At 39.9% G+C, this 72089-nt stretch overlaps 1 protein-coding gene across 2 annotated transcripts; it reads right to left on the bottom strand.

Moving 5' to 3' along the window:
* Positions 1-26560: 26560 nt before the first annotated feature.
* On the bottom strand, positions 26561-64701 carry LOC115628785 (nuclear export mediator factor NEMF homolog). 2 transcript variants are annotated; one of them, XM_030524999.1, is made up of 5 exons: positions 64573-64701; positions 54431-55154; positions 53487-54367; positions 42577-43677; positions 26561-26881 (listed from the first exon to the last, which is right to left on the bottom strand). In XM_030524999.1, exons 1-5 carry the CDS (start codon positions 64626-64628, stop codon positions 26680-26682), a joined length of 2964 nt encoding a protein of 987 aa, XP_030380859.1. In that variant the 5' UTR covers positions 64629-64701; the 3' UTR covers positions 26561-26679. The 2 variants fall into 2 exon arrangements, with proteins under 2 accessions (XP_030380859.1, XP_030380860.1); XM_030525000.1 differs by lacking the exon at positions 26561-26881 and having other exon boundaries at positions 42978-43132; positions 43329-43677.
* Between the last annotated feature and the right edge of the window lie 7388 nt (positions 64702-72089).

The raw sequence follows: 72089 nt of genomic DNA, 5'->3' as shown, positions 1-72089 counted from the left end.
CCAGCATAGCCGGGGAGAATCCGGTGGCTTCGTTGGTTGCTGAGCGGTATGCCCACATAGCGAGGGGCAAGAGTTCGTCCCAGTCACGCTGACTAGCAGAGACGAATTTGGCCAAGTAGTCCAAAAGGGTACGGTTGAATCGTTCCACCATACCGTCAGACTGGGGATGTAGGGGCGTGGTGCGTGTCTTTTCCACGTCCAGGAGGTACAGGCAGCATTGGAAAAGTTCCGACTCGAAGTTGCGACCTTGATCTGAATGGAGAATAAATGGAGCGCCAAACCTGCAAAAGACTTCTTGGATTAGTGCGCGTGCAACTGTGTCAGCAGTTTGGTTTGGTAGTGCAATACACTCGGGCCATTTAGTGAAATAGTCCATCACCACTGCAATGTAGCGATGGCCGCGTGGGGTGAGTGGCAGTGGCCCCAGCATGTCGATCGCCAGCCGTTCGAATGGGCTGCCGATAGCGCTGGGCTGTAGTTGCCCGATGGTTTGCGTGAAGGGCCCTTACGAGCGGCGCAAACGTCACATCGTGCACACCAGAGTGCGACATCCGAGCTTTGGCCAATCCAGAAAAATCGAGCTTTCGCTTTGGCCAGAGTTTTCTTTACACCAAAGTGTCCGCCGGTCGTAGAGTTGTGAATGCTGCGAATACTGTCATCAATGAGTGCCTCAGGAACCACGAGCACGGGAACACCACTAGTCGTCTTCAACGTAAGTGCACCCTGATCAAGCTGCAAGCGATCAAAAAGGTGCCAGAATGCTCTCAGGGTAGGGCACTTGCCCCACAAGGTTGATTTTGGTGGGCGTTTTGCACTGGATATCCACTGGCGGACGACGGCCAGTGTCTTGTCAGCTTCTTGTTGCTGCCCATGAATGTGCATGTTGTACTGCTGCAGTCGCTCGATCCAACGGGCTATCTGTCCTTCTGGCTCTTTGAAGTTGCACAGCCAGATCAATGAAGCATGGTCCGTGCGCAGTAAGAATTCGCGCCCATGCAAGTAGTGATGAAAGTGTTTGGTGGCTTTCACTACCGCTAGTAACTCTCGTCGTGTGATGCAGTAGTTGCGCTCGGCCGGCTGCAAGGTTTTGCTGTAGTACTCGATGACATGTTCAACGCCTTCTTGGATTTGGCTAAGAACTGCGCCCACGCCGCTGTCGGAGGCATCAGTATCCAGTATGAACTCGCCAGTTTCACTTGGAAACGCCAGTATGGGAGCCGATGTCAGCTTAGTTTTCAGCGACTCAAAGGCGCCAGTAGCTGCTTCGTCCCATAAAAAGTCACGCTTAGCCTCTGTCAACGCGTGTAGCGGTCGTGCAATGGTAGAAAAATCTGCAATAAATTTGCGATAATATGAGCAGAGTCCTAGAAAAGATCTGACTTCGGTTTTGTTTAACGGAGTTGGCCATGTGACCACTCTTTCAGTCCAGCCTCTGCGAGGCGACGAAAAATGTCTTCCAGATGCTTTAAGTGGTCTTCTTCGGTACGCGAATGCGCGATGACGTCATCCAGGTAGACCAAGATGGATTTCCAGGCCACATCTGAGAATAGGCCATCCATCAGACGCTCAAACGTGGCGGGGGCATTGCATAGCCCAAGCGGCATGACGTTGAATTCAAAAAGTCCAGCGTCGCACGCAAAATGGACTTGTAGACGGTCGAATAACACCCCGAGCGCTCATATCCTCAACCAGTTTGTAGACCACGTCTTTACGGGCCAGTGGAATTCTACGAGATGGCTGTTTTATTGGGCGCGCTTGGCCGGTGTCAATGTTGTGCTTGGTGGAGCCGGTGCGTCCCAAATCGCTGGTTTTCCACGCGAAAACGTGGTGATATCTGTGCAGTAGTTCCAGTAACGATTGTCGCAGAGATGGCGGCAGCCCATCGTCAATTAGAGAATCCCAGTTTTCGATGTCAGGAGGAACCGCGGACCGCGGATCGTCGTGCAGCACACTTGCTGGCTCCAGGATGCCCAGCGCGGCAAAAGCCGGCAGTACTTGCTCCTGTGCAGTCAAATTCAGCAATCGCAATGTCATATCTCCCTCAGTCGTATCCACAAGCGTGCGGCCAACCATAACGCCAGGCGGCAGCTCAGACTGGGCAGCCGGCTCTATAATTACGCTCCCTTGAGGTTCGACTGCGGCGCAGGTGATTCGCACAGATGCGTCACAGCTTGGTGGCAGACAAACTGGCGATGTAAGGTACAGCATGTTGTCCACGGCTCGCCCTGGGGGGAAAAGAGGAATGGCGCTGCCGCCAAATGTTAGACACAGCCTTTTTAAACTAACCACGGCCTTCTGTTGTAGCAAGAAATCAATGCCGAGCAAGCTGGGTGTGTCGCCACCAACAAGAAGGAAGTCATGGCCGAGTGTTCGCTTGCCAAGCCGAAATCTTACTGTTGCTCGCTTGGTAGCTCGAAATGTTTCGGAAGACGGTCCTTTCAGCACCACATCGCAAGGCGTAGTCTGCATTGGTTGGTTCACATGCCTGTAGTTTAGCAGCGAAACGGCGGCTCCTGTATCTACAACCATAGGCACGGGGCGATCCTGTAGGATCACGACGCAGTGCAGACTTTGGCTGCCTTGCGTATGGACTGGAAATAGAGTTGAAGCTACTTTTGGTGTGTCGCTTGTCGTAGCCACGGAAGCTGGTGCCTGATACTCGACGGTCTGACTGGAAGTTTCCGTCTCGCCAGCTGCCTTATTGTTGACCTCGTGGGCCTCTCGGAAAAGCGCAGCCAATACGCTTTCTTTCTCCTGGATGCTGTCTGACACAGGTGCTAGGGAAGTGCCTACTACAGGAACGGAAGCATCGACGATGACAGGTTTTACATCAACTGGCGGCGGCTGCGATACGGGCGAGGCGCTGATGAAAGATGCCAATTCCCGCCTCAGAGAACTGGCATCCGCACATTTCCCGCCGAGTTTCCTCGAGGCGGTTGGGAAGCCTCACGTTTACCTTTCCGGGGACGTCTCTTTCGTACCGGTATCAACACTGGTGGCCTACTTTGCTCGACCTGGAATATGGGCTTACTTGTCTTATGGATGCATTGAGTGTACACCCGATTAGCTATTCCGAGGGCTTCCGCCAGGTCGCGGGGCCCTTGCGCGGCCAAGGTGCTTTGCAAAGCCGACTCACGAACTCCTTCTACGAACTGTCGCACGAGTGTCAAATTAAGCAGCGCTTCAGGTACGCTGCCGAACGCTCTTTGCGCCAAGTGCTCCAGATCCAGCGCAAAATCCTCCAGAGTCTCGCGCAGGTTCTGCCGCCGACCATAAAATTGTTGAAGGTATGACTCCTGACTGGGCGTGAACCATCTTCGCATGGCTGTGCAAAGTGTGTCATAGGGTGGGCCTGGCCAGCCGGGCAATGTGTTGTATAGCTTTAACGCGCGTCCTTTGAGGTTCAACGCGACGCCGATCCGCCTCTCCTCATCAGTCCAGCCATAAAATTCGGCCAACGTGTCCACTATGCGCTCATAGTCCGGCCACGGCGAGTTGCCATCGTAGGCGGGCAGCATACTGGGGCTGAACGGAGGGCGCTGACCTCCAACAGTGTCAAAACCCAACTCAAAGGGTCTGCCTGATCTGGCAGCACTATGGGGGAATTGTTAGGCTGTGCGCGATGGGTGGCGGCCCTGTAGAAAGCGGTCACTCGCTAGTGGGGGCTGCGGTGCCGACAGATGTGCAGCGGATTGCCATTCAGGGCCAACGGCAGCAGACCAAGCAGCTTGCGGCGTCTTCGATTGGTAACAGTCATTTCGCACAGTCTTCTCTCCTGCGGCCGGAGCGTTGTTTGACAGCGGTGGGCATCCGAGCGTCGACAAAAGTTGACTGGGCAAATGCATGGCGCGCTGCGGTTCCGGAGACACATTTTCAGCCAGAGTGTATCCGTTGTCCCATCGTCTGTTCGGTGGTCGTAGCGTGGGCCGCAGCATTAAACGCGGCCGATATAGCCGCGTGCGCCATGGAGCCAGCACTTTGGTGCTGGTGCGCGTCTCGATCCGGCGTGGACGTGGTGGGCGCTGGCAACTGCCTTCCTTGCGTAACAGGTTGGTTCCCACGTGTCCACGTTGAATAGGACGACGGCGGCTGTATTTCCAACCGCTGGAGCATTGCATGGGCTGCTGCCTGAGTGGCCTCTCTGGTTGGCACGTCAGTGTTTAAAGCAGCAGCCAGATGCGGTGCGGCAGACTCCTGATCATTCCCTCCTGTATTCGGCATAAGCGCAGAGAGGACTCCTATTAAAACACGTAGCATGTTTTGGGTAACTTCTCGCCATGTCTCGTGCATGGCCTTCACTGTTTGGCTCAAGCTATCGATGGCTTGCCAACACTTATCGTTTGCTTTATTTTTAGTTTTCGGCATTTTGTGTGGCTAGGATCCCTCGCGGTGATCGAACATAACCCCACATCTGACACCAATGTAGCGTAAATCGCCCTTTGGCCGAGCGGTGACCGGCGATTCGCTACGCAAAACAATAGCGGGCAGGTGTGTAAAGCAGCAGGGACCGGCAGCGTGGCGGCTGGCGAAGTGGCTGCAGCAACAAATCTGTAAAGCGGAGGCGCTCGTGGCGCTCGTCGACGCTTGTCAGAGAAGGGCCCACTTTCAAAGAATTAACAGCAGCGCCAAAGAAATAATTGCGCCGTTCAACTCAGCTTTCCTTTACTTCACTTTATTAGCCTTCAATGGCGATCAAAACAGGCAGATGGCCCAAATACTTAAGGATTTAATTTACACATATGGAGATGCTTAAAAGATCCGCATCAGCGGAGAACACAACCGTGTCGGTCCAGCGCACACCAGGAAGAGAGCAACTCCTTAAAGTTAGTTGCGGTTGAAGCCTTGAAGTTGGCTGCGGCAGCATGGATCTTGTAAAAACAGCTGTTGATAGGTGGCGCATGTGGGCGTATCGATAAGCGCAAATCGATACTTGAGCGCCAAGCTCGCAGTTTGAACTATGAACTACCAATTTGCATTACAATATTTTATGCTGTCTTGTTCCCAACACACGTATAGTAAAGGAAGGTCCACAGACACTGCGCTTCACTCCCTAGTCTCTAAGATAGATAACTCGTTGAGCATCAAAGAGTATTCGCTGGTAGCCTTTCTTGACATAGAAGGTGTGTTTAAAAATATACTTCCCTCTGCGATCACCCGATCCATGACGGATCAGCCAGCTGCTTAACAACAGGGCTGTGAACGCCGAGATGAGTGGCCAGACCACGCGCAAGTTCGTCAGCAGAGAGACTCCACAGGGGGAAGTGCTCTCCCCTCTTCTCTGGGTGCTTACGGTAAATCAGCTGTTAGGCATTATGCACTTTTAATCGAATGTTGAGCGACGTCGGACGTGTTCTTTTATCGCTCCGCCGTATAACAAATTTAAAGTACAATTAACACCAATTTAATTCGCGAAAAGACGCTTAGGGTACGCATGAGCACCTGTGCTCGTGTTACCCATATAAATTATATGTTAAAGGGTGTAATATTGCTTAAAATAAAGCAATGCTGTTGAGTAAGAGCACAAGCTTGCTTACCAAAGAAAAAATGAGCGAAACTCGTGCACAGCAGCAACAACAACAAGACGACCGTCGACTTTCGGCTGTTCGTACCAACAACGCATACTTCACCTACTTCACCATACGCTCACCAGAGGTAACGGCACCTGAAACAACTGCATCACTGCAAGTTGACACGGAGAGGGCACGCAGTCAGCACATTGCAAAGTGAGCCATGGAGTGCCCAGTGCCCGTCCCCAGACCCCTGCAGCCTTACCAACGAGCTTCTGATAACAACAAAGACCAGTACATTGCCTTCGCTTACAACTGTGTCTTCGACTGTAACAACGACAACTACAACAACAACAACGGCAGTGTCTCAACGCCCGGTATTGTCAACTCAGTGCGACCAGCTCCCCCTCTCTAATCCGAAAAGTACAAAGAGCGCAAGCAGAACGCTAATACAGACCGGGCTCGATCGCTATGTCCAAATTAATAGAAGGTTAAGCCCACAATCAACTAAAAAAACCAACGCACCTAAAATAACAAAAACATTGGAAAACACTGTGCCAAATAAAGCGCTGAAAAACAATAGATTCGCGATTCTCAGCGATGCCGAAAAAAATAGCGTTGAAACACCAAAGGCCAAGTAACTAAAGCCGCCACCTATTTATGTGCGTCAAGCAAATTGTACAGATTTGGTTAAAAAACTCAGTAATAAAATTGGCGAAAACAAATTCTATGTTACGACGACAAGTCAACGACGAAAAAAACTATGGATCAGTGGCCAAATACCTCAACGATGAAAAAATGAGTTACTACATGTACCAACTTAAAATTAGAATTGACACCTGACTCCATGCCTAAAGGTAAAAACGAAGTTCACCAAATTTATAAGCTGCAATATCTACTGCACCGTAGAATTACAGTTGAGGAACCGCATAAGCGAAATGGACCTGTCCAATGCACAAACTGCCAGGAATATGGGCATACAAAAACCTATTGTACCCTACGTGCAGTCTGTGTTGCCTGCGAGGATGTACACCCCTCTGAGCCCTGCCCCGTAAATAAGGAGGACCCATCTGCGAAGAAATGTAGCAATTGTGGGGGAAACCATACTGCCAACTATAGAGACTGCCCTGTATACAAAGAGTTAAAAAGTCGCATAACCCAACAAAAATCCGCAGCTCGAAACCCTGTCATCCGACAAAACTTTCCGTATATACCACCAACTACGATTCCAGGAGTATTTTTGCTAAGGCATTAAGTTACACCAAGGAGTCGTACGCCTCAGTCTCTAAACAAACCACTGCAGGAATAATGAATGGTCAGACATCGCAACAGGGGCCAGAAACTACAACCCAACATACCACTGCAAATCCATCCCAATTGCCTAGTAGGATTGAAACAATTCTGGCAACTCTTACAAAGCAGAATTTGTAACATTCTTCGATCTGTTAGGTGACCGGTTTATAGCAGCTGGTGACTACGATGCCAAACACACCCATTGGGGATCCCGACTCATCACCCCGAAAGGAAGACAACTATATAACACCAAGAAACAAGCTTGATTTTATTTCTCCAGGCTGGCCTACATATTGGCCCACAGATCCAAAGAAGCAACCCGACTTGATAAATTTTGCTGTTACAAGAAGAGTGCCACAGGCTCAGATTCGTGTGGAGCACTTATCAGACCTATCCTCGGATCACTCGCCGATCCTTCTGCACCTTTGTGACCATCCACAGTTATTGGAACGCCCACATTTTCTAACTTCTAGAAAAACAGATTGGCTTAAATACAGGAAGTACGTAAGTTCCCATATTGATGACTGCCCTAGCATTTATTGTAAAAATGACATAGATACCTCAGTTGAAGCATTAGTGTCATTAATGTCACTGGCGGCAAAACATTCGACTTCAATAACTACAGCTTATAAACTTCACAAATGCAGCCTGGGGACACAGGCACGTTGAAGCGCTGCTTCGCAATAAGAGAAAACTTCGGCGGGAGTGGAAAGCCCACAGATCACCTGAATCGAAGGAGCGGTTAAAAATAGCCAACCATTTACTACGCAAAGCCATAGAAGATGAAAAACACCGAGCTCAAATGGATTATATGGAGCAACTCTCCCCAAACAGCAAACGATTCCCATTGTGGAAAGCTAAATCAGGCGTATGTCTACCAATCGATAGTGAATCACCATTACGTACACAAAGAGGAAAGTGGGCTCGCAGCAACGCAGAGAAGACAAATCTATTTGCCGCCCATTTAGAAAAAGTCTTCAAACCACATCCAGCAACAAATAGCTTTGTGCTCCCACCAACCAATTATCTTGAAGCTACCACGCCTATCGTATTTCAAGTTGGAGAAGTTACAAGTGTCATTAAGGACCAAGTTTCAAAGCAAACCAAAACGCCGGGCCACGATTTAATTTCCCCCAAAATGATCATCGAATTGCCGAGCTATGCAGTATATCTTCTCACCATTATTTTCAACAGCATGATGAAATGGGGCTATTTTCCTCAACAATGGAGAAAAGCCGGAAAGGACAAGTCTCAGGCATCATCATATAGACCTATCAGTCTCCTGCCGTACCTATGAAAGATATTCGAAAAACTACTCCTGAATCACATCAAACAGCACCTACACACCAACAGTGCAATCCCATTGCACCAATTTGGTTTTCGCGAAAAACATGGAACCGTTGAACAAGTCAACCGAATAACCTCTGAGATACGAAATGCATTTGAAAAACGAGAGTATTGCTCCGCTGTTTTTCTGGATGTCGCCTAAGCCTTCGACCGCGTTTGGCTGGATGGCTTAATTCACAAAATCCAAATATTACTTCCACAGAACATCCACAAAATACTGGAGTCATACCTACAGCAAAGAAGTTTCGCAGTTAGATGCAAGGATTTCCTCTCCGAATACCATCCAATTGAAGCTTGGACCAACACTGTATATTATATAAACAGCAGATATACCGACAAACAGTCGTACAACAATTTCGACATTTGCTGATGATACTGCCATCCTAAGTCGCTCCAAGTGCCCAACAAGAGCTACAGAACTTTTATCATCTCACCTCGTGGTCATACAAGATAGCAGACTGGCGCATACATGTAAGCGAGCAAAAGTGCAAACATGTCACCTTTTCCCTAAACAAACAAACCTGCCCTCCATTGTTGCTAAACAACATCAATATTCCACAAGACACCGAAGTATCATACCTTGGTGTCCATTTGGATAGACGGCTTACCTGGCGTGAGCACATCAAAAAGAAGAGAGATCAACTAAAACTAAAAGCTATTAAAACTGGAGTACAAAGTACTCTTGTACAATGCTGTTCTCAAACCAATTTGGACATATGGCACTAAACTATGGGAAACGCTTCCATTAGTAATTTAGAGTTAATCGAGAGAGCTCAATTGAGGATACTGAGAACCATTACTGGGGCACCCAGGTACATAAGAAGTGATAATATCCGCGAAGATTTAAATGTGGGATCTGTTAAAGATGAAATCGCCAAGGTGAAAGCAAAGTACCAGCTTAAGCTTCGGAACCATCCAAATAGACTTGCGCAGAATTTAACTTAGCAGGCTAGAGACGGGCGAAGAGACCTCCCAACCCAGCAATAACAGTTAGAGCCGTTATTCAAATATTTAATTATAATTAATTAAATAACTATATTAGATTAAGATTTGACTACTTATCGTAAGTCTCCTAGAGAGAAGATCCGATAAATAAAGAAAGCTTAAAAAAAAAGGCATTATGCAGTCAGAAGACCATGGTCTCTCAACACTCTCGAGGTGCGCAAAGCAATGCGGATTAGGAGTGAATCCCACAGAAACGGAGCATGCATTATTCACCAGGAAATACAAAGTTTCGGAACTCCAACCGCCAAATCTGAATGGAGTCAGCCTAGTTTTTAGCTGTAGGGCTAAATATCTGGAGGTCATCCTTGACAGAAAGCTTAACTAGATGGATGGACATAGTTGAACGGGTCAAGAAGGCCATTGGGACCAGATGGGGCTTCTCCCCTCAAGTGGTACATTGAATCTATCAAGCCATCATCCGACTGATCGCACTCTATAAGACCATCGTCTGGTGGCCGGCGCTGGATAGGTCCTTCGCTCTCACACTGCTCAGCATGGTGCAGAGATTGGCCGAACTAAGCATCAGCGGAGCACTACGAACAACCCTAACTGATGCCTTGAATATTTTATTGTATCTTCTCCCGTTGGATATCATCGGGAAAGAACTGTCGACCAACGTAGAACTAAGGCTGAGGGAAACCTCGATTTGAAAGGATTCAGCCAATGGGCACGATATTATTCTCCGTTTACACCCGGAGGTCCCGACCCACACGGACTACTGCACACCAAGGGTAACCTTTGATAAGGATTACACTGTTTTGATTCCCAATAGAGAGGAGTGGGAACGCGCTTCGCAAGTCAGAGCCGACGGCATCAACATCTTCCTTGGCGGCTCCAAGCTGGACGGAAGAGTCGGGGGAGGCGTTTACTCCCCACATCTGGGAATCAGACTGTCCGTTCGCCTTCCCGACCGCTGGAGTGTCTATCAAGCGGAAGTCAACGCGCTGATTGATGCTGCACGACTCATACCCACGAACACAATGAGCGGAAGGCAGTGCTACTTCTACTCGGACAGTCAAGCGGCTCTTAAAGCGCTTGACTCCATCACGAACTGCCGCAGATCTCTAAACGAGATAGCTGAGCATGTCAGTGTCAACCTCGTATGGGTTCCTGGACACGGAAACATCGAGGACAACTGCATCGCAGATGAGCTGTCAAGGAAGGGACCCAGCGGCGCTGGGAGGCTACACATAAATGTGTTCGGGCAAAGATAACTTGGCCTTCCCTAGACAGCAAAAGGACACGGAAATTACTAGAACTGGGCAGGAAGGACGTCTCGCTGATAGTGGGAACGCTCACTGGCCCCTGCCCAGTGGGGAGGCTTGCTGCTAGACTAGGCATCCCTCACAATGGCTTTTACAGAAGCTGTAGAGATGAAGAAGAGGAGGAGTGTACAGAGCACCTTCTCTGTCACTTCCCAGCACTCAGTAGGCGCAGGAGCTTCGCTTTGGGAAAACCATTCTTTAATGATCTCTCAGAGCTGGTAAACATCGAATGTCCGAATATCGCAAGGTTCCTGAGAAGCACCGGTTGGCTACAGTAGTGAGGATAGTGAAAAGGACATTAAATAGTATCCCAATGGGCCTTTCAGGCCTAAGTGGGCGGGTAATAACCACTACCCCAGCCACTCCAACCTAACCTAACCTATGCAATTGGCTCTAGTTATATTGAGTATGTTTTGAAATTTTTGAGACTGTCGAAAAAAAAAAATATTACAACACTAGCAGGTCCTGCCCGTCTTTTCTGGCCACTCTCTAAAGTTTCTAAACAGTTTCGACACTGTCTAAAGTTTCTAAAGAGGTCATTCCCAAAAAGCAAATTACTTTGGTACGATTCGAGAGCTAGGACATAAAGTACAATAAATACTATGTATGGTTATATGTACATACATATGTATGTAAATCAAGGCATGTAATTTCTAGAATTAAAAACTGTACAATTTGGCAAAGTTATTTGGTCAACTTATCCAACTGCACAACATTTAAATGAGCATACAAACATATGTATATACATGTATATACATACGGGCAGAGCCGCAGACAGTGCATGGGCATTATGGCTATAACTTTCTTCAGAATTGACCAATCATGATGAAACATAATCATAAAATGGAATAAAATTTGGTGTCCCTGGGTCTCATTGTAGTGTGCTCACATTAGGAGTGCATACTGTATGCTATACGCACTTGAGAGTACACACTGTAACACTTTGTTGCAGTGTTTATGCAAACTCAAGAGCTAGGCATAATTCATACGCGACGTAATATGATCGCGCCAATATACATTGGGCAGCATAAGTGCAGCGTCGGCATGTTTAGCATAGCGACGGCGCGGTTAATGTCCCATAGTGCTCATGGCATTCTCCCTCGCACTCTCGCTGCCAACAGCGCTGAGTATATAAGTTAATACATAATGCGGCCGCTCCGCTGCCGGCGTCTCTGGCAGCGCAGCTACGCGGCCTTTGCTTAAAGCTATTTTATGTAAAAATGCAAGATACAGTTATGTATGTGATGTCTTGCGAAACAGTTAAAATAAAGAAAGAAACAAAAACTGAAAGTGTTTAATTTGGATACATGGCGACCGTGACAGTGTCCTACATAGGACCGTGATAGTGGTCCTGGAGGACCAATGACAGAGGAGCTGATTACTTGTGAGCAGCAGCAATTTAAAGTGAAGCTATGTACATAAAATAGCAGTGTGAAATTACGTGGTGATCTACACATCGACGAGCCGCATGCATATGCTTATATTTATATACCATCTTTAAAAACGACCATAATAGCGGCAAGAGGACAACTTTAAAATTGGGAAGACGGAGCTTGACATGGACATCAACACAATTTTAAAAAAAATACTGAGTGAGTAGATTGCGCGAGTGATGGGAAAACGCGGAGGTGTGCACAACAATATCAATAAGAGTGTTCACAAAAATGAACAAGAGCTCAGAAGTTAGCATAGGGAGCACAAGCAGTAGGTAGGCTAAACAACAAATCTCGGTCTAAAAATAGCCTCATGCAGCAGTGGTACAGACCAACGCATAGTAGGTAACAAGAAATGCATAGGCAAATAGGACCGCGACAGCGTTTAAGGGTGGGTGCACACTGCGTTCAAGAAAGGCTTGGAATATACATATGGAGGGGAAATCCACTTGACACCGTTAGGATAGAATAAGACGAAAAATGTAAAATTAGAGTAAGTACAATGTTTAGAAAATAAGAAAGGGTCAAATATTGAATTATTAGTACATAAGGAAAACCCTAGTAAATAATCCAAAAATTGTATAATTACTGAAGGAATTTCAGAAATAAAATCAGAATGAAATTGGAAATTTAAGCATTGGTTTGTTTCCTTTTTTGTTCTCTCAGAGACGCTCTACACGGGATAAAGTGTAGCCTCTGATAGTGAATAGTTGCTAGCTGTATAGCAAGGAACTATTTACATTTTGGTCCTTCGAGCAAGGAAACGGCGAGGTCGGCAATAGCGGGCCCATCCGAACTAGATACCAAAAAGGTGTCAGACTCAAAAAATGAAAATTTAAGGCGAAAACAAAAGCCGAACCATTAAGGCCATAGCCTTTAAAGTAGGAAGGGAAAGAATACCAAGTCTAGTAAAGACGAAAGTAAAATCGGTTGCCAAACTTCTGCTAAGTTTGGGCCGATAAACCAGAAGGAAGACCCCTGCAAACCGCTACCAGGTTTGAAGCAAGAGGGTCAAAGAAAAGCGGTTCCCAAAGATCCCTTACAAGGTTTGGGCCGCCGAAGGACGAAGAAGCAAGAGGGTCAAAGAAGAGCGGTTCCCAAAGATCCCTTACAAGGTTTGGGCCGCCGAAGGACGAAGAAGCGAGAGGGTCAAAGAAAAGCGGTTCCCAAAGATCCCTTACAAGGTTTGGGCCGCCGAAGGACGAAGAGGCTTCTCTCCTCAGAGAATACAGCAGGTTCAAGCCCATAGAAGGTTTGGACCAAAGAAGCGCAAAGCCGAAGAAGACGACAAGAGCCAAACCTCTACCAGGTTTGGCCCATGAGTCAGAAACCCCAGGAAGCCACCGACGAACGTCAAATTGCTTCTATGGAAGAATTTGACCGAGTATTTAATAGAATTATTAAGGTTGCGAGGCCATATATAGAAGCTGCAGCGGAACCCAATGCAGGACCGCAAAAGCTTACTATAGAAGAATATAGGGAAAGAAATAAAAAATCGAAAATACAGCCCGAAGCCCAAAAGAAAGAAGTAAAACCAGGCAAACGGCAAAGAGTTAGGAATCAGTTGCGAGAGCTATACAAATTAGCTCAAATTTCAATAGGACAGGAACAAAAGAAGTACCTGTTAGAAGCAAAAAAAATTAAAAGATAAGAGTAAAAAGAAAAAGGAGCAAAAAAGAACTGATATTAAGAAAAATTAAGAACATTTCAAAATTAATATTTAGAAAAATAGAAATAAGAATAAATAAATAATAACATAAAATATTTTTTGTTGTCGAAAATAATAATACCAAAGGTGACAAGATGGTGTTGACAAGGGATCAATTAAAAGATCTCTTAGTAGAGCAGCAGACGATTTATAGGGAGATAGAAAATATAACGAATTTAGGGGAGAAAACGTTGTGTGAAAATTCACAGCACTTAGCAGAGCTAGAGAAGCTCTGGGAAAAATTCGAAAAAAGGCATGAGATCCTAGAGGACAACAAAAAAAGTCTTGGCGAGGTAGACTATTTCCAAAAGAACGTGTGGGCGAACGTGATGAAGGTTAGAGGGGATATAATGACTTGCTTAGCTAGGTACAAACCAAAAAACACGTACCATCAGCTCCAATGGAGACAAGCATGTCAGCCACATCCCCATTTCAAGACGAAGCCAGGCATAGGTGGGAAAAGAAAAGAAATACGGTAATAGCCAAGGCCGAAAGATTTGGCAGGCAGATTAGTGGAGATTTTCACGTAGGACTAGAGGCGCCGGAAGCGAAGAAATTCTTAGATGGAAAGTTTGAGGAAATAAAGGAGAGTATAAAAACCTTGGAAAAAGACCCCTTTAGCACTGAGAACGAAATAGGGCAAATGTTGGAGGAGGTAGAAGGACTTTTTTTACGTAAAATGAAAGAAATTAATGAAAACAAAAGCACGAATAGCACATTAAAATTAAAAGAAATTGAAATTCATCCCTTTTTTGGAAATATAGCACAGTGGACAGCCTTTTCAGATATGTTTGGAAACTTGGTGCACAAGAACAAAAACTTGCACGAAGTTGAGAAATTTATTAGGTTGAAAGAGCTAGTTAGGGGGGAAGCGAGTTCCCTAATACAGCATTTGCCAATCTCAAGAGAAAATTATAAAACGGCATTACATATTTTGAAAGATAGATACGAAAATAGGCGACAAATATTCTCCTACCACATGGACAAACTATTAGATCAGCCCACAATGAATAGTGAATCGGAAAAAAGTGTCCAGGCCCTGCTAGATACTACTAGGCAATGTATTCATGCCATAAACGGCATGGATACAGGAATAAAAGAAGCAGATATAGTATGGGCTAGGATAGTTTTAAGAAAATTCGATAGGGCAGGACTACAACAGTATGAACAGTACACTAGGAGAACAAAAGAAATCCAAACCTTAGAAGAGGTTTTGGAGTTTCTCGAACAACATCTCCAGGCAATACAAACAATGCAAATTAAGACCCCACAGGCAGATAGAGTAGATGCAATTACCGTAAACTTAGAAAAGTTTTGGGAAATCTCAGAGAAAGCCTCTGAGAAAAAATTAGATTTTCCTAGATTTAGGGATTTTTGCGAAGTCTCAGATAAAGCTGCTGAGAAAAACTTAGATTTTTCTAAAATTAGTTTTATGGGAGACGTCTCAGAGAATGCCTGTGAGAAAAAATTAGATTTTCCCAAATTTAAGGATTTTTGGGAAGTCTCAGTGAAAGCTACTGAAGAGATAGATGTTCCTAAGTTTGATGTTATAAATGAAGTCTCAGAAAAGGCGTTTGAGGAAACGATAGAGTTTCCTAAATTTAGGTGTTTTTGGGAAGTCTCAGAAGAAAAGACTGAGAAAGAAGGCAACTTCAATCATTGTGAGGAAATAGGCATCAAATTAGCCTCATTCGAATTGGAAAAGTCCTCTGAGCCCATAGTAGCAGATTTTGTTCAATCAACGGAAGAAATATTGGTCCCAAAATCAGAAGATTTAAAGTTCGAAGAAAAATATGATTTTGTCGGTGCTGAGACATTTACTTCTTCTTCTATTACTATGCAAACACAATTAGGAATTTCTGAGGAAACAGACACCAAAGAATGTCACGATAAATTATCCTCAGTCCAATGTATAAAAAACCCTGAGCTCGTAGGTGCAGACTTCGTCCAATTAACGAATGAAAAAGTAATTTCAAAATCACAATACAAACAGGCAAATTTAAAGATCGAGAAAATGTCCAATTCCACTGTACAAGCAGCACAAAGTGTGTCTGTAAAAAAGACAACTGCAGTTAAAAACAAGTAAAAAAGCTAAAGTCGGGTGTCCCGACTTCGAAATACTCTGTACATATGTTTACAATAATTATAGAAAATAAAAAAATTAAGAAAATAAAAAAAAAATTTGATCGATTTTACCTCTCTCGGTATTCGAACTCACGTAAAGGGTGTATAATTGCACATTTACACAGCAATTGCGTCTGTGTGAGTGTATGTATGCCTATGCGCATCTATTCGTGTCTGTGTAAGCATTTTCGCAGTCAACCAAACAGCAACATCAACAACAGCCGCGGGCAGCGCTTGAGCAGCGCTGCAGCAGCGCTGCATCAGCAAATATATTTATGGCTATAACTTCTTGTTAAATCGGTCTATCATAATGAAATTTGGCATACGGACACATAATAACCAACTAGTTCGAAATTCCAAGAATTACGGGAGTTACGATTTGCGGGGTAGAGGGGGGAGGGAGGGGAATTCCAAAATATACATTTTCTGCGTATTCACATAAGGCATCTGGGACTAAAATTTTGTGTTCCTAGGTCTTATAGTCTCCGAGATATAGGCGATTATACGAATGGAAAATCGGGAAAACCCCCATAGGGGGGAAGTGGGGGGGAAAATCAAAAAAATAAAACAAACTCGTATAGAATACACACATAACGCATCTTTGTGCAAAATTTGGTGTCTCTATCTCTTATAGTCTCTGAGATCCAGGTGTTCATACGGACGGACAGACGGACAGACAGACAGGGCTAGATCGACTCGTCTCGTCATGCTGATCAAAAATATATATACTTTGTGGGGTCTGCCACGCCTCCTTCTGCCTGTTACATTTTTCAGCTCCCGCAAACCTAATATACTCTTGTACATTTCATGTACAGAGTATAAAAATACTGTTGGTTTAAAATTAGAAAGACCACAATTTCACCTTATCCCTCTGGCAAGTCCTCACTTCGGAGGAATCCAAGGAACGGGGGTGGATTCAGTAGATTCAGTAAGAAATTATCAAAACAAAATAGTAAAAGAACGCACTCTAACGTACGAGAAAATAAGTACGTCACTAGTGCAAATCAAGGCAATACTGAGCTCCGGGCCACTGTACAGGTTAGACAGTAGCATTGAATTAGAGAACAGTTTAAAGCCAGCACAATTTCGAATTCACGAACCGCTTTTCGAAGGCATAGATCGGAAATATAACAAAGGGATTTCAGTATTGGACCGATGGAAATTGGTACCAAGCAAGAAAATCCGTTGTTGGACAAAGTGGAAAGAGAAATACAACTTGTTTCTTAGATGCAATTAGGAGTATAAAATATATGACATTATTTCCCGTCGCAAGATGTTGACAAAAGTGAAAATTGTTTTAGTCGCCAGCGACAGTTAGGTTTGCCCTGCGCAAGATGTTCACAAAAGTGAACAAGAGCTCAGAAGTTAGCATAGGGAGCACAAGCAGTAGGTAGGCCAAACAACAAATCTCGGTCTAAAAATAGCCGCATGCAGCAGTGGTACAGACCAACGCATAGTAGGTAACAAGAAATGCATAGGCAAATAGGACCGCGACAGCGTTTAAGGGTGGGTGCACACTGCGTTCAAGAAAGGCTTGGAATATACATATGGAGGGGAAATCCACTTGACACCGTTAGGATAGAATAAGACGAAAAATGTAAAATTAGAGTAAGTACAATGTTTAGAAAATAAGAAAGAGTCAAATATTGAATTATTAGTACATAAGGAAAAACCTAGTAAATAAGACAAAAATTGTATAAATACTGAAGGAATTTCAGAAATAAAATCAGAATGAAATTGGAAATTTAAGCATTGGTTTGTTTCCGCTCTACACGGGATAAAGTGTAGCCTCTGATAGTGAATAGTTGCTAGCTGTATAGCAAGGAACTATTTACAAAGAGAATAGCACGTCTTAAGTGGCTATTATTCTCGAGCTCAACACCACCCGCATGGGCAACGGCCCAAAAATTGCAAGCAGAGCTTGACTATTTAAAGTCAATAAGCAAGAATGCAAATCCCGACCCCGCAACTCGATCCACTCGTATTAAAAAAATAAATAAACGTGAATTAATTTTACCTCCTTCGCCCAAGAAGCTGCCCAACGGACTGCGAGGGACCATTGTACACCCCACACTGCGAGTACACGTGCCGGCATTGCACGGTACGCAGTCAAGAGCGATAAGTGCGAAAGGCATAGGACCGCCTTTTGCACCAACGGTGGAATAAGCTCATTTCTGGAATAAACGCTGACGACAACTGTAAGTGCGAGAGGTAGGCCGCCCCTTGCGCCAACGTGGGAATAGACCACATTGAAATAGCAACAAGTGCGGGAGGCACACCGCCCCCTGCGCCACCGAGGGAGCATCAATGTGCCATAGCCTGCGACGCCCAGCTGATGCTACAGGAGCCAACAAAAGTTAAGAAGACGAGGCGCGGACAACCATAAATATTTAAGACCAATATAAAAAAAAACAAGAGAGAACGGTACAGTCGAGCAAGCCCGACAGTGTAATACCCTGTACCCAGATAAACTTCCGTCACTGAGTTATATGCGCCCATAGCAGCAGCAAAAAGAGGAAGAAGAAGAGCGAACTTGTTGCTGCAGTTTGGGGGGGTTGTACTGGCGAGAATTTGTTTTGCTAATAACTTTTCTTAGAATTGACCGAATTGATAAAATTTTGAACAACAGTACACAATTATATATAAATTATGTGTGCAAAGTTTGGTTAGGTAGCATTGGAAATGTGGACGCTATTGACGAAATTCTGTAGCGGGGGAAGGGGGGGAAAATTAAAAAAAAAAAAAAATAAACTCGTCCTTTCTCGGGCCTAGGAGAATCTGGATGCCAACTTTGGTTATTCTAGCTTTTATAGTTTCTGAGATTCTTGCGTTCATCCAGACGGACAGACGGACAGACGGACGGACGGACATGTCTAGATCGATTTCTCTCGTCATGATGATTCAGAATATATATACTTTATGGGGTCGGAGATGCTCCTTCTGCATGTTACATACTTTGCACAAACCTAATATACCCTTTGTAACCTACGGGTACAGGGTATAAAAATTGCATTACTTATTATGTACACAAATTATAAAAATTATTTTAAGAAAAAAACAAATGTAAAATATCTAATAAGAAAACAAATGTAAAATATGAAAAAAGAAAAAAATTGTAAGTTCGAGCGGAACCTTCTCCGCCCGACTAGGATTGCAGCCCGTGAAGCTGTACGAAACATTAGGAAGAGAATTGTCAAACTGCGTAAACGCAAATAGTATAAGCAAGATAGAACTGCCATGTAAACGTGGCATAGGTAGAGAGAATCTGAATAGTATACCCGAAATAGGTCTGGTAGATACAAAGATAATAGATTCCACGGCAGGAATTGTCAATAAGGTGGAATCACAGAAAGTAGATGTAGAAACCATAACGATCCTGTTGGTAGTGATCGTTGTATTGATGGGTGCTAATTTGTTCTTTAAGCTGTATAACAACAAATGCCTTAAAAAGAGAATTTTAAGTAAGGCAAACGACTTAGATAAAATATGAAAAGAAAGCAAAAAAAAAAAAAAAATACAGCGCTTACTGCCAGCAGTGAGAGAACAAAATTTTAACAAATAAATAAATATATATAAAAAGACAAGGCAGATAAAAGAAAAGGCAGATACCTGGGTGGAACTGTTAACTATTATGTGCGATGGGTAGATGAGATATAACAATCAGACTAATAACAACAATAATCAACAATAAAATATGGAATGGAAGGAATTGAGCAAAAAATTAGTTTCATTTAAAAAAGTTTTCGACAAATCATATAACTGCATAAGCCAAAACAGGCCAATACAGGAAGGAAACATAAATAAATAAATGTAAATAAATAATAAATAAAAACAAAAAAAACGCTGTGTTCAACTTGATTAGCTAGGAGTCTAATAAAAAAACAAGATAGAACGCTACAGTCGAGCAAGCCCGACAGTAAAATAGCCTGTACTCTCCACAAAAAGGAAAAATTAAAAAAAAAAAAAATTTAAAAAAAATTAAATTATTAAAAAAAATGAATGAATTAATTAATTAAAATAATTAATTAAATTAAATTAAAATACATGTTTATGTTCAGTTTAAACAGCATACATTTACATCACGTACCTATGCGTGTTCATATGCGTGTATGTATGCAGCACAAAGTTGAACAAAAGCAGCAACAACAACAACAGCTGCGGGCAGCGCTGCCGACAGAGCTGCAGGCAGCGCATGAGCAGCGATTTTACTTATGGCTATAACTTTCTTCAGAATTGACCTATCATGATGAAATTTGGCACACGGACACATTAGTACTAACTGGATGTACCTACCAAAATTGATTTTTAAATTCCGAGAATTACGGAAGTTATAAGAAAAAATACGAATTGCGGGGGAGTGGGGGGGTGTATCAGAAAAAATAAACAAACTCGTTCTGCCTAGGGCTTATAGGAACCTTGATACCAATTTTGGTTATCCTAGCTCTATCCTATCGACTCGTCTTCTCATCCTGATCAAGAATATATATACTTTGTGGGGTCTGCCACGCCTCCTTCTGTGTGTTACATACATGCGCACAAAACTAGTATAGCCTTTCACCCTTTGGGTACAGGCTATAAAAAAGAAACCCTTGCTGAGCATCTACGTTGTCCATAATACATGGACGGGAATGCTATATGCATGAGGGTGTATGACCTGAGGGCTGAATTTGACAAATCATACAAAAGCCTCAGTCAAAGTAGACCAATACAGATTGGTACATTGAATAAGTACACCATTAAATTGGTGCATAATTATATCGAGATCCGAGAAATATTCCTGGAAAGCAAATCCAGGCTAACGGAACTCCATTGGACTCAGGATTCAGACGTTATCAAACATCTAAGAGAACAGCTACTCGCTGTTAGAGAAAGACATGGTTAGGATATACACTTGCCAAATGTGATAAGTAGCACAGCGACATATATATCCGTGGACGGGGATGAAGTAATGTCCATAAGTCCCAGGTCAAAATCGCCAAATACGGCGTACGTAAGCATAATTTCGGAAGAAGATTCCAAAAGCGAAATTCCTCCCAATAACAGCCCCACAAGAAGCGAAGCGGCTGAGAGCCTTCGTACAATAGAAAACAGTCCGCAGTTGCGAAAAATGTCGCAGACCCAGATACAATTTTTAAAGACGGCGTCATCTCTGATACCGGAGTTTGATGGCAAAGCCGAAAATTTGAGAAGCTTCTTGGACGCGTTGCAGTTAGTGGACTCAATTAAAGAGACACACGAGTCAACGGCAGTCCAATTAATAAAAACAAAGCTCAAAGGCAACGCACGCAATTTAATTAGCAGTGAGAACTCAATTGCTGAAATTGTTTGCAAACTTTCCGCCACTGTAAAATATGACTCAGTTGAGGTTATTACAGCCAAACTGCTGAACCTTCAACAGAAGAGCAAGACGGCTAATCAGTATACCCAAGAGGTAGAAAAACTGACAAAGTCTCTAGAGAGTGCATTCATAAACGATGGACTCTCAGTTGAACTAGCCACTAAATACAGCACGCAACATGCTCTAAAATCAATGATAAAGAATTGTCCCATTGACAGGGTAAAGCTGGTAATGGACGCTGGCCAATTCAACAATATGAATGAGGCCGTTTCCAAGTTTGTCAATAGTTGTACCGATGCAACTGGACGAACAGATACAATTTTGTATTATAAAAACAAGTAAAAAAGCTAAAGTCGGGGGTCCCGACTTTGAAATACTCTGTACATATGTTTACAATAATTATAGAAAATAACAAAAATTAAGAAAATTAAAAAAAAAATTATCGATTTTACCTTTCTCGGTATTCGAACTCACGTAAAGGGTGTATAATTGCACATTTATATAGCAATTACGTCTGTGTGAGTGTATGTATGCCTATGCGCATCTATTCGTGTCTGTGTAAATATGTGTGCAGTCAACAAAAGCACCAGCATCAACAACAGCCGCGGGCAGCGCTTGAGCAGCGCAGCAGCAGCAAATATATTTATGGCTATAACTTCTTGTTAAATCGGTCTATCATAGTGAAACTTGGCATACGGACACATAATAACTAACTGGGGGTATTTGCAAAATTTTAATTCGAAATTCCAAGAATTACGGGAGTTACGATTTGCGGGGGAGAAGGGGGAGGGAGGGAAATTCCAAAACACACATTTTCTGCGTATTCATATTAGACATATAGGCGATTATACGAATGGAATATCGGGAAAACCCTCATAACGCATCTTTGTGCAAAATTTGGTGTCTCTATCTCCTATAGTCTCTGAGATCCAGGTGTTCATACGGACGGACAGACGGACAGACAGGGCTAGATCGACTCGTCTCGTCATGCTGATCAAGAATATATATACTTTATGGGGTCTGCCACGCCTCCTTCTGCCTGTTACATTTTTCAGCTCCCGCAAACCTAATATACTTCTGTACATTTCATGTACAGAGTATAAAAATGAAGCAACACGTAAGTTGTACACATTGCTGGTTGATACAGGTGCAGATGTGTCTTTAATAAAGGAAGATACGGACTCGTTTGATAACGTCAATTATAATAATATTACTCAATTGTCCGGTATAGGTGAGGGAACAACCAATTCCAAAGGATCGGCAATGATAGAACTCCTATCAACATGCTATGCCATCCCTCATGACTTCAGTATAGTAGATTCAGACTTTCCGATTCCATGTGATGGAATAATAGGTACAGATTTTATGAAGAAATATAAGTACATTGACGTATTCGGAATAGAAACCGAATCGATATCAACCAATAATTTCTACAAACAAAAGATAAGAATGAAAGATGATGAACCAGTTTATATTAAGAACTATAGAATTCCACATAGCCAAAAATAAGAGGTAGAAAAGCAAGTCGAGAAGCTAATAAGAGACAAAATAGTAGAACCGTCAGTCTCAGAATATAATAGCCCATTATTGATAGTTCCAAAGAAGTCATTGCCGGGTTCTGATAGTAAAAGATGGCGTTTGGTGATTGACTATCGCCAGATCAATAAAAAAATCTTGTCCGACAAATTTCCATTGCCCAGAATTGATGATATTCTCGATCAATTGGGTAGAGCTAAGTACTTCTCATGTTTGGATCTGATGTCAGGACTTCATCAGATAGAGTTTGAGGAAAGCTCCAGAAACATAACGTCTTTTTCCACGAGCAATGGCTCTTATCACTTCACGCGATTACCATATGGTTTAAAAATAGCACCAAATTCCTTTCAAAGAATGATGACAATCGCATTTTCGGGTATAGAACCCTCTCAGGCATTCTTATATATGGATGACCTGATTGTCATCGGATGCTCAGAAAAACATATGAATAAGAATCTTACAAGCGTTTTTGATTTATGTAGAAAACACAACCTTAAATTTCACCCCGAAAAGTGCTCATTCTTCAGGCACGAGGTAACCTTTTTGGGCCATAAGTGTACTGATAAGGGTATTTTGCCAGACAGCAAGAAATATGATGTCATAGAAAGGTACCCAGTCCCAACGGACGCTGATAGCGCTAGAAGATTCGTTGCATTCTGCAATTATTATAGACGTTTTATAAAAAATTTCGCCGATTATTCGCGGCACATAACAAGATTATGTAGAAAGAATGTTAAGTTTGAGTGGACAGATGAATGTCAAAAAGCATTCGAATATTTGAAAGTCCAGTTGATGAAGCCTACGTTATTGCAGTACCCAGATTTTATCAAAGAATTTTGTATAACGACGGATGCGAGTAAGCAAGCTTGTGGAGCTGTACTGACCCAAAATCATAATGGGATACAGCTGCCGGTAGCGTATGCATCAAGATCGTTTACAAAAGCGGAAAGTAACAAAAATACAACGGAGCAAGAACTGGCAGCCATCCATTGGGCAATAAACCATTTTCGACCATATATTTATGGCAGACACTTCACAGTCAAAACCGATCATAGGCCCTTAACTTACTTGTTTTCAATGACGAACCCGAGCTCAAAACTGACGCGCATGAGACTTGACTTAGAGGAGTATGATTTCACAGTTGAATATCTCAAGGCATATAGCAGATGCGTTGTCATGAATAACTATATCAGATCTAAAAAATATACAAAAAGAAAGTAAAATATTAAAAGTCACTACAAGAAACCAAAGTAAACAGAAAAATCTCTGCGCAGAGAAAGAAAAAGTAGATTCTGCTGATCTCTCTTTTTCTGCCGCCCTTTGTCGCTCTATCACTTCTCTGGCGATGTCGCAGACATGGATCCAGTTTTCAATCCAGGATGTCAACATCAGGTTTCCCAAGCTGCTGGGTGTAACCTGTGCTCCGACTGCTTTTTCTAGGCTGTTCCGCTAGTGGGTATATCGTGGACAGTGAAAGAACTCGTGCTCTGCATCTTCTATAACGCTTATGCATACCGGGCAAGTGTTGTTGTTGTCGTGCTTGTATTTGTACAAGTATGCTCTAAAGCATCCATGCTGGGTCAAGTAGTAATTCACCTGCCCATGTCTCCTTTGGGTCCACTCCTTTATATTTCTAGCGGTGGCATTCCTGAAAAACTATGGCTGCGTCCGTTGATACTGTCAATCATACAGACCGGCCGGTAGCCAGACGGATCAGCACAAGTTTTTGCTTCTTCCAGATCTGGGGGAATTTCCTTTCCTTAATGCATGCGTCAAATGTATCTCTAAATAATTCGGCGTCATGTTCGACAGCCGTCTTTAGGGCATTATTTGGGACTCCATCAACCCTTGGTGCTTTCTTTAGTTTCGATTCACAGCTTTGTACTGAGTAAGTAATTTCCACCCTCTGGGGGAAGAGACCCTCCACAATTGGGTAATTGCTTTTTTAGGGCGGTCCTCACGGCCTTTAACTCTTCTTGGAACTCGACAAGAATGCATTTCTTCCTTAGGTCGGCTATTTGCCTGTTCCACCAGTAAACAAGTTGTCTGCCTGTCTGATGGCTTTTCCTAGCCATAGACGCGTTACAGGCCTCGACAACGCGGCGCATCAGGGTGGACGCTTTGGTGCTCGCATTACCCGTTAGGTGACACTCACCCATCGAAGGATTAAAGGCCTCTTTATCAAAAGTGGTGTCCCTCCAGCCTGGGTTTGATCGGGTGGCAGCAGTTGGAATCCGTCTCGTAGGTCGTCCGTGGATCTCGAATATGATTGCCTGGTGGTAGTAATAGCTGAAGAACATTATTCCGTTGACTGAGCTTTTTGCATACCCTTGCTCGCTGCCGTGGGCCTTCTCAAGTGGGAACTTGCCACACGTCCATATCGATGCCTTCTTGCATCCGCTAGTTGTCCATCGTTGCGGGTCAGCCGCTCTGTAGTGTTCACTAAGGATTGCTAGGTCGATGTGTTGTGCACGCACTGTCTTCTTTAGCAGCCTCGCAGTGGTTTAGATTCAATTGTAGGGTCGTTCCCACAAATGTGCTCAAATTCAAGGCATTTGTAGCACCTTCTTGGTGTAGATTTTTTAACTAGTCGGCAGACTGTCCAATCAACTTGTAGTTTCCCTACCTCATCGGTTTTTTTTTTTTTCCCCTGTTTTTCCGGAATACCAATTATGGCCGTCCTACATAGGTGTGTATGCTTATTTAAATGTTGTGCAGTTGCATAAGTTGACCAAATAACTTTGCCAAATTGTACAGTTTTTAATTCTAAAAATTACATGCTTTGATTTACATACATATGTATGTACATACAACCATACATTGTATTTATTGTACTTTATGTTCTTGCTCTCGAATCGTACTAAAGTAATTTGCTGTTTGGGAAATGAACTCTTTAGAAATATTAGAGAGTATCGGAAGATAAATATCGTATAGTAAATAAATGTATAATTGTTAGCACAAATACTGAGCCAGCAAAGACGGGCGAGACCTACTGGTATAATAAATATGCAAAGTAAAATACAATTCTTTTACCTGGAATTAGTTTTAATTTGAATCTGTAAAGAATTTTTTTTATGTAATTAATAGAAAATTAGAAATAGCAGTCGAAAAAAGTCATTGGGGTTCGCAATGAAAAACTAAGGAAAACGAAAAGCTACATATGTGCAATCACTGGTAAGAGTTATGATGCTGACATTTAGAGTCAATTTTTACACTCTGCACATGAAATGTACAAAAGAGTATTATATTATATATATTCTTGATCAGCATGTCAAGACGATTCCAACTAGCCCTGTCTTTCCGTCCGTATGCACATCTGGATCTCAGAGACTATCAGGGGTGCCGAGGAATCTCTGGAGAAATAACCAATCTGTTTCTAAAATTATCCTGTTGAGCATATTAAAATCGTCTTTTATGAGGGGGAGAGGCTTTGGACAACCAATCAAGCAGCCATCAAAACTTTACACGCCCCAATCATCTGCTCGAATAACGTCTTGGCGAGCAGGGAACCTGTAGATAGGCTATGCGCCGGGAAAAAAGGTGCACATCTACCGCGCCTTCAGCCACCGGGTCATTGAGGGCAAAGAGATGGCAGATACTCTTGTAAAGCAAGGAATATTTCTTGCCCAGGCTGATGTGAACTACTTACCGATACCACCGAGAGAGCTCCAGAGCAGATGAGAGCACAAAACATAGACTACAGCAGGTGAACAGTGGAACAACAATGCCAACCGCAGAACAGCTCCCACAATGTGCAAGGGTAGAGACCACAAACTCACGAAATTCCTCTTGCAACGCCAGACAAAGGAGTACAAAGTCGTCACTGCCTAGTAGTTGCCCTTGTCAAGATGGCCATCACAGCTGATGCAGGAACTGCGTATTCTCAAGTTGGGCTCGTTCCGTAGCATTTCATTTGTGTTTTCTATCTATCTATCTATCAAAACATAATAAATATATATTAAGTCAGCTCTATGATGTAATTTTTCTTATATTTTCGCTGTCTATTTACATTTTATTTTACTTTTTATTTATATTTGCTGTATTTTTAATTAACCAAATTAAACTTTCTAACTATTCCAGCTCTTTTTAAGTTTTATGAAAATTAATGTTTGTTATAATCTTATTAATGCTTTCTAAATGTATGTTGCTGTGGCGCTGATAGCTTTACTTTTCCAGGAATATTACGAGCTAGGGCCTCTTCCTTAATGCTCTTTAGTAAATCAGCTTCTCGGGAGTTACAGCTTTTGTCCTTTGAAAACAATGCAAGTGCAACTTTAGCAGCTCTTCCACGTTTTCCTGTACCTGGAATTAGTTTTAATTTGAATCTGCAAAGAAATTTTTTTACGTAATTAATAGAAAAAAATTAGAAATACCAGTCGAGAAAGTCATTGGGGCGTGAGCTATTGAGGTTCGCAATGAAAAACTAACTAAACTAACTAACACGAAAAGCTACATACATATGTGCAATCACTGGTAAGAGTTGTGATGCTGACATTTAGAGTCAATTTTTACACTCTGCACATGAAATGTACAAAAGTGTATTATATTAATTATATTCTTGATCAGCATGTCAAGACGATTCCAACTAGCCCTGTCTTTCCGTCCGTATGCAAATCTGGATCTCAGAGACTATCAGGGTTGCCGAGGAATCTCTGGAGGTTTCGCCTACAGTTGTTTTTGAAATCTCAAAAAAAAATCCGTCGGTTAGACAAAACTTCGAAAGCCTGCTGTGAGACACAGGTGACTGTCGACGCTTAAGAACCACATCCACAGGCGAGCATGTTGCCTGAACTTGCTCGGCAGCACAAATACATTTTTCCACTAACATGACAAACATTGTTTGTGAATATCATTTGAGAGAATATTTTGAAAAGTACGGAATGTATGTATAAATGGATACGGACGAAAATACAATTTTGGCCTTAATGGCAATTCAAGTATGTATTAAGAAATAAAAAGTAAAAAGAAATGGAAGCCAAAAAAGGAGCACAATATGGGGATGAAAAAGTGGTACATGAAGCGAGGGAAATTCAGTCACACGAAACTCTTGAAGTAGCTGAATGAGTCCTCTCCGGTGGATTTGAAGAATTTCCTTCGAATGGATGGCCGAACTTAGGAGGAGCTATTAAGCTTAGTAAAACTCGTAATTCAGCGAAAGGACTCTATGTTGAGATTGGCAATAACGCCCAATGAACGGCTATCAGCTACTATGAGATTTTTGGCCACTGGGAAAAGCTATGAGGACTTGAAATTCTTTACTGGACGCACGCAGTGAATTTACTTTTTTTTTTAACTGTGTCCATGTTCAATTTCTTGATATTTTGTTAATAGTACTTCCCATCTTATATTCCATCTTATATTCCTCGCTTTTATTTTTTACAAAGACGGCTCATTGTGGAAGCGTTCTATAAAATCGAGCAATAATAGCTTGTTCATTTTCAGACGTCTGTGATTACAAATATTTTGTCAAATGATGCTCGGACAACACTACCATCAACTGTCAAATATGTTCGCACGAACAGTAGTAATATAGAAACATTTCTATTCTTTGCGAGCAAAACGTCGAGTATTTAAATTCACCCGAGCATCCCCACTAACGTCTAATATTTCGTCGAGTACAACAAGTTCAAAATGCTCGCCTGTCGATGGGGTGCACGCATGTATATGTATGTATGCCTGCGTAACACGAACGAGCGCTCGACCTCTGCCTGGTTGCACGATCGAGCGCTCGGCCGCTGCCTGCCTGCACACGGCCTCTGCCGACCTGCACGATAGCAGTATCGTGCCGTGTGCAGACGGCAGCCCTGCATGCGTGTGCAGCAGCGTGCAGTGTGCGCATTTTACGAACCCTGGGTACGTTACTAGTTCTATATACATCCTATAACGCACTCATCTCTCACAACAGCTGACTGTCGAAGATTACATTTGATTTACTAAATTTAAACGCACTAAAATAAATAGAAAACAAGACTTTGAAATACTCTGTACATATGTTTAGAATAATTATATTATAATTATGTTGTGGCGTTTTCTCCTACAAAAAACTAGCATTTGAAATTGAATTCATAAATCACAAAAATGTAGTTGCATCTTGTTTTACTGGTACGTATTGTATTTTTAAATGATTCATTCATTCATATTTTCGCTAACACACAGACCTGCCACTTGACCACCCATAATTTTCGCCAAGTTTGGCTACTTAAACCGACTCGGGATACGTACGCACCTACACAGCGAGCTGCATACAACCCCCCAGCGACGATATATTTTTAGACACTTGGATTAGAAATAATTAGACCTACGCACATTCAAAATTTCGTATTTAAACCCTTGCATTTCAATTAATATACAGACAGAACAAAAAGAACACTCTTGCTCTTCTGATCTTGCATTCCTTTTCAGCTTCTCCGAGTACAAGTGATACTAGTTACACGTGTACATATTCAGCGACTAGTATTATTCCTATAAACTAAAAGTACAAACAGCAACAGGAAATTGTTAATTTAATAATATTTGCATAAGATATGTGATGGTGCAGATGCTCCTTTAAATTAAGATAGTTAATATTTGGAGTTTAGTTTAGGGCGAAAAGAGAGCCCGAGAGCGACCGTTTCACAGACGTCGCCTCGCGCCCTTTTTTCGCCACCTTAGGCTGAGCTTAGTATGTAAGCCGAAATTGAGAGTTTAGTTGTTATCCAGAGTTAAGTACAAACACACTTGCCCCATCAATATCGTTTTCGCCTTCGCATTAAATTCATAAAAAGCAAGCGTCCCATCTTCTGTTTGTTTAATCTATAAATGTATATAAAACAGTTTGTCCTGACTGACTGATTGGTGATCAACGCAAAGCTAAAATTTGGAGTATAGTGTAGTGTAGGTGCCCACTAAGAAGGGAAATTTCGTGAAACTCGAAAAAAAAAATCGAGCTCCAAAGGGTGGAAAACAGGGTCCAATGTTTGTATGCAAAATTTACAATTTTCATCTGAATAACTTCAAACTTAGTTTGTATACTCTCAGAAAAATTCCAAGAAAAACTGCATACTTTGTATTTTAAAATTTTACTTATGTCGTTGTTAAATTTTACAGTGTTTAATTCTATAAACTACTAGCCCTTAATGTCACAATCTATATACACTTGCCCGCATAACTCTGCGTACACACAAAAAAATACACAAATTTTAGCTTTAACTGTGAATATCTTTTAACATATGCAACTTATTGATCTAAATGTTTTTGATTTGCTTAGACTCGACATTTTTCTTAATAACTACATTTTTTTAAATATTAATATAACAATGAATATATTTTATTTCTATTTTTTAACAAAACCTTATTGAAAAATGGACCCGCAAAAGTCTGCGTACAAAATGTTTTTCAAACATATTATGTCGCTAAATTCCTTATTAATAGCTTGTTGGGTATCCTTTTCTTTGAAGGACCTCTGCCAGACGTCGAGGCATCGATTCCACCAGCTTTTTTGTGTCCGCCGGTGTTATTTTTTCCCATTCCTGCAAAATTACCTCCTTGAGCATACTTTTGGAGGTAATGTTGTGCTGCCGGATTCTGCGCTCGAGCAAGTCCCACAAATGCTCAATAGGATTGAGGTCTGGAGATTGGGGAGGTGTTTGCAAACGTTTTTTTACGTTATACAGCAACCACAGCCTTACGCTGTGAGCTGTATGTTTGGGATCATTATCTTGTTGGAAATAAAAATCATTTTCCAACCCCAACTTCTGGGCACTTGGGAGCAAATTGTCCTTCAAAACTTGGATATAGCCTTTTTGGTCCATTATCGACTCTATGAACTCCAGCTTCCCAACGCCATTAGCTGCCATGGACCCCCAAACCATTATTCCTCCTCCGCCGTGTTTGACAGTTGGCACTAAATTTTCTTTATTTAAGGCTGTACCAGATTTTCTCCACACCAATTTCTTGCCTTTTATGCCAAAAATGCAGAACTTGCTCTCATCCGAGAAAATGACCTTGTCCCAAAATTCAGCAGGCTTCGACACGTGCTCATTTGCGAAGTCCATGCGCTTTTTCTTATTCACCTCTGAAATGTGAGGCTTCCTACGGGCAACTCGGCTGTGATATCCAGCTTTTTTAATAACTCTTCGCACGGTTGTGATTGATCAAACACAACTTCAATGCATAGCAAAAGTCTTTTGCAAACTTCAAACAAAAGAAAAAGTGCAACTAAGATAACTGTAATTGCATATTCTCTTATTCTACACAGTTTAGTCTGCTTGTACGCAGACTTTTGCGGGTCCATTTTTCAATAAGGTTTTGTTAAAAAATAGAAATAAAATATATTCATTGTTATATTAATATTTAAAAAAATGTAGTTATTAAGAAAAATGTCGAGTCTAAGCAAATCAAAAACATTTAGATCAATAAGTTGCATATGTTAAAAGATATTCACAGTTAAAGCTAAAATTTGTGTATTTTTTTGTGTGTACGCAGAGTTATGCGGGCAAGTGTATTTATGCATATGTACATATGTATGCATGTATTTTATGTAGATACATGTTTGTGTATGTATGTATGTATGTACATACAGATATGATGGATATTATGTTTAGTATTAATCGAAATCTATGTAAGGTATTATAGCAAAACTAACACCACGGTCACACTCAATAAAACACGACACACTTCTACTAGAAACAGCGTATAAGACACTACATAATTGGCGACGATATAAAAAAAGAAAGGAAGTGCGAAGTGTATATATGCTAACTAACTACCAGGGTTCCCGTGTGCAACAGAATTATGGTGCATTTGGAAGGAAAAATTAGAAATTCATTTGTGCGAAATAAAGTGCGAAGAGAAGTATGTAAAAAACGCAATTTTGTTAAAATCAATTGGTTCAGATCTATACCGTTTACTACTTGTACATAGCTTATGCAGTCCAGGCTCGCCGGTATCAAAAACCTACAAAGAATTGTGTTCTATGTTGTCTGATCATTATACACCATCAACAGTTGTTTTTAATGAGCGTAAAAAATTTTATGCCGCAGTCAAGTGCGACTCTGAAAACGTATCTCAATGGTTTGCTAAAGTGAAGCAACTGGCCATTAATTGCAAATTTGGTTCAAATTTGGACAACTTTGGGTTGGATCGCTTTGTCACAGGGCTTCCAGAAAATATTTTCGACAAATTATGTGAGTAAGATGAGTCCCAACCTTAACAAACGCATTACATAAAGCCACAATAACGGAAACGAAGATAATCGCAAAAGCAACTGAAACTTCAAATGTGAGCGCAGTCAACGAAGTACGGCATAAAGGGCAACGCAGAAGTAACGGTTTTAGTACACCAAAACGCAACATCAACAGCAGCAGCCGAAGTAAGGGCAGCAACAACACCTACAAGAAGAATGGAAGGCAGCAGCAGAACGAGAAATGCACATGTTCATATTGCGACCGCCACAATTTCGGTAAAATTGGGCACCTTGCAAATATATGCGGAAATAGAGATAAGAATATAAATTATGCTAGCAATTTAAGCGTAAATTCCGTCAATGATTTTTCGGTTTACAGTTTAGCTACAACAAATAACTACAACACTTATACAATGTCAGTAAATATTGATAACTATACAATGGACATAGCAGTTGACACTGGATGTCCATGCACAGTGTACCCTCAGAATATTCTAGGTAGAGATTTCCTTAGAGAGTTTAAATTTGAATTCAAGCAAGTGAATAGCATAAACACTCAGAATATTGCAGAATAGATTAAAAGTGAGTTTAAAGATTTGTTTGATACCACACTTGGAACGTTCCGTTTAGGTGAAATTCGGTAATGATACCGATTGATAGCAATGCTAAACCCATATTTTTCAAACCACGTATCATTCCTCTTTCGTGGAAAAGCAAAGTTGAAATTGAATTAAATGATCTGATTAAAAAAGGCATTTTAGAACAAGTTGATCACTCAGAATGGGGTACACCATTAGTACCAATATTAAAGCCGGATGGCAAACTCAAAACGGTGATTATAAGGTTACAATTAACCAGTGGTTAGTAGATTACAAATATCATTTACCACGCATAGACGAAATATTTGCAGCATTAAACGGCGGTCAATTGTTTTCAAAACTAGATCTATCGAATGCATACAATCAACTTTTATTAGGTACACTGAAAATGAAAACACTTCCATTTGGTGTTAAACCAGACAATGGAATCTATTTTAAGTGGTATACCTAATGTAGTCGTTTACCAAGATTACATTACAGTCACTGAAAAAAACGAACAAGACCATATCAACAATCTAAAGCTTGTTTTAACCAAACTACAATCAGTTGGGCTTAGATTGAATTTAGCCAAATGTAAATTTTTGCAAGACAAGGTATCGTATCTTGGTTTCACAATCGACAAAAATGGTTTGCAGAAGAACATGGATAGATGTGAAAGTGTATTCAATTGTCCAGTTCCCAGAAATATCACTGAAGTGAGAGCATTTATTGGCATGGCAAATCATTACTCAAAGTTTATACCAAATTTCACACAGAAGATTAATCCATTATACACATTGCTTAAAAAGAATACAAAATTTCTTTGGTCGAAAGATTTTCAAAAATCTTTTGAAACAATTAAAGCAGAAGTTGTTTCTGATCAGGTTCTTGTACACTTTGATAGTTCATTACCTATCATACTTCACACAGATGCCAGTAACTCAGCAGTAGCAGACATACTGTCTCACAGATTACCAGATGGTACAACAAAACCTGTAGCATTTGTATCACGAGCTTAACAAAAGCCGAACAAAACTAGATAAAGAGGCTTTAGCAATTATTTTTTGTGTTACAAAATTAAAACAGTATTACTTGTCAGTCAGAATTTCAACTGACCTCTGAAATTTTTATTTGGCGAAAAAAAGGACTACCACTTATGTCCTCAGCCAAAGTTCAAAAGTGGGCATTTTTTTTTTTATCAGATTTTAACTATACCATAGAATATATAAATGACAAACAAAATTTTGCAGACAGCCTTTCTAGAATTCCACAATATGAAGCAGTGATTCCTCATAAACTTCAGAAACCAGTTCTTCATGAATTACATCGATCTCACATGGGCATAGTAAAAACAAAGGGCTAGCTAGCTATATCTTATGTCTGGTGGACAAATATCGATTCAGATATAGAAAGAATAATAAAATCATGTCTGCATTGTCAAGAAATCAGTGCAAGTCCACAGAAATCTATTTTAATACCCTGGCAATCAACAAATTCAGCTTGAAGCAGGATTCACGTAGACTACGTAGGTACGATCAATAACTTTTAGTTTTTAATAACCATTGATTCGTACACAAAGTGGGTCGAGGTCTATAAAACGAAAGAAATAACATCGTCCTTCACTATAAAATCTTTAAGAGAAACATTTTGGCAATATGGGCTAGTAGATATTATAGTCAGCGACAACGGCAATTTACATCTAGTGAATTCAAGCAGTTTACTACAATGAATGAAATTAGACATATGTATATTTACTGCACCGGGACATCCCGCAACCAATGGTCAATCAGAGAACTTTGTCAAAATATTAAAAAAATCACTAACGGCTTCGTTAAATGACAAAACACAGCGTAATTTTGACTCAATTCTAAAACATTTTTTATTTGATTATAGAGAGTAGAGTTCTTAAATCGCGATTCAGTTTACTGCAACCACCAATAGTCAAGGAAGAAATATTCAGAAAACAAGAAAAAAGGATTTTGAACTATAAGGGTAATAGAACAGTAGATTTTGACAATGGCGAACCAGTTTTTATCCATGATTATAGGGATCCAAATAAGCCTAAATGGTCAAAAGCAATTGTTAAAGAGCAACTTGGTCCAAGGTCTAATATCTGCACAAACCTTCACAATGATAAAATCAAAAATCATTGTAATCAAATGCGTAAAAAAGAATACAATTATGTTCGAAATGCATCTGAACAACTTTGTGAGAAAGATAGGATCATCTCCAAAATCCGATCATTAAAAAATTAATAAAAAACAAGAGAGAACGCTACAGTCGAGCAAGCCCGACAGTGTAATACCCTGTACCCAGGTAAACTTCCGTCACTGAGTTATATGCGCCCATAGCAGCAGCAAAAAGAGGAAGAAGAAGAGCGAGTTTGGTTTAGGTAGCATTTGAAATGTGGACGCTTTTGTGCCCCAAGAAAACCCCAATAATTCAAGCTCCAACAAAAAATTGTGACCGTATTGACTCAATATGGCACGAAAAGACTCAAATGTGAATTTAAAATTAGGATATACCCTTATAATTATTCCCCTTTTTGCACATAGTCTATCTTAAAACGTTGCGTTATCTCTATATATAAAACAGTTTGTCCTGACTAATTGGTTATCAACGCACAGCCCAAACGGTAAAAGATGAAATTTGGACTCAATTATGCTTTCATAGTATCAAGTATCATAGTGTGGGAGCACACTAAGAAAGGCTTTTGGAAAATTCTAGCTCCAAAGGGGGGAAAACGAGCTTTAAAAAATATTAGTTATAGTGGTCATGTTCGTTTAACGAAATAGTTTGGCAAAAACAAAAATGTAACGGACTACTGAACAATTTTTTGTCAAGAACAGAAAATGTACATTTAAATACTTTAAATGCCTTCCTACTGGTAACTTATAAAGTGAAAACATATGGGTAGGTTATGCACACACAAAATAAATACAATTGGAAACATTATATTGAGCCGGGTTCAGACGGGCAATACCTGCTAGTTTACTATATGATATGTCTGTTCCGACACTCTAAAGTTTCTATAGAGTTAATTTCCCAAATAGCAAATTACTTTAGTACGATTCGAGAGCTATGACATAGAGTACAATAAATACTATGTATGTATGTACATATATATACAAGGAGCTTTCCAAAGTAAACAGGACTTTTTGAATCTAGCGCCCTCTGGTGGCGCTATCTATATGTCGACTGGTGCATTAGAATCTGCTTTAGAACATATCGATTGTCCAGTGAGTATTCATGTATTGTGTATGAGTATTTCAGTATTTTTGTGTAATCGGTGCAAAAATGAGCTTCGAACAAAGAGCCAACATTAAATTTTGTTTTAAAATTGGTAAAACTTTTACCGAAACTTTTCAATTGATGGAACAAGTTTATGGCGATGATTGCCTATCCCGTAGCAGAGTGCAACGTTTTCAAAGTGATCGTGAGGACATAAATGACGATCAACATGTGGGCCAATCAAAATTCGTGATCATCGAAAATTCCATCGAAACTGTGCGTGAATTCATCAAAAATCAGCCAAAATCATCATTGAAATTGATGGAAATGGAATTGAACATCTCCAAAACATCGATTTATCGCATTTTGACCGAACATTTGGGCTTAAGAAAGGTGTGTACACGGTTTCTTCCGCACAAATTGACCGGCGACCAAAAATTGCTCAGAATCGATCGACGCTTGTGACCGATTATTTGACCAAAAATCACATTTTAACCATTAACCACTTGCCGTATTCACCTGATATGGCACCGAGCGACTTCTACCTTTTCGGAAAAATGCATTTGCCCATGAAAGGAAAGCGTTATGCAGACGTAGAGGCCATTCAAAATGCTTGCACCGGCATACTGGCGGCCATACCTGCCCACGAGCTAAAACACTCGTTCAATATGCTTTTGGATCGTGCAAAAAGTTGTATTGAAGCAGAAGGAGACTATTTTGAATAAAATGAATTGATTTTGCCGTAAAAACCATTTGTTTTTTTTTTAAAAGTCCTGTTTACTTTGTAATACAGCTTGTATGTATGTATCTATCTGTCCCGCGCGGGATATTTTATTTTGATTTAAAAATCGGGATGTCCCGCAAAAATCGGAACGTCTGGCAACGCTGATATGTACATACATACATATGTACATTTTATTTTTTGATGCAGGCGCTATCTATCGTCATATGCATGTACATACATATACACACATATAAGAGTATGTATTCAATTGTACAGTTCAACACTTATCCATATGTAATTAATTTGAATATGAATGTTGGAGTGTGAAAGGCGTGTTTCTGCTTTTGTAAATCGCAAGAATACATTCACGGAATAAGCTTAAGGCTGAATGTCTCCCAGAATTCTTCAGAATACATTTGTAGCGTTGTTAGCTGACGCAACCTTTTAACCCAAACGTTAAATCCCTTGAGAGATGGGCATGTGTCGATAGGCATCACGAATCCGTATGCACGGTGAATGGATACACAATTTTTTCTTTGTAAATCGAATAATAAGGAGAGTTTAATTTATGCTTGTATACATGTGTATATGGTAGTCCAATTCCCAAGAACCGATATATGTACATAATATTACTTTTTCGTAAAATATTAATTTTTATTTTATGCAAATGTGGCTAACATTGTTAGTTTTTGAATATGCACTCCAAATCCTTTGCTTTTTTCAACAATAAAATACATGTACTATGTACATAATACAATGTTTATACTCTGTACATGAAATGTACAAGAATACAAGTATATTAGGTTTGCGGGCTAGATCGATTCGTCTCGTCATGCTGATCAAGAATATATATACTTTGTGGGGTCTGCAACGCCTCCTTCTGCCTGTTACATTTTTCAGCTCCCGCAAACCTACATATACAGAAGATTACTACCGTGAAGAGTTGGAAGAAATTTGCATTATGACCAAATCATTATTAAAAGGCCAGGTGGAAAAGCTAAGAAGGCAAAGCATCGACAGCTCAAGTCGCTCTACCAACTTTTAGCGACCAGTATTCTGAATTTAAAAATTTAGAATCGTTTGTTCACAATGATGTCACACTGCATGCTATGGAAAAGTTCAATCATTTAATTTCATGTTTGGCTGGTCACGCTTTAGGCACAGTTCGCGCCTTAATCGTGAGTGTAATGCGGGTTTATTTAATCATGGGCAAAGTCAATCCTACCACAAAAAAGAAGAGCAGCTCGACTATACAAAGCTCCCGCTCTGGCGAGATTGTGAGGCTGCTCTCAACAGACGCTACCAGCATATTGTTGCTGAAGAAGCTAGTAAAGCTTAAGCGGAGTGCAGTCAGTCGAGTAATACCACTCAGTCTCAAAAAGTCAAAAATGCTAGCAAAGTGAAATTCGTTCGTTGCTTCCAAAAACGAACAGAATAACCTTTGTCAATTTTGCAAGTTAGCAGACCATTCGATTGGCATTTGCCAGGCGTATATTGCCTTGTCAGTGCAACAAAGGTTTGATTTCGCCAAAGGTGCGCCTTTGAGCATAAACTGCCTTCGATGAGGCCATACTGTAGCGAGGTGTAAGGCGAAGAAAAGTAGAATGTCTCAACGTTCTCATCACATACTGCTACATATTTATACTGCTAGCTCAAATGTTCCGTTACCACCACCCTCTCATTGTGCCAATAAAAGAATTCATATCGTGGTGTAGTCGTGTGTCAATTGTAGCGAGCTTTCCGCAGATCTTTGGATCTTGGGATCGATTTCATCCCAAAAATATTATTATCGATAGGCCAAATAAAGCAAGGCCCTGAGTCTCCCACATTACAAAAAACGCTTCTCGGCTGGTTAGTGTCAGGCAGATGCTTTACTCAACCAACGAGTACAGAAGAAGCAGTGAATTTAAGTTGTCAAGAAGTGCAATTACTTTCGATCGACTCAACATTACTGCAGTTTTGGTCCATTGAGGACTTGCCCAGTAGTTCGAAAGTTCTCTCACCTGAGCAACTTTGTCGAAAACACAAAAATCTTAACGCCTGGTCGATTTCAGGTACCTTTTACCTTTTAAATCTGACCCAAAATGTCTTGGTTTGTCGTACCAAATTACGAAACGTCGTTTTTCGTCGTTTGAAAGGAGGTTGTCGAAAGACCCTCAACTGATAACTGGTGCTGAAAGCGTTGAACAGTTACAGAAGCTCGAGCAGAATTGGCAAAGTGGTTTTCCAACTGTCCGCATGTGATAGCATAGTTATTCCATTAGCCACAATCGACTCACATCCAACCGAAACGCTCGGCGTTATCTGGTTTGCAAAGGCAGATAATTTTCAGTTTAATTTGGAAAATTCCTTCCTAGGTCTCCGCTCGACAAAACAAAACACATTTATGTTCGTGTTTCGACTGCGGATGGTTGGAAAGTGTCACTTTTGACCTCAAAATCCGAAGTAACTCGACTCAAGACAAAAACTTTGCCTCGTCTTGAGCAGTGTGCAGCTCAGCTTCTCGCAGATTTTGTTCGTCAAGTCCGCCCGTGTCTTAATTTTTCTATCGACAAGATAGTTTTGTGAACTGCCTCGGAAGTAACTCTCAACTGGATCAAGTCAATCCGGCGGCATGGTCAGTATTCGTTTCGAACAGGGTTTCTCAAATCCAAGAGTGGTTCGAGAATGCAACGAATTCTCTGCCCTAGAAGTTCTCAAGTCTCCTGTAGTTTTAATGCAGATCAGCAAGCTCGATACATTAAAAATTGCTTAGGGTTTTCGTTTGGGATTTTCGATTTATACAAACGTGCATAAAAGTCTCGAAGCCCTTTGACCCTATAGCCAAGCGAACTCAATTTTGTATTCAACAAAATTGTTCAAGTCATCCAGGACAATGAGTTCGGTGAGGAAATCGACAACGTTCGAAAAAAGAGAGTTAAGTGTTCTCTAATTTACAGCGTATGAGTCAATTGTTGCATGAATTTGAAGAAGACGGTTTCTTGTTTTCATTGCTGAGAGTGGGGGGAAGAATCTTAAATGCTCCTATCCCGTACGAAGCCAAGTTTTCGTTGTTGCTTTCAAAAAAGTCTAAATTTATAAGATACGTATCTATTTTGCATGTGTCAAATTGCCATGCTGGCCCTAGATCGCTGGTGAGCCTGCTTCGTGAGCCAGTTTGGCTGGTTAACCCTCAGGAAATGTGTCGCCGAACAGTACGTTCGTGGATCATCTGCTTCAAATGGAATCCTCAGTTGGCCTCCCAAGTAAGGGGAAATCTTCCGGCAGACATGCTCCACCCATTCGAAGTATGGTGTTGATTTTTGTGGCCCTATAAGCACAACGCTCTGCATCCGTGGCAAGACACCGTACAAGTCATACGTGGCTCCTTTTGTTTGATTTGTCTCAAAAGCGGATCACTTAGAATTTGTGCTAGATCTAACTGATGCGTTTCGTTTGGTTTAGGCTTAGTTTAGTATGTAAGCCGAAATTGAGAGTTTAGTTGTTATCCAGAGTTACGTACAAACACACTTGCCGCATATCGTTTTCATCTTCGCATTAAATTCATAAAAAGCATGCGTCCCGTCTTTTCTTTGTTTAATAGTTTATATAAAATAATATAAATTTTCAATATGCAAAACATTTTTGATGAGATTGTTCAGAAAAACTATAAGGTTTATATTCCAATGATTTTTTTTATGAGAACAAATGTCTTTTTTAGCGGGTTAAATCAAATCTCCTGGGATACCAAACAAGATTTGAAGCCCCCAGAAAGAGAATTGGTTTTGAGGCGAAACTTGGGCGGAAGAGTTTTCTGTGGTGCCTCTGTATAAGACCTAGAGACACAAAATTTTATACACAGATGCCTTATGTGTGTACGCAGAAAAAGTATTTCAGAATTATCCTTCTTCCTCCCACTCCCCCTCTATTAGTGATTTTCCATTACTCCCTTAGTTCTTGGAATTTTTAATGATATTTAGCAATATTATTGATTATGTGACCAATTCTAAATTATTTTGCAGCCATTTTTGCCCTAGCTCTACCCACAGCTGTGGCTGTTGCTGCTGTGTTGGGTCAACTCTGTACTCCACACATGCTCACACACAGACACGCTGTAACGACGACCTAGCGCCCTGTAACGACGCCTTAGAGGCGTACAGTAAGAGAAAAGAGATGGAGAGTTAGTTCTAGTTCTGCCTCGAAGGCACACAGTCATTAATGATTTAACCTGTTTTCTTTTGTTATTTTCCCAAACGCCACTGAAGGCGGACCATTTATCTTCCCGTGTCAATAAAAATTAAACATTAAAACATATCTTTATTTCATGTTGGGGCCCAAATATCAAGTTTTGCAGCGAATCTGGCCAGCAAGAATACCTGGGCTAGAGCAACGTTACAACGCATAAACTTACAATGTGCAGTTATACACCTTTTACTTCACGTAAAATAATAATATTGAATAATATTATTGTAATATTACAATTCTGATACTTTTTTTTTTAAGTTACTCATTATAACTATTGCACTATATGCCCTAGCTTTCGCTACGTAGAAAAATAATTTGCTTTTTGGCAGTTGTTTTAGAAACTTTTCTGTGCATATGAGAAACTTATTTCTATCCAGATTTTTATACCCTGTGCGAATGTATGTATGTAACACACAGAAGGAGGCGTGGTACAAAGTATATATATTATTGATCAGGGTTGCAAGCCGAGTCAATATAGCCATGTCCATCTGTCCGTCCGTTTGTATGAGCGCAAGGATAACAGAAGGTACACGAGCTAGAATTAAACTTGATATCCAGGTTCCCCAAAGCTCCAAGCAGGACAAGCTTGTTTTTTTTATGCTCTGTACATGACATGTACAAAGGTATATTAGGTTTGCGGGAGCTGAAAAATGTAACAGGCAGAAGGAGGCGTGGCAGACCCCAGAAAGTATATATATTCTTGGTCAGCGTGACAAGACGAGTCGATCTAGCCCTGTCTGTCCGTCCGTATGAACACCTGGATCTCAGGGACTATAAGAGATAGAGACACCAAATTTTGCACAAAGATGCCTTATGTGTGTATTCTATACGAGTTTGTTTTATTTTTTTGATTTTCCCCCCCACTTCCCCCTATGGGGGTTTTCCCGATTTTTCATTCGTATAATCGCCTTTATCTCGGAGACTATAAGACCTAGGAACACCAAATTTTAGTCCGAGATGCCTTATAAATGCCTTGTAAATGTGCAATTATACACTCTTTACGTAAGTTCGAATACCGAGAGAGGTAAAATCGATCAAAATTTTTATACTCTCTACATGAAATGTACAAGAGTATATTAGGTTTGCGGGAGGTGAAAAATGTAACAGGCAGAAGGAGGCGTGGCAGACCCCACCAAGTATATATATTCTTGATCAGCGTGACAAGACGAGTCGATCTAGCCCTGTCTGTCCGTCCGTATGAACACCTGGATCTCAGAGACCATAAGAGCTAGAGAGACCAAATTTTGCACAAAGATGCCTTATGTGTGTACGCTATACGAGTTTGTTTTTATTTTTTTTGATATTCCCACTCACTTCCCGCCTATGGAGGTTTTCCCGATTTTCCATTCCAATCGCCCATATCTCAGACACTATAGGAACTGAGGACACCAAATTTTAGTCCCAGATGCCTTATGGGAATACGCAGAAAATTTGTATTGTGGAATTTCCCTCCATCCCCCCTCTCCCCCGCAATCCATAACTCCCTTAATTCTAGGAATTTTTCAATGAAATTCGGAAAATACCTAACATTAGTGCTTATGAGTCCGTATGTCGAGTTTCATAATGATCGGTTTAACAGGAAGTTATAGCCATATATGTATATATGACCAAGCAGTGCCCGCAGCTGTTGTTGTTGTTGCTGCTTTGCACAGGCACACAGAAAAACACAAACACATACACGCATAATTATACTACACATATGTACAGAGTATTTCAAAGACGGGATATCCGACTTTAGCTTCTCTATTTGTTCTTATTTAATTTAATTATATATTTTAATTAATTAATTAATAATTTAACTCTTAAATGCCCTGTACCACCCCACAAAAAAAAAAAAACTAAACAAAAATGTATTTAAAAAATTAATTGACACTAAGACGTTAATTCGCCATACGCACGCAACTGCACACACTGACGCTAGACATGGACAAAGGTCGGCCTTTCTTGACCCGACAAAACAGGATAGCGACATTGATTTCAAAAACAAACTTGAGTCCAAATTTCAGCTTTCTAAGTCTTATCGTTTATGCTGTGCGTTGACTGCAAATATGTACTTTTTTTTGTCATACCTTTTAATTATCAAAAACTAGAACAACTTACTTGTATTGTTGCAAGGATTGGTATGGGGCCACTACTGGAATTGCAAACAGCAGTTCATCATCTTCGAGGGGTTGACCAGTAAGAGTATCGATCATTTCAACATCATAGCCAGCAGATATATCATAATTTTCGCCAAGTTCTACATTATTTTTACAGTTCGATGTAGTATTTGTAAGTTCAGCTTGATCTAGTTGCTTATTATTTTCAAGTTCTTTGTTGTCTTTGCTTTCATTCACTTGCGGTTGCGGTTTTTCCTTCCCAGAAGATTTAAGTATCATCATTCTTAGTTCACGCTCTTCATCATCCTGATCCCTGTATTTAGATTTTATTTTTTTCAATTTCCCTTTCTGACCACGTTTAATTTTGGAAGTACTTTTTAAATCGGTTTCGTTTAGGCTCGATAACGTTGTTTGAGTGTTAAGTGTACATTGCGGCTTCTTTTCTTCTTTACATTTTTTTGCGTTTGTCTGCTGTTTTTTTCGCGTTGTCCCAGCAGATATTAATGTTGATTCGTCTGTATTACAATTTTCAGTAATTTTTTCTAAATGTATGTTTTCTGCAAATGAAGATTCTTTGTTAACAAACAAGCGACCAGTATCGTGTTCAATTTTGATTTCAGTATTCGGATAAGCAAATATATTGCTTTCAAAAGTTTTGCCATTATTGTTTTGAATCTGTTTAGCTTCATTACGTAAATCCCTGGTTTTTATTTCTGGTATATTTAGTTCAAACTCATCTTCAACGCTACGTACTTTTCGCTCTCCAATATGGCGGTGTACAGAGCTATCTTCTAGCTTAAAAAGCAAGCTCAAGCCCATTACGAGATGACAGGGTGGCAAAAAATTCTTTTTCCCGCGGATCATAAAGCTTCCAGTTCCTAAGTACTCCCCAGTTGGAGCATTTTTACTGACTTGATTGCTTTGAACCCAATAAGCGTTTGTAACGACTTTTGCATCCCATCCCACGCTGTATGAAATTGCCATAGTTCCAGCTTCTAATAAAGTTTTCGGAGGAACTTTTTCTCCAGATGGATTTCGAATGATTATGCTAGAAGCTCCTTGAATTTCCGCGTGTACATAAATATCATTTGGGCGCATGTACCTAAAAATAACGAAATTAATAAAATTAATAATTCAAATTTCAATTGAGTTTATGTTTGCCACATATTTTATCTTGCAGTAAAAGGTATGAGCAGAAAAACAAAATGAAACAAGAGAGTATACTACAGTCAAGCAAGCCCGACAGTGATATACCCTTTACCCAAAGAAACCTCTGGAACTGAGTTATATGTGCCCATAGCAGAAGCAAATAAAATAAGTAAAAAATCTTAAGTCGGGTTTCCCGACTTTGAAATACTCTGTACATATGTTTAGAATAATTATAAAAATTAAAAAAGTAAGAGAATTAAAAAAAAAAATTTGATCGATTTTACCTTCCTCGGTATTCGAGCTCACATTTACAAAGCAATTGCGTCTAAGTGAGTGTTTGTATGCCTATGCGGGTCTATTCGTGCCTGTTTGACCATGTTCGCAGTCAACCAAAGCACCAATATCAACAACAGCTGCGGGCAGCCCTTGGACAGCAAATATATTTATGGCTTTAACTTCCTGCTAAACCGGTCTATCATAGTGAAACTTGGCATACGGACACATAATCACTAAATTTAGGTATTCGCGTTTGAGTTCGAAATTCGAAGAATTACAGAAGTTATGGATGATCACTAATTGCGGGAGAGGGGGGAGGGAGTGAAATTCCAAAATACACATTTTCTGCGTATTCACAAACGGCATATTGGAATAAAATTTGGTGCTCCTAGGTCTTATAGTCTCCGATATATAGGCGATTATACGAACGGCGTTACGCAAAAACCCCCATAGAGAGGAAGTGGGGGAAATAAAACAATAAAACAAACTTGTATAGTGTTAACACATAAGGCATCTTTGTGCTAAATTTGGTTTCTCTATCTCTTATAGTACCTGATATCCAGGTGTTCATACGGACGGACATACAGACATAGATCGACTCGTTGTTGGGGTCTGCCACGTCTCCTTCTTCCTGTTACATTTTTCACCTCCCGCAAACCTAATATACTCTTGTACATTTCATGTATGTTCATAACATGCATGAGTCATATTTATTTATTTTGTTTTTCACCATAACTAAATATGTATTTTATTATATATACTATATCTATATATATAAAACAGTTTGTCCTGACTGACTGATTGGTGATCAACGTACAGCCCAAACGGTAAAAGCTAGGAAGCTGAAATTTGGGCTCAAGGATCCTATCATAGTGAAGGTACCCACTAAGGGATTTTGGAAAATTCGAGCTCCAAAGGGGGGAAAACGAGCTCCAAAGTTTGTTTGAAAATTCTGCATTTCTGCACCGATGAACTTTAAATTTGATTTTGAATCTATAAAAGAATACAAACAAAACTGCATACTCGGATTTTCGAAATTCGTGGTGGAGTTTGAATTTTAATATTTATTCACCTTTTCAAATGAAAAGTTTGTGTTATAAATTTTTTCCCATCGATTTCAAATTTGGGGACTTTAATCTACGTATTTAAATCTACAACTTTGCGTTCAAGGATTTTCAAAATATGCATTTTACAAATGCAGGCAGAACAAACAATACAAAATATCAAACAGTTGGAGACAACTAGTATACATACACACACACACACACATACAAGCAGCTGTTCGTGTAGTTGCGTGCAAACGATTGAAATAGCCAACGCAAAATGTGAGACACTAATGTGTGAATGTACAGACATACATATGTACACATCTATGTATATGATTAGCACACTCTATGCTTCTTGTTTTTAAAGCTTAATATCAGCTTATCCTATAAAGTTTTTAAAATAAACTTTTTAGCAAATAAAAGTTTATTAAATTATACACTAGAAAATTTAATAGTTATTGTATTAGCTTTATAAATAATATTTTAATGGAATTTTTACAAATTTAATACAAAAAATTCACTTTTATTTTTGCGACATTTGATTAGCACACCTTCATGTAAATATCGAATAACATAAAAAGAGGGAGACTTTAGACCCCCAAATCAAATTTTAATGTGAAATTCTGCATTTTCTTAACATATTTAAGAAGGATTAATAATGGGTTGAGCAGCCACGGTTAACTATGACCTCATACATCCTGTTGGGTAAGGAGTCATATAACTTTTTTATATAATTTAGTGAAATGGTCTCCCACGCACTTTTTATTCCTTGAATTAGTTCCAACTCAGTTGAGTATTGCTTTCCAGACTCGTATACTTTGCGTGCTAACCATCCCCAAACATTTTCTATAATGTTCAGGTCGGGCGAGTATGGCGGCCAGGTCAGTAAAGGCACGTTTTAACGCTCAATCCAAGTCTTTACGACTCTTGCAGTGTGGATAGGTGCGTTATCCTGCTGGAACTTCCATTCCATGGACCCAAATATATCAGTTATTGCAGGAAAAGCGACATACGACTTGTAAGAAATTGCAGTTTTATGGTCCCATAGTACGTAACTGCTCCCCATACCATCACACCACCGGCACGGCTGTGCAGTCGATCTAAAGTATGCTCTTCCTTTCTTAGATCATGAAAGTAGTAAGCATAGCCATCTGGACCCTCCAAATTAATTTTTTTTTTCATCTGAAAAGACAACACGCTCCCATTCCTTGGTCCAGGTCATATTCGATCGGCAGAAATCGAGTCGTTGCGCCTTTCGGATCTGGTTTAGAGGGGGTTTTTTTTTATTTTCAGGAGCTTTAAGTGTTCTGCATTTGAAATAACTCTTTGTACAGTCCGAACACACGCCTTAACAGCTGTTTTTTCTTTAATTTTGGCGGCTGAGTCGTGTGAATTGGACGCGAGCCTCAATATAATTCGCTTGTCAGCTGCTGTTATCACAGAAGAAGGACGACCTTTCATATTTTTCCCATAGGCATACTCATTACTTAAAAATGAGGAAATAACTTTACGGCTGCTCTTCATTATTTTTGAAATTTTTAGAATCGAGTGGCCACACGCTTTATATGTCTTTATTTTTGCCTTTTCGGTATCATTCAACGCTTTAGCTTTCCCCATATTAACTCAATTTAATTGAAAATTGGTTAAATTTATAGAACAATAACTTTAATAAGCCAAATACGACAACGCACTCGCAAAAATTAACACTGAAGCATAAGTGTGCTAATCGGCTGTCGCAGAAAAAACCATGCAGCATAGCAAACTAACGGTACACTTCCAGAGCATAATAGTTCTTTTCCCAAGAGTGTAAATAATGAAGAATGAAAGAAAAAACTATTGAGCATGATACATATTCAGAGTACTGAGTTATTCGCATTTGCACTGAAAGGTTAGAGAGTGTGCTAATCGGTTGTCGCGCAGTGTATGTATGTATGTATGTTCATTCGTCTTGCACTGATAGAGCAAGAAATGTTAATTAATTAAAAATTATTTAACATTTTTAAAAGTATTTTGTTCTTTGTTTAGTACATTTTGCATTAGGGTTTTCATTAGTAACTTTATGCAGCAACAACAAATTACAAAGAACGCAAATATCAAATAGTTGGGGACATCATATACACACACTCACACACAGAACAAGCAACAGTTCGTGTCTATGTGTGCGGTTCTCTACGTACGGTTGAAAAAGTAAAGAGAAACATGCATGCATATGTACATACATATGTATGTTTGTATGCCTGTGTACGTACATATATAGCATGTATGTACATTCGTATGTATGTATGTATACATTGGACAATCGAGCACTGTTGTTTGATTGTAATAATGTTTTATGGTTTTAAATCAAATTTTTAAAACGAAAACAAGTAAAAAAGCTAAAGTCGGGTGTCCCGACTTTGAAATATTCTGTACATATGTTTACAATAATTATAGAAAATAAAAAAAATTAAGAAAATTTTACCTTTCTCGGTATTCGAACTCACGTAAAAGGTGTATAATTGCACATTTACATAGCAATTGCGTCTGTGTGAGTGTATGTATGCCTATGCGCATCTATTCGTGTCTGTGTAAACATGTTAGCAGTCAACCAAACTGCAGCAGCAAATATATTTATGGCTATAACTTCTTGTTAAATCGGTCTATCATAGTGAAACTTGGCATACGGACACATAATAACTAACTGGGGGTATTTTAGTTCGAAATTCCAAGAATTACGGGAGTTACGATTTGCGGGGGAGAGGGGGAGGGAGGGAAATTCCAAAATATACATTTTCTGCGTATTCACATAAGCCATCTTGGACTAAAATTTTGTGTTCCTAGGTCTTATAGTCTCCGAGATATAGGCGATTATATTTATTTATTTATATTTATATTTATTTATTTATTTATTAACCTTATCCTAGCGTTACAAGTATCGGTTACTTTTAAATTATTACGCTAGTCATTACAATTTAATCATAGTTTTAGTTTTCACATTAAATATTTTCATTATTCTTTATAATTATATATTTTTAATTGAATAGTTTAATAGTTTTATACTTAATCTAAATTGCCTACTGAACTAAGTGTGTCGTTAAAATTATAATTTTTGGTAACGTTAATTTAGTTAATGTTTTGTAAGTGTGCTAGAATCTTAACTCTAAAGTGCTTCTCGCTGCTAATTGTTTTTAGGTTATGTGGAAGATCATTCCACAGACGAACAGCAGAAATAAAGAAATGTTTTTCCGAGATTGCTAATTTAAATTTAGTGCAAACTATGTTGTTCGTTCTTCTTGATGTCGTGAAAGCAATTTTGTCGTGCAGATAATTTGGTTCCTTACGTGCAATAATTTTGTGCAAGAAGATTAGGGTTCTAAGCTTAATCCAGGAGTCAAAGGTCAGATTGAATATTTTATTGGTGTATGTCGTTATTGAATCTCTTCTTTGAATGTTGAAAATGTGCCGTGCTATGCTATTAAAGGCTACTTTTAATTTGTTTTGACTTACTGCATCGCAGTATCCAAAAAGTTCAATCCCATAAAATAGCAAGGGTGTCAGGCATGTTTTGGCAATAAGGAGCTTTAGTTTTACAGGAAGAAAATTCTGCGTCAAAGACAGACGCCTTAGTGCGCTATATAATCTACCTACTGCCTTATTGACATGGTCACACCAAGTTAATGTTTGGTTTATATTTATTCCCAGGTTTATTGCCTGCTCTACATACGCAATGGGCTCATTGTTGAGGCGTACTTGCTCAAGATTGAGTGTGTTGATTTTTTTTTTATATATTACTAAACATTTTGACTTTTTAGGGTTGACCTCCAATCCGTTAATATTTGCCCATTTGCTGATTTTGAAAAGATCATCATTGCAGACACGTATACATTCATCTATTCTACATAACGGACGACTAACAGACATCTGGACATCATCAGCATACATGTGTAACTCGGAATTAGACACACAACATGGAAGGTCATTGACATAAATTGAGAACAATAGTGGCCCTAAGACAGACCCCTGAGGGACTCCACGCTTTATGAATAAAAAAGACGAAAAATTATGCGAAGTAACTACTGCTTGGTGACGACAGGACAAATATGACTGGACAAGATTAGTAGCTGAGTCAGAGAAATTATAGTATTTTTAATTTCGTACACAGTATGTTATGATTAACAGAGTCAAAAGCTTTTGAGTAGTCTAGTAGGGTTAGGAAAGTTACCTTGCTGTCGTTCATTTCTTTCCTAATATCGTCGGTAATTTTAATTAATGATGTAATACAACTTCTATTACTTCTGAAGCCCTATTGTTTATCACTCAAGAGAGAGTTTTCTACCATGTAATTGCTAATTTGTTTGGTCATCAAGTGTTCAAGTGCTTTTGATAGAAATGGTAGAATTGTGATTGGCCTGAAGTCATTGCTTGCTTTCGGGATAGGAATAATTTTTCCTGATTTCCACTTGTACGGAAAGCACGATGTCGTAAGCACTGAGTTAAATATGTAAGTTATATAATTTAAGACTTTCGGAAGCAATAATTTTAAACATTTGGGGTGTAACTCATCAAGGCCAATGGCGTTGGACTTCACTTTGAGAACTGCATCTAAGACATCACATTGACGTACACACATAAAACTAAAAGAAGTATCACAGTTTAATAACGAGGTTGAATTCAGGTACGTATTTTCAAGGGCTTCAGGTACTGCTAGTTGTACAAATTTGTTGTTTAGTTCATTCACGTCTACATCAATACATAAAGAAGGTCTACTTTTTCCGATCCCTAACTTATTAACTTCGGCCCAAACTTGTCTGGACGAGGTGACCGATGAAAATTTCAAGGAGAAGTGAGCACGCTTCGCATTCATAATTTTCAGCCAACTCTACGTCTCAGTTTCTTATATTGCGATAAGTGAGCCGTTGTCTTGTACCTTTTCCACTTTTTATATGCGTCGTCCCTGCATTTTATTGCACATTCGATATCCCTATTAAACCATTCATGTTTTACAGGCCTGATTACTTTGTGCCGCAGCGGCACAAAGGTATTGAACAGTAGCTCAACATTGTCATTAAACAGTTGGAGCTGCTCGTCTACAGTGGGTTTTAGGTAAATATCATTAAAATTCAAGTTATCACAGAAGTCAACAGTAGTCTATGGTCAATGTTCCTAAAGTCCCTATAACTAAATGAGTGGTCAGTGTGGTCCAGGAATATATCGTAAGTTATAAAAATCAAGTCATGTTTGGAAAAAGCTGGTACGGACAGCTGGTCAAATAGGAGAATTTTTTCAGTGTCATTTACAAAATGAGAAATGTGTAGGTACTGTAGAGTTTACTAGCTTCATGCCAAGAGACACCATATCGTCCTTTAAATGTCGTTCAAGAAGCATATTGCTATTGAAATCTCCAGCCAGGACAATATTGTTATGCTTCAGGGACACAGAGGAGAGAATGCTCAAGGAATCAGTGTAGTCAGTGTTTCTGTTTGGTCTATACACACATCCGACTAATAAGCTTTCCATATTTCTACTGTTTGATAATTGCAAAAACAAGTACTCAATATTGCTGTCTACTGGCTGTTTGCAAATCACATTAACTTTGACATTATTTTTAACATATATAGCTACACCCCCCGCATGCCCCACACGGTCTGAACGGTAAACTCTAAGCCCATCACAACATATATTATTATCATTAAGACAAGGCACAAACCAAGTTTCAGATACACAAACTACATCTACATCAGAATTAACAAACAAATACCTAAACTCATCCATTTTTTTACTAAGCTCTGCGCGTTAAGGTGGCATATGTGTATACCATTCTTTTGTTTACATAGAACCCGAATAATAGAATTACTGTTCGCTGTGGAAGCACATCTTAAGTTATCTTGCATTGAGTCCATAAAACAATCATACGCTCACGCATTATACAGCGATCAAGAGCACTAACAGATGATCTGCACACTACTAATACATTAACATTTACAAGAAAACAAATATTACAAAAACAATTTATCCAAAAACTAAACCTAAAACTTATATTAATATTAAAAGCTAACATATGTTTAGACCACAGAGTTAAAGGCAGTGGGAGAGCGAAATCCACTCTCATTATGGTGAGAGAGCTGTAAAAGCTCGTCCCTGCTTTGTATGGGCTGCGCACTCTCGTTCTCCCTAAGCTTCACGTGCACTATGCCTCTTTTTCATTAAAATTTTCAAATTTTATAATATCGGGATCAACATTTGCTACCTGATTATTCCGAACACGAAAAATTTCCCGTATCCTAGGCGGTGGTGTAGTGTCGATGGCGAAGCAGAGCGTGTTGTACAAAGTACGCACATTTTCCCCCTCCATGTGAGGGACGCCGTGTATGCGCAAGTCGCAGGCAGCATTGGCGTTGAGCTGCGTAGCGAGCTTCGCCTCCAGCACTCCAATCCGCTCCCTCAGCGTGGACAACACTCCGACCTCGCGCTCCATATTATCCACCCGCTCATGAAGCTGATCCACCCTAACATTTAGCTGCTTCATCTCTTCTGCCATGCGGTCGAAACGCTCCAGCAGCACGTTTAGGATGCGCTGCTCAGCATCTCCCATATTGGCAGTGATGAGGCTGGCCTGCTCCTCAAAACGCAGGTTTATTGTAGCCATTATCTTTGCCGAGATTCCCCCTCTGACTGGCGGCCCTCCTTAAGGTCAGTGACGGTGTTTTCTCGTGCGCGTTTGTTGCGCTGAGGTGCCATGTTGTTCAGTGTAAGTTTTCGTTTGTGTTTTATTGAGTGGTTTGTTGAGCACAGATGAGAGATTTTTTTTAGTGATTATTGAGCGTTACTACAATTAAGGTTATAGCTCAGTGTCTCGGTGTTGGTGTTGATCTTTGTGTTTGTATAGATTGGTTTTTCGCGCTTGAATGTACTTTTATTTAATTTGTGATTTTATTAAAGATTCCTTTAATTTATTTGACACCAGAAGTTTCTATGAAGAACGTTATTGTACTTCTCGCAATTATTTGCACTGTGTACGTACACAACTTAACAAATTAAACAATTTTTGGCGCAGCGATAGAAAAACACGTCCGTATGCAAGCACAGCTGATACTTTTTGATACTTCTATACGAATGGAAAATCGGGAAAACCCCCATAGGGGGAAGTGGGGGGAAAATCAAAAAAATAAAACAAACTCGTATATGTGTGTCACATAAGGCATCTTTGTGCAAAAATTTGGTGTCTCTATCTCTTATAGTCCCTGAGATCCAGGTGTTCATACGGACGGACAGACGCACAGACAGACAGACAGGGCTAGATCGACTCGTCTCGTCATGCTGATCAAGAATATATATACTTTGTGGGGTCTGCCACGCCTCCTTCTGTCTGTTACATTTTTCAGCTTCTGCAAACCTAATATACTTCTGTACATTTCATGTTTAGAGTATAAACAACAACAACTGCAAGGTTTTGGCTCGCGCTTCTTCTTTCGTTTTGATCATTTACGCCTGTTAATTTCAAAGGCAAAACGCCAAAAGTTTATAGTTACCGTCGCTAGGCAACGACTGCGTAAGCGATAGTAAAGCAGAAACCGAAAGCGGACCTACGCATATTCTGCTTCGCGTTGCAGGCAGATATACATATGTATGTTTGTATATGATTTGTTCTAATTGATCTCAATAAATTATAAGATATTATTTAAATTTTCTGTTAATTACATTCAAACTTCGATGGAGTTATTGATTGTAACGACGGATTCAACTATTGATAGTTTTGATGCTCTAGCACATTGAGCATCCGACACATGCCCATCTCTAGCATCTCAACTGATCGCATATTTACAGCGGCTTACCGTTTTAGTGTTAGCTAACAATGCTACAAATGTATTCTGGACAAATCTAAGAGTCATTTACCGTTAAGCTTATACGGGAGCGTATTGTATTCATACGATTTACAAAAGCAGAAGACACACATTTTACATTCACAACAATCATATTTGTAATTGAAGACACAAATTAGTATTGAATTAAAAAATTTAATACACTCTTATATATGTATGTATGTATGTACATATATAGGCGGATAACGCCTGCATGAAAAATTTAAATGTATGTACATATCAGCGTTGCCGAACGCTCCAAATTTGGCAGGACGTCCCGATTTATAAATCAAAATTAAATGTCCCGCGTCGGACTTTTCGGGGATAACTCGACCGTGCGTACAACGTGCTGAGGAAGCACACCGCCCGGTGCGTAACGAAGATATGTATTTACATATGTATGTATGTACGTATAACCATACATAGTACTTATTGTACTATATTGGCTATTTGGAAAATGAACTCTTTAAAAAACTTTAGAGGGCGTCGAAAGAAGAATATCATGTAGTAAATAAACTTATAATTATAAGCACATTTTACTTAGCCCAGCAAAGACGGGCAAGACCTGCTAGTATATACATATATATATTAAGTACTCCTACCTTTTAACAATAAGTTCGTTTTGCTGCGCATCTCTTCCTCCAATGATAAGATAGTTTTCGGAACTAATAAACCAATAAAACTTTTCAAACCAAAAGACCTTCCTTGCTTTGGTAATTGTAGATATGATGCGAACTTCTTTAAGTGTTTGTTGGGTCTTGCGCTCAGCTGATTTAAGAGCCTTTTGTGACGCATCAACAGTTTTTTGTTCTTTTTTGGCTGCAAAGCGCTTTTGATCATAATATTGGCGGGCATTTGCCCAAGCTGATAAAGCCAAATCAACATCTACAATGACTGAATTTTCTGAATTACCATTGTCGTTATCGTTTTTGTATGGATCGCAGAGACTTAAGGATATGTGGTTTTTTTTCAGGTCTAACTGTTTTATGCATTTGGCAACTTCATCACCATTAACTTGGGCCTCCTTAACAAGTTCATGTATATCTGTCCAAGAAATTTGATTAGCTATTGCCGACTGAACGGCTAAAATAGCTTTATCCACCAAAATCTGGTTGCATTGTATTAGCTCAGCCTTTTTTGTGTCCATATCTTGAATCTTGTTGAGTAACTCTAGGCGCTTGGCGTGATCTTTTTTAACATTGGACAGTTTTTTTAGTGCATCCCTTTCTTGTTGTAACGTTTTTAAGTCAATTTTTTGGAATTCTTGTGCTGAAAAGAACTCATCAACAGCTGCCATAAACGAATTGAACACTGCATGAGGCTGTGTCTGATGCTGTGCAAAAAGGTATGGATGAAACTCAATGTTTCTATAAAAATATTCCGCGTCTTTTGTTTCAGTATTCATAGGTTTTTCTTCACGAACTTGAATAATATACCCTTTGGTTTTTCCTTCATGCCCCATTTTTATAATATCACGTGATTCCTGTAAAGCATTTAGATGTGAACTTTATGTATAAATATATATGGATACAAATTTATTACTAACCTTAATTGCCTGCAACAGGTTTGTCAGATCAGTTTTTGCGTCAAAAGGTTTTGCTTCTACCGCAGTTCCAGAATTAATCCGCAGTTTGGGTTGTTTCGTTTTAGTATGTTCTAGCATCTGCGCTGTTTTCGCTGGTTTTGCTGTATAGCTTACAACATGATGGTTCAGCTCATGCGTTAAAAGAACGTGATCTATTACTGCCGGACCACAATCTAGGAGTGACATTAAGACTCTCTTTAAACTTTCCCCGGGTGCTGCATTATCAATAAGCTTTTGTACTGTATCCAAAGAGATATCGTCGATATCCTTCTTAGCACGATCGATTGGATATTTTTCATGTACGGCGAATCGATCACCTTCCGTGTGTGGCCTTAGAATGTACATAGTTTTCAAGTCTACGTCTGTTAATACAATGTTGCCACGGTCATACAGCTCTAGGAAAAGGTGATTGGCAACGTCGCCCCTCCCGAATTGAAAATCAACAATACGGTCATTTCCTAATTGTCGTATATATTCAATACGCTTATTCTTTAAATGCTTTCGCATTTTCATGCTAAATCCTCCAGGGGCTGCGTTTTTAGGCCATTCAAAATCGGTGGTATGAAACCTTACACCAGATTCAATTAAAAGCGTGGCTTTTTCGTTTTCTTTGCCGCCATGTAACCGTAATAGATAGGTTTTGTTGTCTATGTCATAAATTTGGTTTACGCGAAATCCAACTAACCTAGCAAGTTATATAAACAAAGAGAATTTTAGTACGTACATACACTTGCAGAAAATTTAATATATAATTATTTTTTTGTGAGAGTGGGTACGGTTATTAAACCCACTCGACTCTAGCATTCTATTTTTGTTTGCTTACAATCATATATTTATTTACTATACAAGTATGCTTTTTGTCTTTCGACATTCTGCCCAACTTCTGAACTGCAACTGACTCCTTTCTTCTGCTGACATCTATTTATACGGCTAACTACTGAGTGGTAGGGGATTCCAATACATCCCATCAGGACCACAACATTCTTACATTCGACCATTCTGATTTAATCAGCAGCCTCCGATGACCAAGGCTGCTGCTCGTTCTCAACGAACTTCCAAAGTTTAATGTTGTCTTCAATTGTGGCTGTATTTCTCGATCCCTCGATGTTTGCAATTTTGCGAACATCATATCGACCACTACCTTTGATCTTAGTTATTTCATATGGCCCAAGATATTGACTTGCCAGCTTCTTACCTGTTATGAATTGTGTGTTATCGCTATAAAGTTGGTGATTTGGTTTCCGAAATCACCAACTTTATAGCCATATTTTTCTTTGACCTTTGTCAAACTGCTTTTTGTAAGAAGCTTGAGCTCGACGTATATCTTCATTGGATTTTCCCGAATCTGCTGCCTTTCATCGTCAAACTTCTCATACATCCTCCCTTTCGAGTAACTCTTTGATACGGGCCTCAACTCCATAGTTCATGTTGACACCAAACAACAACTCGAACGGCAACCTCTTTAAGGAAATGTTTATTGCCTTCTGCACCACTGGCACGTATTTGTACCATTAAGTCGGCTCATCTGAGTTTCGAAATGATAGATAAAACCGAACGGTTGACGCGTTCTATCTGGCCATTGCCTCTTGGTACACCAGTAGTACTCCAAATGTACTCTGTGCCGTTCTCCTATCGTAGTCTATTGCCCATTCTGTAAGCTTTTTGACAACTTCATCGCAGCTTGTTATTTTGGTTGAATAAAGCTAGACAATTTTGGAAAATTCATCCACCAACGCACAAATGTATTTGTTGAACTTCACGGTGGCGTCATAGGCCCAAGATGATCGATGTGAAGTGTATACAACGGTACAACTCCTTTATCAATATGGTATAAGAAACCTTCCTTCTTTACGGTTTTCTTATTGTGTACTATACATTTTACGCAGTTGGCATTTACATTTGAAATCTTGCTTTCCAAATACGGGACCCAAAAATTTTGCTGAATGGCGTGCATCGTCTTCTGAACGCATTGACACGATGATGTAAATGTGTGCTGTTTAAACTGTACATGTACCGTCCGTCCGTCTGTCTGTATGAGCGAAACGATCTCAGCAAATACAATAGCTAGGATAACCAAACTTGGCATTCAGCCCTAAGCCCTAAGCAGAACGAGTTTGTGTTATTTTCTGATACACCCCCCACTCCCCCGCAATTCGTGTTTTTCCTAACTCCGGTAATTCTTGGAATTTTGAACTCAAATTTGGCTTATACATCCAGTTCGTAGTTATTTGTCCGTATGCCAAGTGCCATCATGATAGGTCAATTATGAAGAAAGTTATAGCCACACATAAATTGCTCCTCATGCACTGCCTGCAGCTCTGCCGGCACGTCTTCTAATTTAATTAATTCAATTTTTTTAAATAATATAATTTTTAAAAAAAATTGTTCTTTTTAAATTTTGTGTTTTTGTTTTTTGTGGAGAGTACAGGCTATTTTACTGTCGGGCTTGCTCGACTGTAGCGTTCTCTCATGTTTTTTTTGTGGAGAGTACAGGCTATTTGACTTTTGAGAATTTTACAAACGGCTTTAATCATTGTGTCATCCTGCTGTGTTTTTTCATGTGCGCTGAGAGCTCCGATGACACCAACATAACATGTTCTGGATATCGGCCTAACAAATCCACATGCTTCATTTGTTCGCCTGGGCAGTGCTCTACTTCAAAATCTTAGTCCTGTAAGTATACGACCCATTGTCCTACCTCTCGAGGCACATCCTTTGCAGTCAGCGTACTCTTAAAAGCCGAACAGTCGGTAATTATCTTAAATGGGATGCCCAGTATGTAGTATCGAAATTTTTTGCAAGAAAGACGCGCTTATGCTTCTGGCCTTCTTGCTCCGATAGAACATTGGGTGCAGTTGCCCTTCAAACCATTGTAAGAGTGCAGCCGCAAAGCCATCTTTGGAAGCATCCGTGTGTACCTCCGTTTTGGCTTCTCTGCTATAAATTGCTCTGCTATAAATTGCATAAATTGCATATAAATGGCATTTCTTCCATTTCAGTTAAAGGCCGAAGGATGCTGCTCTTTCAAAAAGTGTTTTCATCTTGGCCAAGCACTCATCTGCCTTTCCTCCAAGCATAATAATTTCGTCCATGTACAAATCAGGAACGTTTTTGCTCATTAGAGCTTGAAAAATTCTCCAAGTCCATGACTGTGTAGAACTTTGCCTTTTCCAATTTTTACAGAACATAGTCAATAACAGGGAAGCAATCTTTAAGCACCATTTTATTGACTGTGCGAAAATCCACACAAACACGATTCGTGCCATTCTTTTTTTTGACCACGATTATCCGACTTGCTAAATTCGACGTAGAGTGCCTTATAATTCCTGCATCCAACCACTTGTTGATCTGCTTGCTCACTGCTTCGCTTACAGCAACTCTGCTTGGTGCATGGTGAAAAGGTGCGATATCCTCATTGGGTATAATTGTGAGTGTTACGGGACACTCAGCAGCAGTTTCAGCCGGTTTATGGATCATATGTTGTACTACATTCTTGAACTGTGGGAGTACATCGGCATCAGTATTTGTTTCAATAATGTTATAAATACTTATTTGAATTCTGTTACAAGTTTTCTCCCCAGGGGGGTGATCCAGAGCTATAACCCGGCTGAAACTGCTGCTGAGTGTCCCGTAACACTCACAGTTTCCTCCCCCTGGGGAGAAAACTTGTAGCCGGCCGCCGTCGATGTAAAGTTGAACTTGCTGATGAAGTTATAGCCCAACAAAGCTTCACACTCCATCGCCTTGTCAGCTAACATTAGGAACTTCTGAGACACCTGCATAGCGTCCACCAAAACGTCTGCCATGAAGTATCCCATTCTACGAGTTACTTTGCTGCCCAAGCCTTGCAAAGTAGACATGCATTTCTGCAGCTCAGCGCCTTTTATTTTGTTAAAGGTCGACGTTTTCAGCAGTGTGACGTCAGCGCCCGTGTGAACCAGCCCGTTGAGTTTAACATTTACAATTTGCAGCGGCTTTAATCGATTAGCGTTGTACACCACTTTAATTTTTTTTTGATTTGGACATTCCTTCGACATGTTCCCATTTTGATTGCAGCGAAAACATTTTAAATCTGCTGTACAGTATTTGCGCAAGTGTTCTGTTGAGCCGCAAAAACAGTGATGCTTCTTTTTAATTTTCATTTCTGTTTGGTTTAAACACTTTTTTTTAAATATATCTTCTGTTTCTATTACACTTTCGTACATGACATACTTTTCTTTTAGCTCTTTATGCGATATTGATATTGGTACAAGTTGTATTTAAAATCCGCCTGCAAATTTAAGCTTCGCACTTCGTAGTTGATTACAGATTCGGTGTTGATCTCGCCCCGTGCAGCTCTACGTTTCATTTGAAGCATATACTCATGGAAACTCTCTTATTTTTGCTTTGATCGACCTGCCAATTGTTTGTGCATGTCTGCACTACAAACATATTTACAGTTGAACTCTTCAAAAAGTATCCGGCGTAGCTCTGCATACTCATAGACCGTAGTAGGGTCCAAAAACAACTAGGCTGTACATGCCATTTTGCCACGCATCTGAACATATTTCTGCTTGTTGCTTAGGCCGTAGGCATCTGCGATAAGCTCAAAGTTTTCGAGAGTCATCAACTCGATTAACTGATGCAAAACTTGCGTATTTTCGGATTTGTGATTTGCGCCCTCTATTACGGCGCTTAAGGTCGGAAAATCCTCTAGCTGAACCCTTCAAGACGGTGCCGACTTGTAATGGTACTACAATGGTCCCATACGTTGTCAACCTAACTCCTTAATAGTTAAGTTGGTGAGTAATGATCATGGCTACGAGGTGGGGGCCGGAAGATCAGCCTGGTTGGGGAACTCCGGGGAACATCCGGGCGACACCCCCGGTGGTGGTGCAGAGGACCAGCTACTCCAGACTCGATCCTTCAAAAGCCGGATACAGTAAAAGACGCTCTGCGGCCAGTATCCTTCGTCGACATGCCGCTGAACCGAGTACGGCAGAGCAGACATCAGCGGTGGATTTAAATAGAATCAAAGAGGACATTAAGTAGGCCAAGCCAGTGCTGCCCAATTTCACTTTGGAGTACGATGCTAGCGCCGGCAAGCGGCAGAGCTCCATGGAGGAGGTACAACAAACCGCCCCAAAAAGGCCCAAGGCTCAAGGAAAGTCTTGGCCCAGCTCGTTTGCGGAGGTAGCCAAGGATCGTAATATCCCCGGGGTCATCGGCCGAAATCCCGAAGAAGGCAGGATCCCTAGGAACCAATGGAGGTGGATCAGGGCCGAAATTGCAACAGTGCTTGAGGTTGAGGTGCTTAAGCAAAACCCAGGTACTTCACATCCACTTTTCTCATGAGCGCCAATTCATCCCATCAGGACCAGATACATTATTACATAAATATATATATTCTTAATCAGCATGATACGAGTCGATCTGTCTGGATGAACGCAAGGATCTAAAAAACTATAAAAGCTGGAATAACAAAAATTGGTTTCCAGATTCTCATAGGTTTGAGAAAGGACGAGTTTATTGGTTTTTTTTGTAAATTTTCCCCCCTTCCTACAGAATTTTGTCAATACTGTTCACATTTCCAAAGAGACATAAACAATAAACCAAACTTGCCAACGCAATCTATTTATAAATATATTATATAATTTTCTACTTTTGTTTTAAATTGATTTTAAGAATTTTAAAAAAAGTTATAAGCCAAACAATTTCACTCAAGTAGTACGCCGAGAAACTGCAGAATCAAGTTCGCTATAACTCGAAGTGTGACCGAAGTGTGCCTGGGTACAGAGTATTTAACTCTCGGGCTTGCTCGTCTGTAGCGTTCTCTCTTGTTTAATTTTCTTAATTTCTATAATTATTCTACACATATGTACAGAGTATTTCAAATTCGGGAAACCCGACATAAACCAAACTTTGCCCACGTAATCTACATACATACATACAAGGTGCGTTCCAAATGACTTTTTGAATCTAGCGCCCCCTGGTGGCGCTATCTATATGTCGACTGGTGCGTTAGAATCTGTTTTAAAAATTAAATCAAATTAAATTTTGTTTTAAAATTGGTAAAACTTTTACCGAAACGTTTCAACTGATGGAACAAGCTTATGGCGATGATTGCCTATTCCGTAGCAGAGTGCACGAGTGGTTTCAACGTTTTCAAAGTGGTCGTGAGGACATAAATTACGATGAACATGTGGGCCAATCAAAATTCGTGATCACCGAAAATTCCATCGAAACTGTGCGTGAATTCATCAAAAATCAGCCGAAATCATCATTGAAATTGATGGAAATGGAATTGAACATCTCCAAAACATCGATTTATCGCATTTTGACCGAACATTTGGGCTAACGAAAGGTGTGTGCACAGTTTATTCCGCAAAAATTGACTGACGACCAAAAATTGCTCAGAATCCAACATTCGAAGGACATCATTAAAGAGGTCAAAAAGGACAACAAATTCCTTTACAATATTGTGACTGGTGACGAAACGTGGTGTTTCCAATATGATCCCGAAACGAAACGCCAGAATGCTGAATGGAAGGCACCGGCCGAGCCGAAACCTAAAATCATGCATGGAGAAGTCTACAGTGAAGACAATGCTGATTTGTTTTTATGATTCCAAGGGTATTGTCCACAAAGAATTTGTTCCACCCGTCCAAAACGTTAGTGCGGTATTCTACTTTGGAGTTTTGAAGCGTTTGGTGCGCCGTATTCGACGTGTTCGGCCCGAATATCGCGAAGATGAAAGTTGGCGTTTGTTGCACGATAATGCGCCGTCTCATCGATCGACGCTTGTGACCGATTATTTGACCAAAAATCACATTTTAACCATTATCCACTCGCCGTATTCACCTGATATGGCACCGTGCGACTTCTACCTTTTCGGTTCTTATTAGAGTCTAACATAGACAATTCTCACGTCATCACAGACTGCCGGAGATCTCTTAACGAAATGGCCCAGCACGTCTGTACAAACCTCGTATGGGTACCGGGGCACCGGAATATAGAGGGGAACTGCATTGCAGACGAACTGCACCAAAGCAAAGTTGACATGGCCAGCCCTGGACGCAAAAAGAACTGCTTAACTCCTAAAATATAGAAGAACGGAAGGCTCAGTGATACTGGGGGCACTTACTTGACACTGTCCGATTGGTCGTCATGCCGCCAAGCTTGACAACCCACATAATATAATATAACATATAATAACTTCTGCAGAAGCTGCAGAGACGTAGAAGAGGAGTAAAGCACAGAACACCTTCTGTGCCACTGCTCCGCCTTAACCAGACGAAGATTAGCTACACTAGGGCTTCCATTTCTTAGCAATCTTGCAGAATGTGGGCGGGTGTGTACGTTAAATTTTTTTTTTTTTTTGCTTTCTTTGCATACACGATGATTATAAATGCTGTACAATATACATATGTATGCCATCGCAACAAAACAAATGAAACTGGGATAAACCTGAAATGCTTTTTTTGGTTTTATTATTGAGGGCTGCCTTTACGAGAGAACTAGTCAAATTTTTTTTTTTTTTATACAACTTACACTAACGATGTCGCACACGACAAAATGTACCAATAGCGATTATTTTCCGGCAACTTTTTTAAAATATTATTTGCAATAAAAAACTGTGTGTGTAGTAGAGATGGGCACGGGCCGGCTATTTTCGGCCCGACACGACACGGCCACGAAATTAACTTTTAGAAACACGCACGCGCACGCACGACGAAAATTTTTCTTAACACGGCCCAACACGAACTTTTTATATATTAAATATAAAAATTAAAAAAAAAAAAATATATATATATATATATACATATGTATATAAACATTACAAATTTTTATTCAGAAAGATTATCTTATCAATATTTGAGCTAAGAAGCCGAGTACGTCGCTCATTTAAAATATGTCCAGAAGTGGAAAAAACTCGTTCGCTTGTTGCAGAGCTGACAGGGATATTGAGTATATGCCTTGATAATTGCCTTAGCATTTTAAATTTTGTTGCTTTTTTCCAGAATGTTAGCACACAAATTCCTGGATCAACAACACTACTTATATAGTCATCTATTTTAATATCCATTCTTGACCTGTCCAATTTAATTTTATTTTTTGAATTATTAGTGTCCAAAAATTCAGAAAAGTCGTGTTGACTATTGGGTGCTTCGTTTTCTGATTCAAGTGTTAAATCGTTATTTAAGCTATCATTTATTTCAGCTAGCATCGATTTTAGTGTTATTTCGTGTTTCCTCGTGCGTGTTTTGTCGTGCCTTTTTGGCTCAACACGAACACGCACGGCCACGCACGAAATCGGAATTTACAACACGAACACGCGGGCCCACGCGTTGCACGAAGTGCCACGACAAAAAACACGGTCCGTGCCCAACTCTAGTGTGTAGCTAATATTTGATGCTCCTTGTGCAAATACCTTCTACGCCCTGATAACAAATGTACAATTTGTTGGCTTCGGGTGAAATTTATGTGAAAATGCCCATATCTCCCACATCTCTTTTCGTTTAAAAGTTACACTCATTTAACAAGCAAGGAATGCTAAAGTCGAGCGAGAATCAGAGATCAGAACAAAAACAAACTCGATCTGCCTAGGGCTTAGGGGAACCTGAATGCCAAGTTTGGTTATCCTAGCTATTGTACTTGCTGAGATCATTGCGCTCATACAGACAGACAGACGGACGAACGGATATGGCTATATCGACTCGACTTGTCATCCTGATCAATAATATATTTATGGAGTGTGCTCTAATCAATTCAGTGCAATGTGGGACCATAAATAACAAAATTTCAATATTATTTACAAATTTTGTTGATTTAACTAAACGATAAGTTATTTTTAATGGTTGGTAAAGCCGTTTATTACTTGTTTTGTCGCTGAAGTGTTTTAAAAACAAATTAATTTATAGAAAGGCAAGCTTTTTTAAACAAAACAAGATAGAACGCTACAGTCGAGCAAGCCCGACAGTAAAATAGCCTGTACTCTCCACAAAAAGGAAAAATTCCGAGAATTACGGAAGTTATAAGAAAAAACACGAATTGCGGGGGAGTGGAGGGGTGTATCAGAAAAATAAACAAACTCGATCTGCCTAGGGCTTATAGGAACCTTGATACCAATTTTGGTTATCCTAGCTCTTGTACTTACTGAGATCCTTGCGCTCATACAGACAGACAGACAGACGGGCATGGCTATATCGACTCGTCTTCTCATCCTGATCAAGAATATATATACTTTGTGGGGTCTGCCACGCCTCCTTCTGTGTGTTACATACATGCGCACAAAACTAGTATAGCCTTTCATCCTTTGAGTACAGGCTATAAAAAATGTTCTCACACCTCCAGCTGTGTATGTAAAACTTGAATTTATTACACTCGTTTGCACATAGTGATGATGTATGTATGTATATTGTATGTATGCATGTACATATGTACATATATTATCGAACTACCATAATTGTACACATTTGTGCACGTATACAAATATAAATAACAGCTTCACTTTTTGGTAATGATGCTATTTAAAACCGCAAATGCATTTACCTACTAACTACGCGAACATTGTTCGGGAACATTAAAAATTGATATGGACGAAAATACGGTTTACCAACATATGCTTTATTGCGCAATATTTTGTTCCGTAAGCTTCAGTCTCATTTTTCCCCATTATTATTATTGGAGCATAAATTATTTGCTCATTAGCACGTGTTTACTTCACAAATGATGTTTGTGCCAACAATGCCATCCATCCGAACACTCACATTTAACCCGAACACCGGGAAACAAATTCGAATTGAATGGGCTGCTTAAAACCAAAATTTTATGATTGTGTTGTGTGAATCTCAGCGTTGGTCTTAGTCCATTGCTCGATACAATATTACTATACATACGTGTACCCTATACGTTTACGTATACCCTTTTTACCCTCCGGGAAAAAATTTACCATACCATTTATTGCACTCTTTGGCATAGCTTTCTGCAAATGAGCACAATCTCGGAAGAGAAATCTCATATAGTAAATAAATATTATTTTAAGAACACATACATACTTAGCCCAGTAAGGACGGGCAAAACCTGTTAGCCAGTTATAATAAAATTCCATTAGCAAATATTACCGTTGTAATTCTGCCACCCCACAAACGATATCATATGTGTTGAACCGAGTTTTCATGATAGCTACACTTTCGCGAATCTTATTTATAGAATATTGAGTGTGGAACTGAAATTTTTAATCTAGAGCTAGGGATGCGTATTGATATGGCGATGTCGATATAATATCGCTATTAAGAAAAAAAACTTCAGTAAAACGGATATGATATTCAAAGCCAAATACATGTAATGTATCGATATGTAATACGATATATCGGAAAATATATATTTCCTGTGTGAAATGCAAAATTTATTAATTATACCAAATATGACTGAATGACCTTATAAGTGTGTCGGATCAAGCTTTTTTTCTTTGGTCAACACGAACTAGCTCATCGTATCCTCTTTGGGTGTGGTCCTATCCCTATGCCAGTGTAAGCCGCATAATAACCGATAGCTCGGTTTCCTCCATAAATTATGTCCATCACTAAAATAAATTTACTACGCAATAACACTAGTGCTGCCAACATTTTTACAGAAAAACAAGAGAGAAGGCTCAATCGAGCAAGACCGACAGTAAAATAGCCTGTACTCTCCACAATAAAAGGAAAATTAAAAAAAAATTGAATTAATTAATGAAATTAATAAGGAACATTTATTTAATACATACACAGAGGACATGTTTATGTACAGTTTAAACGGCATATATTTACATCATCGGGTCTATGTCTATGCGTGTTTATATGCGTGTATGTATGCAGCACAAAGTTGAACCAAAGCAGCAACAACAACTACAGCTGCGGGCAGAACTCCAGGCAGCGCATGGGCAGCGATTTTATTTATAGCTATAACTTTCTTCAGAACTGACCTATCTTGATGAAACTTGGCACACGGACACATAAGCACTATCTACTACTACTGCCAAAATTCATTTCAAAATTCCAATAATTACGGAAGTTATAAAAAAAACACGAATTGCGGGGGAGTGGGGGTGTGTATCAGAGAACTGCAACGAGTATGTTCGACCACCCTTGCTGAAAATTCAATCAAATCAGATCTTTGATTGGTTGCAAACGAGCACGAACGAGTTGAGTACTCTCAGCATTTTTGTTATGATCGAACTTGCATGAGCAATCTTTCCACTTTTACGAACAAGCACCTGTCCTGATTGGTTTGCTTTCGAGTACACCAGACTCGGTCACTTTGCTTATTGCGGTCGGTTCGAACGAGTACCGGCCTTGACTGGTTTGCTTTCGAACAGTTCAGGCTCGGTCATTTCGAGTATTCTGTTCGTTGCGAACGGGTACCAGCCTTGAGTGGTTTGCTTTCAAACACTTCAGGCAGGGTCACTTCGTTTAATATGACTGGGTCCTGATCGAAGCAAACCAGACTTTGCAGAATGAGCGTTTGTTCGAACGAGTATAGTGCCGTTATTTGCCGAGTATTGTTTGGGTATTGCGCGAGCTTACTCGGGTAATACTCGAGTATTCCGCGGGTTTTACCCGAGTATGACCGTATGAAATATGCATGTATGTACATATTTATGTATTTGTGCGTGCATGTGTTGTTTGCAATTATGCGCAAACATGTGTATATGTATGTATTTTAAATAAAGAGGTACAGAATGAAAAGAAAACATGTGTATACATATATTTATTTTTATATTATGATATTTAGCATGATTTTATTTCTTAAAAAAGGACCTCAAATATCTTAAAATAAACAAATTAATATAAATTAAAATAGCATAACTTTTTTTAATTTAAATAAAAATGAAGGTATTTCTTTTCGCTAATAGTTATGTTGGCTTCTTTAATTTATATGCATTTACATACTTGTATACGAAGTTATTATTGAACTAATAGCCGAGAAAACAATAGAAAATGCAAGCGCACGGCACCCGCCGATATCATTGGTCATTTCGGTCATGCGGGCATGATTGTAAATACGACGTTCGATCATTTCTTGCATGCAAGCAAAAAGTTTCGGTCACCGCCGCTCATTCTGAGTCTTTGCAGTTGTGAGTCGAAGTGACTGGTTGGTGGAGGGTTCGTTTACTTGTAAAACCAATCATTGCTTGCATTCATGCAAGAAGTTTCGGTCACAACCGCTCACTTCTGAGTTTTTGCAGTCTTTACAGGCTATAATAATATTGACGCGTTTTGTTTTCTGTTCTCATATGCACCGTCCAAAACGACCAATCTGCGCTATTGCTCTATACTAAGCAAAAATTAGGCACAGCGCTGCTTCTTGCTTCGGTAGCTTCACAAAACCAATTTTCTTTTTCCCCTAAAACGAGCTCATAGAACGTCTGTGTTTCTTTGTAAGTGAGCCAAACATCTAGGCATTTTTTTTTATTCTTTCATCATAAAAGCATTTGCACTTTTACAAATCAAGCGCATTTTTGAGTTAAACATGGCTTAAACTAGTGATGTCATGTGTTGTATTACCACAAGTGAGCGCCATTACTGTCACAGGCGAGCGGCATTATATACAAAAAGTCACTCTTTTATAGCCTGTACCCAAAGAGTACAGTAAATTTAGTAGTCACATCCATTAGTGATTTTGTGTCCATATGCCAAGTTTTAATGTGATAGGTCAATTATGAAAAAAGTTATAGCCATAAATATAATCTCTGCCCCAGCTCTGCCAGCAGCTGTCGTTGTTATTGCTGCAGCTTTGACATAATTATGTACTGCATACAAACATATGTACAAGTACACAAACACGCATAGACACGATTATGATGTAAATGTGTGCTGTTGAAATTGTACATAAGCACTTACATATGTATGTATGGATGTTGAATATTTTATACAAGTATTTCATTTAATTAATTAAATATTTTTGATTAAGTTTTTTTTTTGTGTGGTGGTATTTAAGGGTTGAGCCCGCTCGACTTTAGCATTCCTTTCTTGTTGTTGTATAAAAAGAGCTCACTAAACCATAGTCATTCACCCCACATAGACAAATATTGATACAAAACAAGTAAAAAAGGTAAAATCGGGTGTCCCGACTTTGAAATACTGTGTACATATGTTTAGAATAATTATAGAAATTAAAAAAAATAAAAGAAAAAAAATTGTTGATCGATTTTAATTTTTTTGGTATTCGAACTCACGTACAGGGAGTATAATTGCACATATACAAAGCAATTGCGTCTACGTGAGTGCATGTATGTTTATGCTCGTATATTCGTGTCTGTGTAACCATGTTGGCAGCCTACAAAGCACCAGCATCAACAACAGCTGCGGGCAGCGCTTGTGCAGCGCTGCGGCAGCAAATATATTTATGGCTATAACTTCTTGTTAAATCGGTCTATCATGATGAAACTTGGCGGACATATAATTACTAACTGGGGGTATTTGTAAAAATTGAGTTCAAAATTCCAAGAATTACGGAATTAGAGAAAATCACGATTTGCATGGGAGAGAGAGGAGGGAAGGAAATTCCAAAATACACATTTTCTGCGTATTCACATAAGGCATCTGGGACTAAAATTTGGTGTCCGTAGGTCTTATAGTCTCCGATATATAGGCGATTATACGAATGGAAAATCGGGAAAACCCCCATATATAAATCAAAAAAATAAAACAAACTTGTTCAGCGTACACACAATACGCATCTTTGTGCAAAATTTGGTGTCTCTACCTCTTAAAGTACCTCTTATAGTCTCTGAGATCCAGGTGTTCATACGGACAGACAGACAGGGATAGATCGACTCGTCTCGTCATGATGATCAAGAATATATATACTTTGTGGGGCCTGCCACGCGTCCTTCTGCCTGTTACATTTTCAGCTCCCGCAAACCTTATATACTCTTGTACATTTTATGTACATATTAATACTTTATGTAATGTACATTCCCTCAACTATTTTGCTAAGGCGATAAGTTACACCACCCCTGCAAATCCATTCCAATTGCCGAGTGGAATGGAATTCATTCTGGCAACTGCAACAAATACAATGGTAGCAATACAACAAACGATTCAGGATCTTATGCGTATTCAAAATCTCCTCCTGGAGTTTCTAATCAAACAGGAATCTACATTCCGTCCACGCATCGTATCATTACCCATTTCGATCATTTCCTGCAACTTATCTACAGGCCACATCACTTCATATCGAAACTTAAAGCGGTTACCTAAACCTAGCCGCAGTATACTGCCCACCGCGCTCCTCCATTTCTGAAGCAGAATTTGTAAAGTTCTTTGATCTATAGTGACCGCTTTATAGTAGCTGGTGACTACAATGCCTAACACATCCATAGGGGATCCCGACTCATCAACCCGAAACGAAGACAACTATATAATGGCCCACAGATCTAAAGAAGAAACCCGATTTGATTGATTTTGCTGTTACAAGAAAAGTGCCACAGGCTCGGATTCGTGTGAAGCACTTAACAGATCTATCATCGAAACATTTACTATAAACATTTACTATAAATTACATTTACTATAAAGATGACATACTTGTAGATACCTCAGTTGAAGAATTAGTGTCTGTAATGTCAAAGCAAAAAAAAAGCAATTAATCTATGAAGAAATAATCCACAGATCTCAATCAAAGATACTGAGAATTATCACTGGGTCACCATGGTATATACGAAATGAAAATATTTATAAAAACTTGAACGTAGGATTTGTTAAGGATGAATTTGCAAAGGTGAAAGCAAAGCTTGAAAACAGTGCAGAACTGTTGCAGATCACTTCATGAGATGGCTGCAGAGTTCTCAGTCTACCTCAGTTGGGTCCGCCAGATTGAGGCTTCAATACAACGCCTTTTGTCGTAGCTGTAGAGATGAGGAAGAGGAGGAAACAGTGACCCACCTCTTTTGCGACTCCCCGGCCTTACTAAGAACCTGGCAGTGATTCTTAGGTGCCAATTTCCTACAAAATATTTCGAAATCCACCCACGCGTCTTGATGGAAACCATGGGAGTGCGGGACTGTGGAACAGTCCAAGCGGTAACACAACGAGTTACACAGTATACAAATTGTGATCGATTACACCCCCTTCGGGAATCAAACTCACGTAAATGGTGTGAGACTGCATTTTACTGCGGGAGTGTATCTATGTAGGTCTATACGTGGCTGTACGTACAAAGCACCAACAGCTACGAGCAGAACTTGGGCAGAGATACAGCTCGGCTTCAAACTTTCAACTTGTCATACAGATACATACTCACTAGCTGAAAGTATTTTTCAAAATTTTTTAAAACATTCCAAAAATTACGGGAGTTATGGACGATAGAAGATGAACATTTGAAAAACAATTGTTAGGCATCTGAATGCAAAGCTTAGAGTTTCGAGCTTTTATATGTTCTGAGATTTAGGTGTTTGTACGGAAAATGGTTAAAAACAAGTAAAAGGTCATGTGCCCCGCACTTTTAAAAAAATTAACAAATTTAAATTACAACTTTGATACAACTTATCTACAGGCCACAACAATTCATATCGAAACACAAAGCGGCTATTTAAGCCTAGCCGCAGTATACTGCCCACCGCGCTTCTTCGTTTCTGAGGCAGAATTGGTACATTTCTTCGACCTACTAGGTGACCGCTTCATAGCAGCTGGTGACTACAATGCCAAACACACACATTGGGGATCTCGACTGATCAACCCGAAAGGAAGACAACTATATAACGCTATAATAACATCAGGCTTAAATACAAGAAGTACGTAAGTTCCCATATTGATGGCTGCCCAAACATTAACTGCAAAGATGACATAGATACCTCAGTTGAAGCATTAGTGTCTGTAATGTCACTGTCGGCAAAACATTTCACTCCAGAAATCACAGCTTATAAACTTTACAAAAGCAGTCGTGTTCCCAGGCATATTGAAAAGCTGCTACGAAATAAGAGAAGGCTTCGACGGGAGTGGAAAGCGCACAGATCACCTGACTCAAAGGAGCGGTTAAAAATAGCCAACCATCTACTACGCAAACCCCTAGACGATAAGAAACACCGAGCTTAAATGGACTATATGGATCAACTCTCCCCAAACAGCAAAAGATTCCCATTGTGGAAAGCTAAATGAGGCGTATGTCCACCAATCGAAAGTGAATCACCATTACGTACACAAAGTGGAAAGTGGACTCGCAGCAACGAAGAGAAGGCAAATCTATTTGCCCCCCATTTAGAAAAAGTCTTCAAACCACATTCAGCAACAAATAGCTTCGTGCTCCCACTAACCAATCATCTTGGAGCTACCAGAAGTTACAAGTGTCATTAAGGGCCAAGTTTGAAGGCCACGATTTAATTTCCGCCAAAATGATCATTGAATTGCCGAGCTGTGCAGTATATTTTCTCCCCATCATTTTCCACAGTATGATGAAATGGGGCTATTACCCTCAACAATGGAGAAAATCTGTCATCACAATGATCCATAAAGTCGGAAAGGACAAGTCTCAGGCATCATCATATAGACCTATCAGTCTCCTGCCGTGCCTATGAAAGATATTCGAAAAACTACTCCTGAATCACATCAAGCAGCACTTACATACCAACAGTGCAATCCCAAATCACCAATTTGGTTTTCGCGAAAAACATGGAACCATGGAACAAGTCAACCGAATAACCTCTGAGATACGAAATGCTTTCTGGATGTCTCCCAAGCCTTTGACCGCGTTTGGCTGGATGGCTTAGTTCACAAAATCAAAAAATTATAATAAATGTAACTTACCTTGGTTTCTATTTGGCTTACTTGGCGAAGAGAGATCAACTGAAACTAAAAGCCATCAATCTACATTGGCTTATAAACGTCCGTTCACCACTAAAACTGGAGTACAAAGTACTCTTGTACAATGCAGTTCTCAAACCAATTTGGACATATGGCTCTGAACTATGGGGAAACGCTTCCATTAGTAATTTAGAGTTAATCGAGAGAGCTCAATCGAGGATACTGAGAACCATCACTGGGGAAACCAGGTACATACGGAGTGAAAATATCCGGAAAGATTTATATGTGTGACCTTTTAAAGATGAAATCGCCAAGGTGAAAGCAAAGTACCAGCTCAAGCTTCGGAACCATCCAAATAGACTTGCGCAGAATTTAACTTGGCAGGCTAGCCATACACGACTCCGGCGAAGAGACCTCCCAACCCAGCAATAAAAGTTAGGGCCGTTATTCAAATATTTAATTGTAATTAATTAAATAACTATAATATATTAAGATTTGACTACTTATCATAAGTCTCCGTGAGAGAAGACAGTGTAATACCCTGTACCCAGGTAAACTTGCGTCACTGAGTTATATGCGCCTATAGCAGCAGCAAAAAGAGGAAGAAGAAGAGCGAACTTGTTGCTGCAGTTTGGTGGGGTTGTACTGGCGAGAATTTGTTTTGCTAATAACTTTTCTTAAAATTGACCGAATTGAATAAAATTTTGAACAACAATAGACAATTATATAAAAATTATGTGTGCAAAGTTTGGTTTAGGTAGCATTTGAAATGTGGACGCTATTGACGAAATTCTGTAGCGGGGGAAGGGGGGGAAAATTAAAAAAAATAAAATAAACTCGTCCTTACTCGGACCTAGGAG

The sequence above is a fragment of the Scaptodrosophila lebanonensis genome, unplaced genomic scaffold (genome assembly GCF_003285725.1).
Source record: "Scaptodrosophila lebanonensis strain 11010-0011.00,11010-0021.00 unplaced genomic scaffold, SlebRS2 tig00000126-arrow-arrow-pilon, whole genome shotgun sequence".
Lineage (NCBI taxonomy): Eukaryota > Metazoa > Arthropoda > Insecta > Diptera > Drosophilidae > Scaptodrosophila > Scaptodrosophila lebanonensis.
This window is presented reverse-complemented; position numbering and strand designations above follow the sequence as displayed.

Excerpts from the sequence above, each read along its gene's own strand:
- LOC115628785 (XM_030524999.1), bottom strand. The coding sequence starts at position 64,628 with ATGAAAACTCGGTTCAACACATATGATATCGTTTGTGGGGTGGCAGAA. Across the intron at positions 55,155-64,572 it reads GGGGTGGCAGAATTACAACG|GTTAGTTGGATTTCGCGTAA; the intron begins GTAATATTTGCT and ends ATAACTTGCTAG. Across the intron at positions 43,678-53,486 it reads AACGAACTTATTGTTAAAAG|GTACATGCGCCCAAATGATA; the intron begins GTAGGAGTACTT and ends CGTTATTTTTAG.